General features: G+C 36.2%; 1 protein-coding gene across 3 annotated transcripts; it reads right to left on the reverse strand.

Annotated features, from left to right (window-relative positions):
* Positions 1–13422: 13422 nt before the first annotated feature.
* Positions 13423–57744, reverse strand: LOC149838339 (squamosa promoter-binding-like protein 13A). 3 transcript variants are annotated; one of them, XR_016432179.1, is made up of 4 exons: positions 57056–57744; positions 27665–27801; positions 14521–15433; positions 13423–13819 (listed from the first exon to the last, which is right to left on the reverse strand). XR_016432179.1 is itself a non-coding variant. In XM_090007672.1 (4 exons), exons 1-3 carry the CDS (start codon positions 57484–57486, stop codon positions 14589–14591), a joined length of 1413 nt encoding a protein of 470 aa, XP_089863798.1. In that variant the 5' UTR covers positions 57487–57744; the 3' UTR covers positions 13423–13819; positions 14560–14588. The 3 variants fall into 3 exon arrangements, 2 of the variants coding, with proteins under 2 accessions (XP_089863798.1, XP_089863797.1); XM_090007672.1 differs by having other exon boundaries at positions 14560–15433; XM_090007671.1 differs by having other exon boundaries at positions 13423–15433.
* Positions 57745–72089: the final 14345 nt, after the last annotated feature.

Raw genomic sequence — 72089 nt, forward strand, 5'->3', positions numbered from 1 at the left:
ACTATGAATTTTTATTGCTAGCATTAGAACACATGTATATTGAATCACTATGAAAGTTTTTTGACAACCTTATAACATATATATGCATGATTGAATTATTATGAAAGTTTTTTGACAACCTTAGAACACATATAAGCATGATTTCATCACTATGAAAGTTTTTTGACTGCATTATAACACATATATGCATGATTGAATTACTATAAGAGTTTTTTGACAATCTTAGAACACATATAAGCATTATTTCATCACTATGAAAGTTTTTTGACTGCCTTATAACACATATATGCATGATTGAATCATTATGAAAGTTTTTTGACTGCCTTATAACACATATATGCATGATTGAATTACTATGAAAGTTTTTTGACAACCTTAGAACACATATAAACATGATTTCATCACTATGAAAGTTTTTTGACTGCCTTATAACACATATATGCATGATTGAATCACCATGAAAGTTTTTTGACAACCTTACACACAAGTATGCATGATTGAATTACTATGAAAGTTTTTTGACAACCTTAGAACACATATAAGTATGATTTCATCACTATGAAAGTTTTTTGACTGCCTTATAACACATATATGCATGATTGTGATACATAATATATTTATTTGACAACCTTATAAACCATATATGCATGCTTGAATCACTATGACATTTTTTTGACAACCTTAGAACACATATCTGCATTATTGAATTACTATGAAAGTTTTTTGACAACCTTAGAACACATATATGCATGATTGAATTATTATGAAAGTTTTTTGACAACCTTAGAAAACATATAAGCATGATTTCATCACTATGAAAGTTTTTTGACTGCATTATTACACATATATGCATGATTGAATTACTATGAAAGTTTTTTGACAATCTTAGAACACTTATAAGCATGATTTCATCACTATCAAAGTTTTTTGACTTCCTTATAACACATATATGCATGATTGAATCACTATGAAAGTTTTTTGACAATCTTAGAACACATATGTGCATGATTGAATTACTATGAAAGTTTTTTGACAACCTTTGAACACATATAAGCATGATTTCATCACTATGAAGGTTTTTTGACTGCCTTATAACACATATATGCACGATTGTGATACATAACACATTTATTTGACAACCTTATAAACCATATATGCATGCTTGAATTACTATGACATTTTTTTGACAACCTCACAACACATATCTGCGTGATTGAATCACTATGAATTTTTTTGTCAGCCTTAGAACACATATCTGAATTCTGTTAATGTCCTTCACTTTATTGCTAGTCTATGTGTTATTCAGCCATGTTACTTTGATTGCCTTAGATTAGGTGCGTTGCATATAATTTATTTCATTATATTTTGTTTATCAATACTAACATTTTGGTTCTCTTGTAGGATGCTGAAGATGATCAGCGTAGAGGAGCTGATGGAAGCATGGATGGAGGGGCAGATCGAGACAATGAAGAGGATGATGCTCCAACAATGCATGATAAATTTGATATTTTTCATTGATGCATTATAATGATTATCTTTTAACTGGTGAAGATAATGTCTGTAATATTATAGGATAAAATGACTGTAAATAGTGAATGAATGTACTGTATGATAGTTGATAATGAGGTATCGCTTGAATATATGAATGGTGTTGACAATTTTATTGAATTTGCAACGGTAAGTGTTAGTACAATGGATCTCTTCGGTCGGATCAGGTGCCCTTGCATAATGTGTAAGAACAATCAATTTGTAGAACCTCATGGTATTAGACATCACCTATACAGGAAGAGTTTTGTGAGTGGTTATCAGAATTGGATGCTTCATGGTGAAGAATTTTAGAATAATTTTGACATACGGGTGGATGTGGTGCACGATAATTCATATATGAATTTGATATTTGATACCGCAGAACTAGAACTGGGTTTTGTTATGGGTCCTAGTGATGTACTAACTGGGGTCAAGGAAGAAACAACAAATGATATAGTTAGTAGATTTTATGACTTACTTAGAGATGTTGATGAGCCACTGTGGAATGGTTGCGATAGTCACACTATCTTGTCTACAACTCTTCAACTACTGAATTTGAAGTCCGAGTATAATTTGAGCAAATCATGTTTTGACCGTCTGTGCTCTATTGTGAAGACTATGTTGCCCAAAGATGAGAAATTGCCATAAAATTTCTATCGTGCGAAGGTTATGGTCAACACTCTAGGTATGAGGTATCAAAAGATAGATGCTTGTTCAAATCACTGCATGTTGTATTTCAAAGATCAAGAAAATAACATATCATGTCCATCATGTAGGCATCTTTGGTTCAAGCTAAAGACAAGAAGCAATACTAGCACGAGGTCAAAAGAAGTACCATAAAAGTGACTCTGTTACTTCTCTCTCACTCCTAGATTGCAACAATTGTATATGTCTTTGAGGACAACTAAACATATGAGATGACATGCGAATAAAGTTTGACATGATGAAGACAAAATCATGCATCCTTTTGACGTAGAAGCTTGGAAGCACTTTGATCGTATTCATCAGACCTTTGCAATGGAAGTGAAAAATGTTAAGCTAAGTTTATGTACAGATGAATTTAATCCATTTGGAAGTAGATCAACCCCATACTCGTGTTGGTCAGTATTTGTCACCCCATACAACCTTCCTTCAAGCTTATGTATGAAGCGTCAAAATCTTTTCTTGTCTCTATTGATCCCTGGTCCGACATCTTCGGGGCCAAAATCTTGATATATATTTAAGGCCATTGATTGATGAACTAAAAATACTGTGGGATGACGGTGTTCTCACATACGATGCCCACAAAAAATAAAACTTCAATATGAAGGCTGCTGTTCTATAGACAATTAATGACTTCCCTGCGTATGGCATGTTATCTAGTTGTAGCACACATGAGAGGTTGACATGTCCGTACTTCATGGAGGATGCAAAATCTTTTACATTGACATATGGGAGGAAGCCGTGTTGGTTTGATTGTCTTCGTCTATTTCTACCAAGCGACCATCCGTTCTGATGATAAAGGAATGCGTTCTGAGCAGGTACAACTGAAATAGAAGGTCCACCTACACGGTTGTCTGGCATAGAGATTTTAAAATGGTTGCGATACTTTCCATATGGACTGACAGATGCCCGTAGTTCGACGCCCTTCCTAGGATTTGAGAAAGATCACAATTGGGCAAAGAAATCTATATTTTGGGAACTATCATATTGGTTGACCTTATTGATATGACATAATTTGGATGTGGTCCATGTAGAGAAAAATGTGTTTGATAATGTGTTCATTATGGTAATGAAAGTCAAAGGAAAAATGAAGGATAATCTGAAGGCCCGTATAGATTTAAAAGTAATAGGTAAAAGACTAGAATTGGAACTCCAAGAGTATAATGGCAAAGTACTGAAACCAAAGGCAAGGTATGTGCTTGAACCAGATCAAGTAAAGTAGGTATGCCAATGGTTGAGACAGTTGAGATTTCCAGATGGATACGTCTCTAACATTGCTCGGGTTGTGAAGATAGACAAGGGACAATTAAATGGGTTGAAGAGCCATGATTGTCATATCATTATGCAACGATTGATTCCCCTAGCATTCCATAATATGTTAGACAAACCTATATGGAGGGTATTATCCGAGTTGAGTAGATTTTTTAGAACATTATGTGCATCGAAAGTTGTAGTAACTGAGGTAAAGAATCTCGACGATTCTGTCATCACTATTATTTGTAAGCTAAAGAAGATATTTTTGCCAGCATTTTTCGATGTTATGGAACATGTGATCATACATTTGCCATATAAACTTAGGGTTGGTGGTCTTGTGCAATATCGGTGGATGTACCCATTTGAAAGGTATATTTTTATTTAGACTTTTCTCTCTATTGCTATTAGGAATGTACTGAATTATGAGATGTATATTGTTGACAGATGCATGTTTGACCTCAACAAAAAGGTTCAAAATAAAGCAAGAGTGGAGGGTTCAATTTGTGAGGCATACACTTTAGAAGAGATTTCAAATTTCTTATCTATGTACTTTGAACCTCATATTCTAACATGTTACACTTGCCCACCTCGTAATGATAATGGAGAACAATTTACTGTGGCTGACAAACTATCGATATTTAAACCACTTGGGCATGCCTTTGGCAGTTGCCGGTCAAGACTCTTGAAAGATCGAGAGTAAGACGCATCACAAATCTATATTCTTTTTAATTGCTCAACGATTGACTCCTACATCGAGTAAGTATACTTATTATGTAACACTAAGTTCTATACGTGCATACATGATTCAGTAATATAAACATTTATTAAGTACAAACGATTTGATCTGGAGTTGCAAAGAGAACTTCCACATCTCACTGATTCAGAAGTACAAAAAGAACGTGAAAATAAGTTTGGGGCATGGTTCAAAGAGTTGGTAAGGATGATGACATGCATTCTTTTCGTGTAAACAATAATATGTTACTTAATTGGTCATGATTACAGTCATTGTTTATGCTTGTAGGTTCGTTATGGTGATGTTAATGATCAATGAATATGTGATTTACAAAATGGTCCAACCAAGGTTGTGCAATGTTACAACAGGTATATCGTAAATGGTTATCGATTCCATACAAAAGACTACAGTGTAAACAAGTCAACGATGAATAGTGGCGTGTGTGTCAAGGGTAGCAGTTATGGTGAAAATAAACTTGACTATTACGGTGTTATTAAAGAAATAATGGAGTTGACTTATTTAGGTATAAATAACACAATAACTTTATTCAAGTGTCATTGGTTCGATCCCACAACAACAAGAGTCGACAAAGCCTCAGGGTTTGTGGAGGTGAATCATAAATCAAAGTTTGAAACATATGAACCATTCATATTAGCCTCACAAGCTCAACAAGTTTACTATACTTTATATCTGAGTACAAGAAAGTCAGATAAAAATGAATGGTGGGCGGTTTGCAAGGTGAAATCTAAACTATATTACAAGTATGATCAGTTATATGAAGGCAAGATTGTTGAAGAGGGTGATTACTATCAATCAGATGATATGTATGACTTCTCTTATGGTCACGATGTCAAACATGGTTTGTATGTCACATCTTTAATGTCCGATGACACATGTATGAAAGAATGTGATCCAAATGATATACCAAGTGGATGAGCGCCCAATAAAGAAGAAGACGAAGAGGACGAAGAGAAGGAGGAGGAGGAGGAGGAGGAAAAAGAATATGAAAGTCAAAAGAGTGACGAGAAAACATACTCAAGCTAGTGAAATACATCTTGTAATATATACCACATCACTTTCTCATATGCTCTTATGTTTGTATTTCAGAGACCATGCTAGTCATAGTTGTAGTTAGCAGGATATTGGAGTGTGTTTGTTGTAGGTACATGTTTGACATTGTTGTGATATGAATGGTTTGAATGTATTGTAATGTTTGATGTGACTGTATGCATGCTTGCATAAAATTATTTTCGATTTGATTATGTATCCATGTTTATGGAATTGCATATCATGTTACATTCCATGCATAGTTATAAACTAATTCATGTAGGATCTTTAAATCTTTACATTTTATGCATATGTCATGTCCATGCTAAGATCAAGAGTAATGTAACTGATCAAAATATCATTTTTATTTGTTAGAATATGGTTCGCGGAGTTTACAGTGGTCGAGGACCAAGTGGAGGTCATGAGACATCATTAGGTAGATGTCTCTGTGTTATATTTAAATATAAGAATTCATTATGTTTTTGCTTATATGTTGATATAAAAATTGTTACTTGTTAATTATCTTTATATGATCCCAGCTCAGTGATAGTCAGTCTCAACCTTCGTCTTCACGTAATGCTTCAATATGTATATCATTTAAATAAATGTACAATTGATTACTTTATATGTGCATTGTGTGAATTTCTAACTCATTGTTCTGTAGATGATGTTTTGCCTGCACTTGACCCATTGACACCAACAACTCATACACATCACGAGACAACGCCGAATGCAAAATCGTCTTAGTCTGACACACGCTGACTTATTCAAATAGTGTATATCGATAGTCGATCATAAGTATTACATTGTCACTTGTCCAATACTTATCTTATAAATAGTGTATATCGATAGTCGATTGTTAATGTGTCCCAATTTATGTATAACACGAGGTTCGAGCCACAAGAAGTAATACAAAAAATTAAGAAGTCACTACTTCAGTATCTACGAAGACCGGTCGCTCAATGGAAAGAGTACCCGAAGGAAGTGTTGGAAAGATTATGGTTCTCATTAATGGTATACAATCATTTATCATAGCTAATATGTTTCATATTTAATTTTTCGTTATAGTCATGTGCAATAACTTTCTGAAATTATTTGTAGGCTTCGAATCGCTTCACGACTGCGAAGGTGGAACATGATGCGAGGATAGTGTGGCAGAATGTGGTTGCCAATCGATTTGCCGACATGCTGCATAATATGAAGACTGCAACAATAAAAGCAGCTAGTGAGATAGATGATCCGCTATAGTGGAAGGGCTATGGCCCTTCTGTTATCAGAACAAATTATTGGGATGTAATGTACGACAAGTGAGCGAGCCTTGAATTTTGAAACCGCTCAGCAAAGGCTGCACAAAATCGAGAGAAGATGCATGATGCCCATCTACACACAGGTGGTTCTAGAACTTTTGGGAGCCACCAAAAAAAATGATAACTCATCAATATATATATATATATATATATATATATATATATATATATATATAGTCAAATTTATAAGTATTTTTGTATACTTCCTAATTGATTTTTTTATCATTTAACCTTACAGGAAGCCGAAAAAGGAGGCATTATGCCTTACAATGATGTGTTTGTTGAAACACATAAACGTAAGAGCACGAGAGAGTTCATATCAGAGAAGACAAGAGCGACCACAATATGTATTTATTGTATTAATAAATATTGTAATATACAAGTTACCATGAATTATATTATTATAAATATTATAATTCTTAATTATTAATTCATACTGTAATCCTTACTTTGTAGGAGTCATACGAGCAACAAATGGTAAAGCGATATGGCGATGACTCCACTCAGCATCTGCCTTTTGTTTCTGCAACATGGGTGACTGCAATCGGTGAACCAAAAAAGGGTCGTGTGTTCGGGTTTGGGAGTAACATGAACACCACATTAGTCGTTGTCTCCTGCAGTCAAGGCTCTCAGAGTTCTCCTGTCAGTATCAACTCCCACTGTCCGATTGACCCTGCTGTTTCTTGGGATGGTTTCCACCAACTTCTTCAGGACACAATACGTGACTTTTTACATGAAGCCATTCTCAACCTTGTCCATAATGAGTTGTGCAACTTTTTTTGGGACAGGAGAACTTCGTCTGCATTCAATATGAGCTCTGGTGCACGTCAGATATGAATGATTGACTCACTATGAATTTTTATTGCTAGCATTAGAACACATGTATGTATGATTGAATCACTATAAAATTTTTGACAACCTTATAACATATATATGCATGATTGGATTATTATGAAAGTTTTTTGACAACCTTAGAACACATATGAGCATGATTTCATCACTATGAAAGTTTTTTGACTGCATTATAACACATATATGCATGATTGAATTACTATGAAAGTTTTTTGACAATCTTAGAACACATATAAGCATGATTTCATCACTATGAAAGTTTTTTGACTGGCTTATAACACATATATGCATGATTGAATCCCTGTGAAAGTTTTTTGACTGCCTTATAACACATATATGCATGATTGAATTACTATGAAAGTTTTTTGACAACCTTAGAACACATATAAACATGATTTCATCACTATGAAAGTTTTTTGACTGCCTTATAACACATATATGCATAATTGAATCACCATGGAAGTTTTTTGACAACCTTACACACAAATATGCATGATTGAATTACTATGAAAGTTTTTTGACAACCTTAGAACACATATAAGTATGATTTCATCACTATGAAAGTTTTTTGACTGCCTTATAACACATATATGCATGATTTAATCACTATGAAAGTTTTTTGACTGCCTTATAACACATATATGCATGATTGTGATACATAATACATTTATTTGACAACCTTATAAACCATATATGCATGCTTGAATCAATATGACGTTTTTTTGACAACCTTAGAACACATATCTGCATGATTGAATTACTATGAAAGTTTTTTGACAACCTTAGAACACATATATGCATGATTGAATTATTATGAAAGTTTTTTGACAACCTTAGAACACATATAAGCATGATTTCATCACTATGAAAGTTTTTTGACTGCATTGTAACACATATATACATGATTGAATTACTATGAAAGTTTTTTGACAATCTTAGAACACATATAAGCATGATTTCATCACTATCAAAGTTTTTTGACTGCCTTATAACACATATATGCATGATTGAATCACTATAAAAGTTTTTTGACAACCTTAGAACACATATGTGCATGATTGAATTACTATGAAAGTTTTTTGACAACCTTTGAACACATATAAGCATGATTTCATCACTATGAAGGTTTTTTGACTGTCTTATAACACATATATACATGATTGTGATACATAACACATTTATTTGACAGCCTTATAAACCATATATGCATGCTTGAATTACTTTGACATTTTTTTGACAACCTCAGAACACATATCTGCATGATTGAATCACTATGATTTTTTTTGTCAGCCTTAGAACACATATCTGAATTCTGTTAATGTCCTTCACTTTATTGCTAGTATAGGTGTTATTCAGCCATGTTACTTTGATTGCCTTAGATTAGGTGCATTGCATATAATTTATTTCATTATATTTTGTTTATCAATACTAACATTTTGGTTGTCTTGTAGGATGCTGGAGATGATCAACGTAGAGGAGCTGATGGAAGCATGGATGGAGGGGCAAATCGAGACAATGAAGAGGATGATGCTCCAAATCTTGGCGATGATTAGATTCATGTGTTGAATTTGTTTCACGTACTTGTATTAAACAAAACTCTTTGTATATGTTCACTTGTAACTAATTAGAACTTGGCGAGAATTATAGTGGGTTGTTAAATTTGTAGCTTGTGGTAAATTTTTTTCACGTGCTTTATATATGTCTTTTTTATGTGTACTTTGTTTTTTATATACATGTTATATAAATTGTATAACGAGAAATATTTTCTCGATATTTATGTTTTAAATATATTTTTTAAAATTTTCTGATGGATTAGAGACGTATATTATCTGTCGCTAATATCCATCGTGAGTGTAGTGATGGATATTAATTTGTCTCAAAAATTGAATCAACCGATGTTTTGCGATGGAATGTAATCTGTCGATAAATTGGTGACAAAATTTAGCGACGGAAACATATCCATTGTAAAATTTTAGTGACGGATTATCGACGGATATGTATCTGTCGTAAAACCAAATCAGTTCTTATTTAGCGACAGATTAGCGATGGATCATGACATTCGCTAATCCGTTATGAATTAGCGATAGAAGTAGCGACAAATCAGTTTTGTCGCTAACTAGCGACCAAGAAATTACAACAGACGCTATCCATCGCTAAGCCGTCACCAATCCATCGCTAAACGAATTAACGACAAATTTGCGATGGATTATCGTCGGATAGCATCCGTCGCTAATCCACAAATTTCTTGTAGTGAGCTCCCTTTGCCGTTGTCTGCTGCCATCAGACCCTCCTTTGCAATCGTCTGCTTTCACCAGAGCACCCTTTGCTGCCGCCGGAGCAACCTTTGCCTTTGTCTGCTGCTGTCGGAACACCCTTTGTTGTCGTTTACTGCCGTCGTGCATCCTTTGTCATCGTCTACGCAGTGGCAGCATCGTTGCCACTATCGACTGCGCTTACCTTTTGGGTGTTTCTCCTCCATTATCGGATTACCAAAACTCGTATCGTTTCAGTGAGTTTTGTGTAAGGTTTCGTTATGCAAACAAATCGATTTGTAAATCTGAATGCTAAATCTTACAATTGGTTTTACTATTCATGCTAAATAACACATATTTTCATACTGAAACAAATCGATTTGTACCTATCCACCTTTTGGGCGTCGAAAAATAGTTAGCACGATTTGTTCTTATAAAACATCAACGATTTATACATTTGAAGCAGTAACGGTTTAATGAAATTACCACGATTTGTACTTAAATTTGATAAATCGTACAACAATGTTTACATATGAAGCCCAAACGTTACAATGATATGTACTTATGAAGGTTGCGATTTCTACAATGATTTATATATTTGAAACAATAACGATTTAATGAAATTACATATACAGGTTTTTTGGTGATCCAAAATCAATGGCTATGAAGGTACCAATTTTTCCTAACTCATAAAAATATGTTTTTTCGTCCAAAAACATGATTCCAGTTGATTCCCACTAAATCGAGCACGCTAAACACATCTAACGATTCAGATCTATCATAAAACACTTAAAACCTATGGGGCATAATGAAAAATGAGGCCTAATATATTCAATCCTCTCTCTCCCTCTCTCTCTCTCTATATATATATGTATATATATATATATACACACAGAGAGAGAGAGAGAGTAATAAGCTGGTTCTGCCCCGTTAGGCCCCTTCAAAAAGCATAGTTTTTGGTATTTTTATCACATCTAACATTGTAGATGTGATCTGTAGGTTTTGTTTAGTGGGAATTGACTATGGATCTCTAGAACCTGACCTATATACAGGTTTTTTTGGTGATCCAAAATCAATGTCTATGAAGCATAAAAAATTTTCAGCTCATAAAAAAATATTTTTTTGTTAAAAAACATGATCCAAGAATTGATTCCCACTAAATCTAAACACATTTGACAGTTCAGATCTATCATAAAACACTTCAAACTATGGGGCCTAACAGGGCAAAACGAGAAAAGATGGCCTAATATATCTATATCTATATACATAGTCCGAGATCTATCATAAAACACTTCGCCATATTAGGCCCTCTTTTCTCGTTCTGCCCCATATTTTGAAGTGTTTTATGATAGATTATAACTGTTGGATGTGTTTAACATGCTCAATTTAGTGAGAATCAACTCTTCGATCATGTTTTCTTTACAAAAAAATATATTTTTATGAGTCGAGGAAATTTGATGCCTTCATGCACGTTGATTTTGGATAACTGAAAAAACCTATATACAAGTCAGATTCTGGTGATCCAAAAGTCAGTTCCCACTAAACAAAACCTATAGATCACATCTACGGTGTTAGATGTGATAAAAATACCAAAAAACTATGCTTTTTGAAGGGGCCCAACGGGGCAGAACAAAAAAAAAAGGGGCATAACCAATGCATTACTCTCTCTCTCTCTATCTATATATATATATATATATATATATATATATATAGAGAGAGAGAGAGAGAGAGAGAGAGTATAGAGTGTAACATCAAGTGTTTGACATTACATCAAACAAACGCGTGCTGTTGATTCCGCATCGATCAGTGACACATTTTTTTGCTGTATACCCAGACCTTTAGCGCAGTCCAAGACCGCTTCTAAAAGTCCAAAAAAGGCAAAAGAAACACGTGGACGCCCCTAGCACGTTCGATGCCAGGGACATACAGTGTTACTCTCGATTATACACCATCTTTTACTTTCAAGTCCTCACTTGAACTCCCTCACCTTGTTTTCTCTTTAAAAAAATTTTCTCTGTTTTCATACACGTGTTTTACATGCTTGATTTTATAAGAATCAATTCTTAGGTCAATGTAGGTTTTTATATTGATTTTTATCGTAGGTTTTTATACGATTTAAAAATTCAATGGTATAAGATTTTCATAAATATTCAAGGATTAAAAAATTATATTATTTTTTATTCAAGTATAATTTTCTAGCAAATCAACCATGCAGAACATATCTGTAAGGCCAAATTTGCAAAAACACAACAAGAAAACACCTGTTTGTTTGGGGTAGGCTGGCTGTAGGCCAAAAAAGTGGTTGGAAGTTACCACTTTTCCTATATGAGACCACATTTGCTACCCTCGTGGGTAACTAAGGAACCTCCTCATTGGAAATTATAAGGGAAGGTTATTTGAAAAATCTGATCTCATAAATGTGTTCAGCATGGTAAAAATAATAATAATCAACCTTCGAGTCATAGTTTTCAAAGTAAAAATATGCGTTTTTGAAGTTTGAAAGTTTGAAATATTGTAGGTTATTGAATTATAAATCCTTGTAAAATCTTATATAAAAAAAAACATGATCCAAGGGTCAGTTTGAATTAAACTTAATATGTACATCACGTCTAAATGGTCAGATGTGCAAAAAATACTAAAAAATAAAATAAATAAAAAATTACATTTTGTCAATAGGTGGTTCTTTACCCACGAGGGAAGCAAAAATTAACCATATATATATATATATGAAAAAGGATCCGTCCAGCACAAGGACGGTACAAAATCTACAGGTGTGAAAGCAAACCCTCTCGTCCACTCGCACCCACCTCCTTCAATTCTCTGTTCGCCTGCATCCCACCCTTCGGACACACCCAACCTCATCTCGCCTGGTAAACTCGGTCACCGAGTGGCCATCCACCAAGCATTACAACACACCAGCGATGGCAGTCGGCTGCCAAAAGCAGACAGCAAAAAGGGGAGAGCCCAAACCCCCACCGTCTTCTCTCTCTCAGGCCACCAACCACCAGCGTAAATTTGTTGGCCGTCCAACCACCCATGGTGGCTATCTTAGGACCCAACAAAGAAAAAGGGTGAGAATTTATCTCTGGCAGGCGGCCGCCAGAGGCTGGGCACCACCACGCAACTGAGCTTAAGGCGGGAGTGAGTTCAAGAGAGAGAGAGAGATTACAACTTTTTCAACAGCTTAAAAATCAATGGCTCATAATGTATCCAAATTTTATGACTCCAAAGATCACATTCTCATGTCAGAAAAACATGATCCAAAGTCTGACCCTTAGCAAACAAATTATTCTAAACACACCTGTGTGGTCAAAATGAGTCAATATAGCTTATGATTTGCAGTTCAATAGTTCATACCTTCATTAGTACCAAATATTCACCCGTGTGTGTACACACACCTTTGTGCACGTGCAGCCACTCTAATGCTTGAACCACACATGTTAGTCGATCAAGTGCTTATCCATGCATGATCATTTTAGTATGCAAATGAAATGACTGAAAGCTAGAATTTGCCACAAATTGTAGCAGCTGAGCCACTAAACATACCTCATGCAACTTGTAAGTTCCATGAGAATATGTAATCACAAAATAAAATCAAATCATTCCGTTGGTAAGCATCCAAAGATGGATGAGAAGCAAATAGTACATATTGAAATGAAAACTAGTGCACAACAGCACAAGATATTATCACAGTATTCAGGGTCATGCATGATTAAGGAAACAATATTTAAGGTCGGAGCTTAAGAAATATCAGAACTCTAATGACAATGAAAAATTTCCTATTGAAGCTGTTAAGATTCGCATTCTGTTTATTACATGTAAACTAACGGTTTTCCCAGATGCATCCTATGGTTCATAATTGTTGCACCATTCTGAAACCTGAAGAAGTGCAATGGCCCATGGAAAAGATGCAGTATACCAGTGCCACAGCATTATAACTCACAAAGATTAAATCTTTTAGCGAGAACATAAAATTGGTTCTTGCTGCTTTATTGCAGTCTTGATATTAAAGAAACTACTCAAAAAGATAATATCCAACTGGAGTATTTACTGAATGAAAAATAGTGCACTGCCCAAGCTAGTAATAATTGATAGCAAAGCTGCTGGAGGATGACTGTTTGTTGCAAGGGACATGCCATTCATACCTGCACAAGAGCACAAAAATATTAATAAAAAAAAGGTTGATTTACATGTCTTACAGATAATGCAAGAGTAGGGCACAACCGCACAGTTGTGAATGGACTTAGATGCAAACAACAATCAAATAAGGGATTTTAGGGTTTTTTCTTTTTTGAAATTTGGCTATATAGATGAGATCTACAAGTTTGATTTTATAGGAATAGGCTCTTGGATCGTCCCATTCTGACACACTGGCAGGTTTTCATAATGTTTGAAAATCAACGGCCCAAAATTTTCATAAATATCCAAGGCTCAAAAATTCACATCTTTAGTTGAAAAAACACAATCCAAGTGTCAATTCCTAGCAAATGGACCATGCTGAACACATGCAGGGTCAGATTTGCCAAAACACACCAGAAGTGCCTTGCTCATACATTGTTTGTACTTTGTACCTACACCCTGAGTGCAATATTTAGTAACAAGTTTGGTATGTTTCAATAGAGTCCTAGACATAATCTGCACCCAACCAACAGAAAACCTGAAATATTAAAGGGATTTGAGAATTTCAAAATTATGGCAATCCAGAAAATGTTCCCCCTTTCTCTGGTTCTAAAAGTGGTGAAAGTATCACTAATAGGCCATTATTTGAAGGGTTTTACTATCATACAAAAAAACCAAAACAATTAAAAAATTAAACTTTTGAGGATCAAAGGTCAAGTTAAATCACATGGTCATTTTGCGGAAGTGGCGCTAGAAAGATACACACCAATTGGAAAATGGGCCACACATTGCTGATTATGCAACATGATTCCAATGAAATGCCTCATTTCCCTGCCGCTCTTGCACAACCTGTCTGCGATGCTCTGCATTCTGCAGCAGTGAAGAAAGTTGAAGCAAATCAATGGTATGCTCATCCTTGGCTGGCACGAAGTTGGATCCTTGAAGCATGCCATCAGTGTGAACTTCTCCAAAGTCAATAGAGTCACTAATATCAGGAACCTTTACAGTGCTAATGTGGTCATCTTCCCCAGAGTTAATTCCTGATGAAGAAAACCTGCTGGAAGCCACACTAGAGGATATCTGTGAACTGATGGCTAAAAGCTTGTCCGGAAATTGACCTGTGTTGTAATGGATGGCCCCCCCATGTATCATCAAAGGTGGAGGCATTGTCATTCCAGATGACTGTGTCGATGAGCTCCAAGATTGAGATGACAGAAGAGAGAGAGCACAAACAGAGTCTGAAACTCTTTGCAAGCTCTGGTCGGATGGAACCACATCAAAGCCTGTGAAAGCTCCGCTTCCCGATGAGGCCTTTTGAAATACTGATAGAGAAATGGTGGGTGAAGTTGTGAAAGCCTGTGTGTAATTGCTGTTTTCACAGCAAACACTACCTGCTGTAGTGTCAATATCCTGTAAGTAAGAGAATTGTTTTTCCATGTACGGGGAGGACTTCAGAAATGATATGCCATTGCTGGCTGGTAATTGCAGCTGACTGTTATGGATAAAATCTTCCTCTACCTTGACAGCGCTGCACCAATTGCCATTTCCATATTTAATTTCATGTAAGCCACCAATAGGAAAAATGTCTTGGCAGTTGTAAGATGTCCTGGATGGTAAGGAGCAGCTGGGCAACCTACCACCTGATCATAAGGAGAATTGCAAATACAATGAGAAGTAAATTCTTTTGACCAATTAGATGATAGTGTGCAAATAGAGTAGCCAATAAAAAGATTAGAAAAGGATATCAACATAGATTCCAAACAGCTTTTTTCAATGCAAAAACAGCATAAGGAGTATTCCAGTCTCTTCATATGAAAAGTTCTTAATTTTGGGAAATGCATGTCTTCATGGTAAAGATGGTATTAAGGAATCAGGATCTTATATAATGAAAATAATTCTATAAGCCCAAAATCATGATAACACATAACCATGGTCACATCCTGAAAATGCAGGCATTGATACAACCAAGACGTACCAATTCACATAATAGATAGGCATCTAACATGTACAAAAGCAACTGAAAAGTAAACATAGTGTCTCCTAGATTCTCTTAATAGTTTACCAGGGCCCTCACCAACTGTACTGCTTAACCTCTTAAACTAATGGTCAACTAGATTCTACTAGATTCCTTACTCTTCCTGCAGTCCAACTCCAAGTAACAACTGCCAGTTGTACTATCAATCATATTAGCTTTGATGAACTTGAATCTATTTGGATCATTCCCAACACTGAGTTGGTTGCTATTGCAGATGCCAAATAGGAAAATAAACTTGAAGAAATACAAGAGTTACTAGTAGCACACAATACACACATGCAATTACTGTACATATGCAATCAAGAAACTGATTATCAAAATCAGTCAGCAATTGAGATTAATAATGAAAAACACAAAGTGGTCTTTGAAAACCGAAAAGATAATAGATATGATCAAAGTCTAGAAATATCAACAATCATGCACTCAGTTAACCGATTGATGGAACATAGCATGCTAGAAAAATACTATCACCAACACCAGTTCAAATCCAATCCTTTGTTAAGTGATCCTTCCATGTAGCAAACAAATATTGTTCCACTAACTGTTTTGTATTAATTATGTCCAATTTGCAGGTGCATAAATGTCAAGCTAACACTAATAAATGGGAGAATGGGCTCCAACAACAATGTCAGTGACAATGTTGGATATCAAGTCTAAAATCTGTTCATAAGGCATTATCATCTCATGAAATAGAATGCAAAAGTCCAGAGGTTTTTTTGACCTCAAGATTTAATGGCAAATGGCAATAGACTACATACAGCAGAAAGAAATACCTTTTAAAATTATACTTGAAGCATCAATGCAATAACATTTCAGTGAAAAATTTCCTCCATCAACTCTGTGTTCCTCTTTTGGTGTCACCATAAGCTATTTTTGGCAAGGTGGGGGGTACGGAGACTTTGGTCACACAACCATTCTTTTACATGTTTGCCATCTTTCTATAGTACTATAAATGTATTGCATTTGCATGATCTAAACACCAGCTTAAGCCTTGATGATCATGTAAATGTCGCTGACGTTCTCAATCACAAATGTTAGCAGCTATAGTTTGAACTTTGAACTATATATTTGTTTCAGATACTGTGTGGTAATTGCTAGAATCATTAACAGTCTTTTGGATATAGCATACCATTGGTGTGAGGAAATACAATTCTCCAATTATGAACCAAAATGTCCACCAATAAATCAAATGGACAAGCACATAAGTGTCACTAAGGACACACACAAAAACCCACAAAGGGGTTCTCCACAACAAAGAATATAAAAATATATTTTATTAATCACCAAAATGCAAAGAAATGCATTACAAACTGTCACATAGGTGCGGGTGCGGTTACGGGTGTGGATGCAGTGATGCAGCACTTTAAAAAAACTTGAGTGTGGGGTGCGGGGAGGGTATATATATATATATATATATATATAAAACTAGACTTGGTTAGGGTTAACTGAATATACTTTTGGACAAAAATAGACCTCAGTATAGTTGACTTCACTTGACACAAAGGAAGTCGTGTCCAAGTGTCGCACCTGCATGGGTGCGGGTGTGACGCAGGTGCGGTGCCCTGTTAGACGAGTCCGTGTTACATCGATTATAAATAATGAGGGGGTTCACCTCTATTTATACACAAGAGGTAGTCTCAAATAGAGTTGTTGGAACAGTCCAACGGCTACAAATAGAACCTAACTGAAAAAGAAAAAGAAGAAAGAAAAAAGAGAAAAAATAGTTACAATATTTACATATATAATATATATGTATACACATATGTATATAAGTATACAAATATGTATACATATTTAAGTATGCATACACATAGATACATGTATATATATTGAGTAATGCGCTAGTTTTGCTCACTTTCTCGTTCTGCCCCATTTAGCCGCATCATATATATTTTTTGGTGTTTTTCTCACATCTAACACCATAGATGTGATCAATAGGTTTTGTTTAGTGAGAACCAACTTTTGGATCACTGGAATCTGACCTGTATAAAGGTTTTCCGTTGATCCAAAATCGATGGCTACGAAGATATTAGATCTATCATAAGACACTTCAAAACTATGGGGCAGAACAAAGCAGAACGAGAAATGGGGCCTAATATGTTCAGTTCTCATATATATTGTATATATATATTATATGTATAATTGTATATATATTTTAACACTCTTCGTCAAACTTACGGTAAAATAACCGAAAACTTGCTAAGAAGAAAGTGAAATCTAGGAGCAATGAGAGGTTTGATGAAGAAATCTTCCAATTGGTACTTTGATGTGACATATGACAGATCAATGAAGCCTTGAAGATACTCCTCTCGTACATAATGACAATCTATCTTGAAGTGCTTGGTTCTTTCATGAAATATGTGGTTGCTAGCTATTTAGATAACACTCTTATTGTCACAACACATCTTTGAAACTTCTTGAATTTGGATTCCCATATCAGCTAGCAATCTTCTCAGCCATACCACCTCCATTGTAGTAGTGGCTATGGCCCGATACTCAACCTCTGACGATGAAAGAGAGACTTGCTTTTTTCATTGCCACGAGATTAGATACTCACCTAGAAAAACATAGAAACCCGTGATTGAATGCCTATTGTTATGATCACCTCTCCAATCTACATCAATATAAGCAAGTAAGTTTAGTGCAAATGACGAAGACAAATAAACCTCTAGAAATAGAGTTTTTAAGATATCTAATGATAAACAAAACAACTCTTATGCGAACAAATGTAAGAGCGTGCTGAAACTAACTAGCCATGTGTACAATGTGTGCTATTTTAGGTCTAGTACTCCAATAAGTTGCCGATAAAGTGTTGGATCATCAAGAGGTTCCCCATCATCAATTTTTATTTTGACATTTGTCACATGTGAAGTATCAACCCTCTTGTCACCTTTGATATTAGACCTGAGAACAATATCAGAAGAAAACTTAGACTGAGATAATATATACACCCTAAGAAAATAAGCAACTTCTATACCTAGAAAGTATCTTATCAAACCTAAATCAGTCATTTCAAAATTAATTTTAAGAATCCTTTTAATATTTTGAATTCCCTGTTTGTCACCACCAATGATGATTATATCGTCAACATAGAGGAGTAAAATGACAATACCTGCATCATAATCCTTAACAAACAAAGCAATGTCAGTCAAACAGGATCTAAAACCAATGTCAACCATAACTTTGCTAAATCTATCGTACTAAGCTTTGAGAGTTTGTTTCACACCAAAAAGTTTTCTTTTGGTACAAAATGATTTGTAAACGAATAGTCTTCTCTTGAGGGATGCCCATACCCGGGGTGCCACCATGTACACTTCTTCCATAAGATTTTCATTGAAGAATGCATTCTTAACATCCATTTAATATATAGACCAGTTCTTAAGTGAAGCAACTGCAATGAGGGTTCTAGCCGGAGTTACCGAAAGATTCTTAGATAGATAGGAAACCCACTTTTCAGAAACTCACTTCAGAAGTGCGATACTTCTCGCTTCCGAAACTTGATGAGAATTTTGATTCTCCCACGCTTCTCCTATGCTTTCCACATGCTTAATCTATTCTTCTTATATGTTCTCTCACTTTACTTTTCATGTTTTTTTATGTGTTTCCTCTCACGTTTCTCACTCCCATGTGCTTTCTCTAAATTGGTAGTCATCATTTTTAAATTTTGTTAAAAAAATAATTCTTACACTAAAAAATCATGAAATTTAAGAATAGTCACTTTTATTTTGGTTTTTATTTGTGTTCCATTTTGATTCTCATTCAATTCTTATATTGCTTTTTTTATTTCTCGCTTTTCGCTTCCTATACATTTTAAAATGCATCACTTCTCTCTTCTACTTCCTGTATCGTTTCCCGTTTTCGCTTCCTAGTCTGGCAACCTTGGTTCTAATAGTGGTCATACGGGCAACAAGAGCAAAGACTTCTTCGTAATATATGCCATACTCTTGTGAATACCCTTTGACAACTAGTCTAGCTTTGTATCAAGGGTCTCATCACCCTTGGTTTTTATTTTATATACCCACCTACTATGTCACATGGGTGCGGGTGCGGGGATTCGGCACTTCCAAAAAACCCGGGTGCGGGGGTGCGGCAGGGGCAAAAATGTATATATATAAGGGGGTCCGGGGGTTCCCCCGACGCGGGTTTTTTCAAATTTCATTTTATATACAGCTGCACGATAGCGCACCATGTCATGTAGATCTGAGTACAACCCCAATATGATGTTATTTGAAATCCATGTCTAAGAATAATATGTCAGATTTGGATCAGAGATCTAAACAAATCCAATCCATTTGCAGCCCTAGCATTGGATGCTGGTTTGTGAGATTTTATTTCACAAGTTTATTAGTCTTCATAGGCCACGTCGATATGTAACAAGTTCATGCTTAAGAGCATATCTTGGTTACTGTGGCTTCTATCTCGTCAGGAGAACAGTGAATGCTAATAGCCAGCAAGGCTACCACCATCATATTATCATTTATTATGGAGAGAGAAAATCCTTTACGAAAAAGAAGGATTAGCAAGGCTACCACCATCATTATCATTTATTATGGAGAGAGAGCAAGACTACCACCATCATTATCATTTATTATGGAGAGAGAAAATCCTTTACGAAAAAGAAGGATTTTGAAAAGGCAGGAGCAGCAGCAGCTGTCAGCAGAATTTTTTTTTTTTAAAATTCCGCAGCCCATTTCATAGTGTAATTTTTTTTTTAAAAAAAATCCAAAAAAAAATGGACCTAAATGATCCTGGGTGCGGTCAACGCACCCAGGATCGGGTTGACCGCACCCGGTGCCGCACCCGCACCCACTCCCGCGTCGAGTCGCGTCAACGCGGGTGCGACACCCTGCTAGCCGAATCCCTGTGACATAGCCCACCTACAACCTATGGGTTTTTTTTCCTTGTGGAAGGTTTTGAATAGTCTAAGTTTGAGTCTTCTCTAATGCTTCTAATTCTATTCTCATTGCTTTAACCCATTCAATTTTTTTTTTTGGCCTGAGTATAAGATGACATTTCTACATAAGAATGGATCAAGGTTATGCAAGCTTCGTATTTTGAGGAAAAAGAGTCATAGGATACAAATTTCCATGGAGGTTTTGATATTCTATATGATCTCATAGTTTGTAGTTCATCTTCACTTTTAAAGTTAAAAAATTTCTCAAGTCCACATGGAGAGTTTTAATTTTCATGTCTAGAATATTGTATACAAGTTTCATCATCATGAGATAGTTCATCAAGATGTTTAATATCTCTTGATTCATTAACATTCTCAAAATCATACTCAATGACAATCATCAAAATCATGTTTTGAAACAAGATCAAGCAAAAAGAAATATCCAATTACTTCTTTAGATTGATCCTTATTAAAGAAGTTTTCCTTTTAAAAAAAAGTCACATTTCTTGAAATATATAGTTTCAAGTCTTAGAGTCATAGCACCTATATCCCTTTTGGTTGTTAGCATAACTAAGAAAGGCACAAGAGATATAGCTCTAGGAGAAAACTTGTCATTCTTATTAGTTAAAACAAAAAATTTGCAACCAAATACTCTTAATTTGGAATAATTAGGAGTGAGTTTAAAAAGTTTTTCAATTGGTGAAATATTTCTAAAGAAGAAGATGACATTCTATTTATAAGATAGACAATGGTTAAAACGACTTCTAAAAAAACCGTAGGCACATGACTAGCAATAAGGAAAGTTCTTGAAGTTTCTACAATGTGCCTATGTTTTTTTTCAACTAACCATTTTGTTGTGGTGTGTACGGACAAGATCTTTGATGTGTGATGCCATGTAAGTTGAGATGATTTTTAAATTCATTGGGGACACAAATACTCCCCTTGAATCAGTGCAAAATATAAAAATATCATTATTAAATCTATTTTTAACCAACTTATAAAAATTTTAAAAGTGAGAAAAAACTTCAAATTTATGTTTAAGTAAATTCAAGTATATTTAGTGAAATCATCCAATAAAATACAATATGCATATCCACCTTTAGACATAACTGTGCAAAACCCCAAACGTCCGAATGAACTAACTCAAGTGGTCTAGAAGAAATAAAACTTCTATCATTAAATGGTAATCACATTATTTTCCCAAGAACACAATCTTCACAAGTCATTAGTATTACAAAAAATTTTCAATCTTGGAAAATATAGAATTTTGGATACATTGGGATGTCCTAATCTTCTATTCTATACATTTAAATCCAATATTTGAACATTACAACAAAATATATCTTTGGGTATCTCCAAAAAATCCATATGGTAGAGACCTTCTCTATGACCTTGCCCAGTTTACTTCCTTGACTGGTGATCCTGCACCCAACATTCATTTGAAGAGGAGATATTAATTTCAGAATGCATCTAATTTTTGATTTTTTTTTATTTGAAAATTTTTTCTTAAAATTTTCTATTCCTTTGATTTCAAGAGATGTACCATTGACAGTGAAAACATTTGACACACTTGAGTTATTACGACATTCTGATAAAATATCATGATTTGGGGTCATATGAAAAGATGCACTAGAATCAAGAAGCCAAAAAAATTTGCCGGGGTTGGTATAGGATGAGACTGTGACTTCAATTGAAGAGGAAGAGGTTGAAGAGCTTCCACCAGTTAAGATAAGGTTTTAGTTATTTCAATGGATGTATCACGAGAGGTATCATTGTCCTTAGTCTCTTGAGGTGTTTCAACCGTAGCCACTTTTTTCTCCGTATAGTATTTTTCATCCCTTCTCCTTAGCTTAAGACATACATGTTTAATGTGCCTTGATTCATGACAATAATAACAAATGGTTTTTCTTTTGTTGTCATAGTCATTTGTTTGTTTTTCAAAGTGAGGTGGTCTATAAGTACGAATATAAGATTCGGGCCTATAAACGGCCAACACGGATTCTTCATCATTCTTAAGAGAATTTTTCTTCAACCTATTATCTTCCATACTTAGTTCCTCTATTGTATCAATAATAGAGAGAACTTTGCTTCTATGCAAAAGAGCCGATTTAGTAAAACTCAAATTCCGGCCTCAAACTATTTACAAATTGGTAAAAATATTCAACATCGATTTACCTTTGGCGGATCTCAATATCTTCAGGAGAATGCCACTTTGATTCAAGTACAATCAATTCTTCCAATATAGTACATATCATTACTATAAAGAAAATCGATATGATACACACTCGTATCGTGATACAGGTGCCTATCATATCAGTATCGTATGTATCGTACAATACATGTCGGTATCGTACCGCATCGTACGATACATGTCCAACATAATTAAAAAAGGGTCGAATCATAATTTTTTTTTATTTTTGGATTTTAAAGAACTCTTAAGGGCCGACTCTTTCATTTGTGTAGAGGCCATTAGAGAGGTATTCATGCACCCTAAGACTTGTGAGAGCAATTTGAGGCCGATCCGTACGCAAGCGAGAGAGCTTTTGCGATTTTATCAAGAGTGCATTTCCATAAATTTTTCACTCAAAGAAGTGGGTCAAGGTAAAAAAACCCTAGTTTTTGCTTCTTATTAAGTTTTTTTGGGGGAAGATGACATCAAATGATCCAGCATGACAATGGAGCACTCGAATAATGAGTGAAAACCGATTGAAAATCGAGTACAACTATTGTCATATTGTTATTTCAAGTGCTATTTCTTGGTTGAAGCATCATTTAGCTGGGACTCATTTAAATGTTGCGGCCTGCACGATAAAGACTTTGCCAGATGTCGTGAAATGACAATGCCAACAATTACTGGTTTGAGAGAAAAAAGACAAGCAAAAGAGATGAGTAAGGCAGAAATGAGGTATGCACAACCCTGGGAGGACGAAGATGAGCTCAGTACTTCTGATCCTACAACCTCTAGCAAAGCATCAAAAGTAACAAGTTCTGCAACAAAGAGAAATGTGTGGTTGATGCTAGTAGTAGTAGTAGTGTTGCAAGCACAAAAAGAAGAGGAGAGAGTTATTCAAGAGGAGGTAGAGCTAGAGGCTCTAATAGGAGATTTTTCCTTCCTAGGACTATCCCTGGGACGTAGCCCAACATTCGTATAATTATGACTCCTCAGCATTTAGTCGAGCAGGAGAACGTGAACGTGAACGTTGAAAGATGGTTTTATGATGCCTGCATTCATTTCAATATGGCAAATTCATTTCATTTTCAGGTCATGATAGATGCTATAACCAGTATTGAGCTTAATATAAGATGCCTTCATATCATGCTTTGAGAGAAAATTTTAGATGCTAATGTGAATGAAGTGGAGACTTATTATGATGAAATGAGACAATCATGGAAAGAGACCGGGTGTACCATCATGGCAGATGAGTGGACATACAGAAAATCAAGGACTTTGATAAATTTTCTTGTCTATTGCCCCCAAGAAACTATGTTTTTAAAATCAATTGATTTGTCTGATATGCCCAAGACAACAAATGTATTGTTGAGGGTTTTTGAACTGATTGTAGAATAGGTTCAACCTCAAAACATTGTATAGTTCATTACTGATAATGCAGCGAATTATATGGCAGCAGGTAAAGAACCGGTAAAAAATTATTGGTCATTATTTTAGACCCTGTGTGCTGCCCATTGTATAGACCTCATGCTTGAGGGTATTGGCAACATGGATGAGATACGACATACAATTGAATGCTGCCAACAAATTACAAAATTTATTTATAATTATGCGTGGGTTTTGAGCTTAACGAAGAAGTATACTAATGGTGTTGAGTTGATTCATAGCGCAATTACTAGATTCGCTACAATTTTTTTGACAGTGCAAAGTCTTGTAAAGAATAGAAGTGCACTTAAAAAGATGTTTTCTTTAGATGGGTGTAATGCATATCCCCATTCCCAAAAAGAAAGCCAAGAGAAACCGTAGATATTTTATTTAGAAGTGAATTTTGGGATTCATGTATTGAGTTGTTGAGAATAAGTATAACTTTGGTGGAGGTGATTCGATTGGTTGACAACGAAGATAAACCAACTATGGGTTATCTCTATGAAGCCATGGATAAGGCAAACGAGGTCATTAGAGATAATTTAAATGAAAAGAAAAAAATGTATTTGCCTATATGAAATATCATTGACCATAGGTAGATTGGGCATCATTATCGAACTCTTCATGCTGCAATGTATTATTTAAATCCTGCATTTAGATATTCCCTTACATTTAAGATGGACAAAGAAGTCAACAAGGATTTCTTGGATTGCATTGAAAGGTTGAACCCTGATTATGTCATTCAAGATCAGATTTATAAGGAAATGAAAATTTACGACAATGCATTGTATGATATGGGGAGACCTGTCAAAACCGTACCATGATGCGCCCAATTAATTTATTTGTTTATTTTAATTTTGTTATTCACATCTTAAGTCAAACATGCAATGTACGTGGATGCAAAAGAAATTAGACGGTCTTTGAGTAGATTAATACAAAGCGAAGAAACAAATTAGAGCACAAAAGGCTCAATGACCTGGTGTACGTTCGTAACCTACGACTTAGGCAAAGGTGATTTTAAATTTATAAAGTTTATTTGTCATATTCATGTGTTATTTAATATTTTTTTATGCATACAAAACTCAACTAATTTTAAATTTTCATGTTATCTTTTTAGGCAAATACAAAAGTTGTCATCAAGGAGGCACAATGAACAATTTGATCCTACTAGTTTAGAGAACTTCGGTGTATTGGATGAATGGGTTCAAGAAGAAGCAGACCTCTTGAATAAAGAGAACATTTAATGGATACACGTGGAGGGAGCTCAGGACGTAGATGACTAAGACCCCACGCATATTGGAGATTATTTGAATGTCGAAGAAGAAGAAGAAGAAGAAGAAGAAGAAGAAGAAGAAGAAGAAGAAGAAGAAGAAGAAGAAGAAGAAGAAGAAGAAGAAGATAATAATGAAGATGATGATTGATGATATACTTCTTAAAAAAACTTGGTTATGTATTGTAATTTGTAACTGTTAAGTATTCATATACTTGGTTTTTTTTGCTTTTTGATGAATCTTGTGACATGTTCTTAATTGAAGATATTACTATTCTTCATTGTGAGATTTGATAATTGATGATGTGTTATATAGCTCATAGAGACATAAATGCTCCATATGTGATTTTATGGTTGCATTTTGTGCATTTCATCATTGTTTTGTGTGTTATGATTTTTTACAGTTTTTGCTAATTCTTCTATTGTTTTACGATTTTTTAGAATTTTATTTTTTTTTTCAAAATTTATGATTTTTTATGATATGATATGATACATATCTTATTTTGGGTCCGAACGATATGGGTTACAATACGATAGATACAACCTTGGTTCGGATAACTCGTTATAGTATTATCTAATACTTTTTTTTACCTTGAGTCATACATCGAACTTTGTCTTGTAAATTGCACACGTGCAATATCCTTAAGGGAATACATGTTTTTGAGGTATTCCCAAGCATTGTTGGCATGCTCGAATTTCACAAGGCTAGAACACTTTTTGATGTAAACTTTGTTGATGAGTCAAAACATAATCTTGGCATGTCCTACTCTACATTCTTTTCACTTTTTTTCATAATTAGCTATAGCTTTAGCTTTTTCCACATCAGAAAGAAGGATTTCTTTCTCGTTCTCCACCTTAGTGAGAACTAGTTTAGGTTCGAGATTGGAACTATCCACTAATCCCCACAATCCTTTTCCCCAAATGTGATTCTTCATAATTGAAAACCACATTACATAATTAGTATTGTTGAGTTTCATGGACATAACGGTGATACTTTCATTATCCATTTTTACAAGAGTAAGAAGAGATAGAGAGATAGAAAGAGAGGAGATGAGAAAGAAAAAACACAAAAAGTAAGAGCACCACTTTCATGAACTTTGAGTAGATCAACAAGCACAACAAATAAATCAACCTTCAAAAGAGCATAACTTGATCACATGAACACTTGAGATGATTCATGAATAAGAAAGCAAGCTTGTGTTGCAACCACCAACACTAGCACGAGAAAGACACAATTTCACGAGCCCACAAACTTTCTTCAATCTCAAAGAGCACCTTGCTCTAGTACCATGTGAGAAAATAGGATTCTCCAATTACGAACCAAAATGTCCACCAATAAATCAAATGGACAAGCACAAAAGTGTCACTAAGGACACATTCACAAAAACCCATAAAGGGGTTCTCCGCAACAAAGAATATAAAAATATATTTTATTAATCACCAAAATGCAAAGAAATGCAATACAAATAATGAGGGGGTTCACCCCTATTTATACACAAGAGGTAATCTCAAAGAGAGCTGTTGGAACACTCCAACAGCTACAAATAGAGCTGTTGGGACTGTTCCTAGAGCTCTATTCGACTAGTCAACTCTATGTTGACTAGTCCAAAAATAACCCAATTAAAAAAGAAAAAGAAGAAACAAGGGAAAAAATAGTTACAACTAGTTACAATATATACATATATAATATACACGTATACACATACATATACACGTATACATACTTTAAGTATGTATACATATAGATACATGTGTATATATATATTGTATATATACATATTATATGCATATACATTTTAACAGTTGGATCTGCACAAAACTTCTAAGAATAAAAGATGAGACAACACAGCTGAAAGAAACATAACTTGGCAGATAGAAAAACCAAACCACCATTGTAGAAGCTGAGGCCCAACAGAAAGACAGCATGGAAAAGAAATCTAGCATCTACAAACCAGCACTCTATGGTTTACGCCAATTTTTGTTATTTTCATTTTCATTAATTTCACTCACATGAATGCCAAAGATACGATGGTTATTCTAAACTATATTAAACTATTCAAAAATATTGACAGAATACCCTGATATACTGGAAGCAGCTTGCCAGATTTCCCAGAGTACATTGCAAGCTGTGGTTTCCTACGCCGTTCATTATGACCAGCAAGACGTTTACGACAACTTCGTTTTGCCTCATCAAACTCAACAAGCAAATGGAATCTGCACATAAAATATATTCATTATATTCTTGCAAGTTATGTGAATCAGCAAATTGATTCTTATCAAGTATTACATATGGGACTATGCCTTCACAAACATGCTAATTGCGCAAAAAAAATAGAAGTCAACAATCTTTAAGAACAAGTCGAACAAGTGAATTCAAAAGTTCCAAAAATATAGTAGCAACTACATAGTGACAAAGATAGGCCTGCATGAATGGCAGACACAAACACAAAAGCAATGCCAAACAACAGTACAAACGAAAAAAGTTAATATACACTTTCTACCTTGAGACGTGAGGCCGCTAAGAGATAGATGACTCTATAAGAACTCATTTACCCACACATTTCAACCTTATTTCGAGTCAACTTAGGGAATGTTTGCTTTGCCCTGTGAAAGTACAAGAATCACAGCCTCCTGTGATTCTAGATCACTTTCACAGGAGATTCGCAGAGTTTTGCAAACAAGATAAATTTGACCCTGTGATTAAGAATCCACGCTGTGATTCTAAATGCCTTAAAGGTTGTGAAAGTTGGTCACAATCTTGACCCTGTGACCAACTTTCACAGTGTACAGATTCTTAGCTGAGAATCTTAAAAAGGGTGATATGACGTCACTTTAAAGACGTTGTAGATCAGAATAGAAGCGGCTTCATAGATCACCCCAATGGCTCCCCACCTCCATCCTATGCCCGGCATCTATGAAAGCCCTCACAAGCGGTCGCCTCTCCTATCTGCAGCCACCTCCAGATGTTGCTGGGCTCTCACTAGTTGGAAACACATTTGAGATGATTTTTTTTTTGTTTTGTGTGGAGCTCGCCAGAAAGTGGTCCTGGGCGAGATCACATGAGCAGAGAGGGCCTGGTCGTGTTCAGTGAAACCATGAAAGATGGGTAAGGGGGGGGGGGGGGAACCTGATTGTCGGACACTGGTTTCAACGAGCTGAATGAGTGCAAAACAGGAAGAACTTTGCTGGCCCCTTTCTCCCTTTTTCTTCTCGGTTGAAATAGGAAAGCAGGGGCAAGCTTGCCCACTAGAAAAATGCCCCCCTCTTTGGTTTTTTTTTTCCTACGTGTAGGGGAGGGGGCGTGTTGGCGGTAGAAAGGGACTGGCTGGCAAGCCCATCATCTCTCTTTTTTTTCCTGGTAGGGAAGAGGACTTGCCGGCGGTGGAAAGTGGCTCACCCCTCTCCTCTTTTGAGTCATATTTTTTCTTCCTGGTAGGGGGTGCTTGCCGGTAGAAGAAAGGGACTTACCAGCGAACCCCTTCTCTCTGTTTTGTTTTCCTGGAAGAAAGGGGGGTGCTGAGCCCCTCCTTTCTCATTTGATCATTGGCCCCTCCTCTGTTTTACTTCACTTCTTTCTGGTAGGGGAAGCTTTTCAACATTTTACACTAGATCCAATTCTAAATCCAGAGCCGAACGAGATTCGATGATCAGATGATTGAACCCAAATCCTAAATATATTGGGTAATACTGGATCTAGTTAAAGAGTTTCTAAACAAGGTTTTAACATGTCAAAAATGCAATGGATTGGAATTTGGATCATATCTGAATCCAAACAAAAATCTGTTTTGAAATGTTCATGCGAATTTTAAACAAATATGAAAAATATCCAAATGAGATCATCCAAATTTAATCCAATTTAAAGGCATGAGAAAGTTTTTGCTTAATTCATCCTATCACAAACATGAGAATGTGAATTACAACCCAAAAATCACAAGAAACAAACATGTGAAAGTTGTGCCTAAGAATGTTAATCATGTGAAACACATTATCAGGGACAAAACTTTCACAGTTAAAAAAACCTGTGATCAAAACAAACATACCCTTAGTTATCCCCTTTCTCCTTTTTTCTTTATATGGTTCAAAAGTAGAAGCCAATTGAAATAGTTAGTACCATTACATCCACTGCTACAGAGTCTTTTGGGTTGTAAACTGACTGAGAACACAATGCTCTAAAGAGTACCAGGATTCCTTTTAGTTTAAGGTTCTGTTTGGAAGCTGGTGTTTGGGTGGACAAGAGAAGGGTGAAGAGAGTGGATTTGCCAACCACATCCATGTGAGGGTATAGCTAAAATAGGGAGATGGGAGGCCATCCCCACTCTCATCTCTGTTATATATATATATATATATATATATATATATATATATATATATATATATATATATATATATATATATATATATATATATATATATTGTAACTGAAATACCCAGCAAGGGTATTTCAGTCTTTTCACTGTAATAGGCGTCAGCCCGTTAGGGGCTGACAACCCTTTTTCACCTTTTTACTTTTTGTTTTTGACTGTTGGCCAGCTCCAATATAGCTGTTGGAGCTTCTCCCAACAGTCATAAATATGACTGTTGGGAGCAGCCCAACAGCCATATTGGCTGCCCCCTTTAGCGTCTTGTATTATAAATAGGCCTCATGGCCTTTGTATTATTTCATCGCTTTTTCAAGAGAGTTTTCTAATGCAATATACTCTCATTTGACCCTTGTGTGGGTGGTGAGATTATTCAATCAAGTGTTCCCACTTGATTGAAGTGTCTGTTCTTGCATATTCATCGAATTCGATCCACTTGATTACATGGTATCAGAGCTTGGGTGTTCCAAAAGCCATTTTTAGAGAAGATCGTGACAATATCAAGAGAAGGATTATGAGCTTGGCAAAATACAACAAATCACGAATTATTGCATCGGAAAGCAAACCACTTCGAAAAAAAGTCTTGTATTTTCTTCCTCGTTCTCTTTTTTTTTTTCTTCTTTCTCTCTCTATCCACTTGTTGTAAATGGAGAATGAGAGGGAGGTAATTGTCCCCATTCCCATACGCCTAAATGACACAAACTATGTGATATGGGCATCCATAGTAAAACATAAAATATGAGAAAAGGGACTTTGGGGATTGGTTGACGGCACCGAAAAGAAACCTAAACTCATTCTTACAAAAATCGAGAATGGAAAAGAAGTTGCGCTTCAAAGAGAGGAAATGACTAAAGCCGTTTCCGACTATGAGAAAAGATAAAAGGAATGGGGGATGGGTCATTCCAAAATTATTAGATGGCTCATCAATAGTGTGAACATCCACAAGTGTTCTAGTTTGACGAAGTTTAAATTCGCTAGTGATGCATGTAAATACCTTAAAGACATGTAATCTTAAGGATATCACACATATATTTAACGTCCAAAACAAAGTAAGGACCATGACTCAAGAAGAGATAAGCATAAAGAAATACTACAATGCTCTCTCTCTTCTTTGGGATGAATTGACTCTTCTTGAACCAAAGTGGCATTGCCCACAAGATGTTGAACTCCATGAAAATCAAATCAAAGCGAAACATTTCTATCAATTCATAAATGAGCTTAGGCCCGAATTTGAAGAAACTAAATCCGCTCTTCTTAATAGAGGAGGGGTCCCTTCCATAGTTGAAACTCTTGAAGAATTAACGATGGAAGAAAATAGATTGAAAAAGCCATCCACTTCTAAAGATGAAGAATTCGTGCTTGCTATGTCAAAGCCCAAAAATCATATCAAGAGCTATAAACCACCTCATTTTTTAAGAAATGAGAATGGTAGAAATCCCAACAACTATGAAAAGAGAAGTGATCATGATTTTAAAAGGACTGAAAAAATTATTTGTTATCATTGTTATGAACCGGAAGACATCAAACCTTTTTGTCCCAAAAGAAAGGAGGATCATAAATAAGACAAAAGAGTGACTTCGGTTGAAAGGAGTGAAATAGACGACTCCAAATGTATCGGCTCGCTCTCTTTAGCTCAACTAATGGAGGCACTACAATCTATGCTTAAAGGTCAAACTACTTCTTATTCGGGAGCACAAGTGACAACCATGGTAAGACCTCTTGGATCATTGACTCTGGTGCTTCATTTCATATGACCCCTAATGAGTCTATATTGACCGAATGCAAGTTTAATCCAAATGATTCTTGTGTTTCTCAACTGCCGATGGCACATCTTTGAAAATTAAAAGTTTTGGTATTTATCAAAAAACACCTATCTTTCACATACCAAACATTAGAGTAATACCAAAATTAAATTTAAATCTTTTATCAGCTCCTCAAATTGCGGATTATGGTTACAAAATAGTTTTTTCATCTAATGATTGTCTAATACAGGATGTCCAGTCCGGGAAGTCGATTGGGCGAGGCCATAGAAGAGGAGATCTCTATGTCATGGAAATCTTGAATTACCAAAACATGTTTTTTGTAATTTTGTGGAAAAAAAGATATAGAAATTTGGCACAAAAGACTAGGATGCCTTAGTGTGACCAAATTACAATTGTTTACATTTCTTTCAAATTGTAAAGAAAAAAATTTTGTATGTGAAGATTGCATTCTTGGCAAAATGAAGTCTTTACCTTTTGGACCAAGACACCTTATAACTAAGAATCCAATTGAATTAATGCATTCGGATGTATGAGGACTGGCTCCGGTCATGTCTAAAGGAGGCGTTTCCTATTATGTTGTGTTTGTAGACTATTATAGTAGACACTCTTGGATATTCTTTCTAAAACACAAATCATAAGTATTTGATTGTTTTAAAAAATTTCATAGTTATATAAAGAATCAATTTAAAACCAATATTCAAATCTTTAGAACCGATTCCGAGAGAGAATTTGTGTCAAAAGAGTTTGAAATTTATCTTGACCTAAATGAGATTGTTCATCAAAAATCGTGTTCATACACTCCTCAACAAAATAGACTTGCCGAAAGAAAGCACAAACACATTATTGAGACCACTAAAACACTTCTAGTATCTAGAAATGTTCCAAAAGATTTTTGGGCTGAAGCCGCCCTTACGGCGGTCTATTTGATAAATAGAATGACTTCAAAAAATATTGAAAATGTCTCCCCTATTGAAAAACTTTGTAAAATGTATCCTTATTACAAAAGGTTGAGGGTCTTCGGGTGCAAGTGTTTTGTTCTTACCAACAAGAATGATAAACTCTCTCCTAAAGCAATTCCTTGTGTGTTTTTAGGCTATGCCGAAAACCAAAAAAGATATAGGTGTTATTATTAGAATATGGATTGGATATGGATCCGATAAAAGATCCATATCCATTCACAAGTTTTGTTTTGTATTCTAATGTAACATGTGTTACTAATGCAGGGTACTTTTGTCTTTGTAAAATGATTGTAACCCTATTAAGACTAAAGTAGCATTACTGCAACCATTAAGTTAATGGTGGTTGTCGATTTCTGGAAGCTCTCTCCTTTCCCTTCATCCTTTCTCGTACTTGCAGCAGAACACGTCTGTTCATAAGCAAATTTATCATGGTATCAGAGCAAAGAATCCTCTGGGCGTGAAAGGCTTTGCTCAGTCGACGTGAAGATCGACTTCTCCTTACCGTCAACCAGCCACAAAACTTCTGTGCGTGACAGGCTTGCTCAGTCGATGTAAAAGTCAACTTCTCTTTGCTGTCAACAGGTCTCGTTCCTATTCCTTCTTCTTTATTCTATTTCCTTCCTGTCCCCATCTTCTGTTGCCTTCTTCTTACTCTTTATCTTCGGCTGCTTTGGACTTCTGTCACAGATCTGAAATATTTTCAGATCTGCTATCTGTTTCATCCTTAGTCTATATTACATTTCAGCATCTTGGTTTATTCTTCTACTGCCTTTATTTTTCTTTGCTGAACCCATCTGTCGCAGATCTGAAACATATTCAGATCTGAAACACATTCTTTGTTGCCTCTTTCCTTTCCTGCAAAGGTCGAGTTTCACCTCTAGTTTCATAAACCCGAGTCCCTGCCTGAGTGAATCTGGTTCCACTCTTTCCTACGAAAGACCAGTTTCACATTAGTGTTGATCTGGATTTTGCCTGTCACGCCTATCCTAAAACATTCTTTCATTTCTGTTTCTTGCCCTAAAATTTCCTTTGTTTCTGTATGTCACGTTAGTGATATGATTTCATTCTCTCTTGCAAAAGACCAGATCGACGTTACTGCTGCCTTATCATATTCTGTCATGCCTGTCCCAACATTTTCTGTCATAACTGTCAGTTTATGATAAAACAGGCCAGCTTCAAATCGACATTACTGCTGCCTCATCATATTCAGCCATCAGTGTTTTTCGTTTCAATTCCTGTCAACAAATCTTCAGCCATATTCAAATAGACTCTTCAGCCAATTCGGGTCTCTTCCAATTTCCTGGGGCAATTAGTTTCAGAAAAACTAACTACCAACAACTATCTGACTTGAAAAAGATAGATTGCTCCTTTTATTCGGAGTCAAGATCTTTCAGGCCACTTAGATGAATCCACTCTAATGCGTCCAAATTTTTTCACAACTGAAGCCAAAGAGGACAGAGGATTGCCGAATATTATTCGCAACCCTATGTTTGTTACTTGGATGAAGCGTAATCAGGCCCTCGTCGCGTACATCACTTCCACATTGTCACAAGAAGTCTTGATTTCCATTCCTGATGATTGCACATCTAAAGTTTTGTGGGAGGCTTTAGCTCAGACCTGCTCTCAGATATCGGAGGTTAAAGTGTTGTTTCTTAAACGTGAATTTCAAATGTTAAAAAAAGGGCACAATGAACATTATTGAATTCTTAAATCAAGTCAAAGCATCACAGATCAATTAGCTATGGTTGGGTATCCAGTGTCAGATAAAGAAAAAGTGCAGCAGACACTGAATGCACTGGGTTCATAATATCATGTTCTTGTTACATCCTTATTATGCTTGCCTACGTTGCTCAGTTTTGAGGAATTACGCGCCAAACTCTTTCAGTATGAGATGGCACTGAAAAGCATGTCTGAAGCTCCAACAGGACAATCATCTACGCATGAGGTTCTTGCCACAGGGGTGATAGCTGATCGTGCACGAGGAAGACGTGGCAGAGGCAAGGGAAATCCAATCCAGGGTGGACGTGGGTTACTACCTACACCAAATTCCACTGTTAGTTTTTCAAAGAATGTTCTCACATGTTATCAGTGTAACAAACGAGGTCACATCAAAACCAACTGCTGGTTCAACCCACAAAATCAAAATAGAATGCAAAACGCTAGAAATGTTGGTACATCAGGAACTGCAGGTACGTTTCGACTCAGTGATGAGCTAAGGATCTTCTACTATCTGCAATGGCCAACTTGAATCTGAAGCAAAATGATGATGGAATATGGTATGTCGACTCTGGGGCATCAACTCATGTGACTAACAATGCAGGTAAGTTCTCTACTTTGACTCCCTATTTTGGAAAATCTAATATTGTAACTGGAGATGGGACTCACCACCCTATTTCAAACATAGGCAACGTCCTCATTCCTTTGTCTGAGTTATCTATTCCTTTATCTGATGTTGTTCATGTACCAAATATAAAGAAAAATATTATCTCTGTTTCTAAGCTTGTTGATTCTACCAATTCATCTGTGGAATTTACTCCTACTTCTGTCTTTGTCAAGGATCTTCAAACGAAGGAGATGTTCGCTAAAGGAGAGCGACGTGGAGACATGTATGTCTTTAATGAAGATCCAACCTCCAGTATCATGAAGCCCAAGTCTGATCTCGTCTCTAAAAGCGTCCTAAGTACATCCAAATGCAATAAGTCGGAACTCTGGCATTCTCGTCTTGGTCATTGTAGTCAAGTCTTTATTGAAAAGTTAGTGTCAAATGGTTTTCTTTCAGAGTCTGTTTCACTTTCATTGAAGGATAAAATATGTCCCAGTTGTCATGTTTGCAAAAATCATGTACTTCCGTTTCATCAAATAAATAAAAGAGCTTCCACGCCCTTTGAAATAATATGTTCAGATGTTTGGGGCCCAACCCCCAATCCTTCTTCTTCTGGAAGTAAATATTATGTATCTTTTATTGACAGTTTCTCTCGTTTTACCTAAATATTCTTTATGAAACACAAATCAGAGGTTTTTCTCATTTTTCGTCACTTTCATGCCTATGTTAAAAATCAATTCTCTCAAAATATTCAAATTCTCCAATGTGATGGAGGTGGTGAGTATTCCTCCAAAGAATTTTTAGATTTTCTCCAAAATAATGGGATGCATCATAGAGTTTCTTGCCCGTACACTCCACAACAAAATGAAATTGTTGAACGTAAACACAGACATATTGTGGAAAGTGCAATGAGTATGATACATGGGAGTAACTTGCCCATTAGTCTTTGGACTGAAGCTTTTCACACTGCCACTCATGTGATAAATCGTCTTCCTATGCCTATTCTTGAAAATTAATCTCCCTATTATGTTCTCTTTGGTGCACATCCCGATTATAATGAGTTACGAGTTTTTGGATGCACATGTTATGTACATATTGACAAATCCATGAGGACTAAATTCCAGGACAAAGCCTCTATATGCCAATTTGTAGGTTATGCAGATGAATACAAGGGTTACTCTTGAAAATCAATCTTCCTATTATGTTCTCTTTGGTGCACATCCCGATTATAGTGAGTTACGAGTTTTTGGATGCACATGTTATGTACATATTGACAAATCCATGAAGACTAAATTCCAGGACAAAGCCTCTATATGCCAATTTGTAGGTTATGCAGATGAATACAAGGGTTACAGGTGCTATGATCCCGTCAATAAGAAGATAAGAATTTTCAGAAATGTTGTTTTTGATGAAAATAGTTTTCTGGGAAAAGAAGCAGACGTCAATCGTGAACATATTGGTGCAGTTGCTGATTGGTATGATCCATGGCTTAGTGCTGAACTTATTTCACAAACTGCCGAACATACTACTTTGACCCCTGAAAGCATACATGGTGAGACGGTTTCGGATGATGCATCACAAACAGAATGTCTGAGATACAAAGGTAATGTGTATACCAGGAGACCCAGAGAGCAAACAAATGTACCTGCTGAAGAACACATTGCATTGTCTAATAACAGAGAAGCACCAAGAAGATCAGGCAGGATAAGGCATCCTATTGAAAATGGGTTAGTTATGACAACTTTTCTATGGTCTTTCAGATTTTTCTATCCAAGATTGAAAAACACGATGAACCACTTGGTTTTCATCAAGCTATCCAATCCAACAAATGGATTGAAGCGATGAATGAGGAGATTGAGCCACTTCATGAGTGTCAAACATGGGAGATAGTTGGTCGTCCTCCAGATAAAAATGTTGTTGGTTGCAAATGAGTATATAAAATTAAATATAAACTGGATGGTAGTATTGAATGGTACAAGGCACGTCTTGTAGCCAAGGGTTTCACTCAAGAATATGATCAGGATTATGATGAGACATTCAGCCCAATGGTGAAAACGGGAACTATTCGCATTATTCTTGGCTTGGCAATTGAACATGGTTGGACCCTTAATCAACTTGATGTTAAGAATGCATTCCTTCATGGGGACTTAAAGGAAGAGGTTTACATGGAGCAACCTCAAGGTTATGCAGAGGGAGACAAAAAAATATGTATGCAAATTAACTAGAGCTTTGTATGGTTTGAAGCAAGCTTCTAGGTCATGGTTTGAAAGCTTTTCCTTAGAAATTCAGAAACATGGTTTCTTTCGTTCCCAACTTGACCATTCTCTGTTTATATACAGAAATAGTACCACTGTGGTTTTCCTACTCATATATGTTGATGATATTGTGATCACTAGTAATGCTCCAGACCACATTCAACGAATTGAAGCTTTATTGAGTATGCGGTTCAAAATGAAAGACCTTGGGGAACTGAGATATTTTCTTGGTGTAGAGGTGGACAGACAAGATGAAAAAATGTTATTAACTCAACATAAATACACTCTTGATCTTCTGGCTAAAGCAGGAATGACAGATTGTAAACCTCTACCCACACCCAATGTTGTCAACCAAAAGCTCAGTATTTGTGATGGTGAGTTATATCCTGATGCAGTCAAATATCGTAGTTTAGTGGGTATGTTGCAATACCTTACTTTTACTCGACCAGACATTGTATATTCTGTTAATCAAGTATCTCAATTCATGCATGAACCAAAGACTGGTCACATGGATGCTGTCAAACGCATCATTCGCTATTTAAAAGGAACAGTGGGTGATGGACTCATATATATTCAATCTTCATGGAAGACACCAAAACATGACATACTGGCCTATACAGATGCAGACTGGGCAGGGGATCCAGATAAGAGGAGGTCTATTTCAGGATACTGTGTTTTCATTGGGAGAAATCTTGTCTCGTGGAGTAGCAGAAAACAGAAGGTTGTGGCAAGATCTAGCAAAGAGGCAGAGTATAGATCTATGGCAGCTGCCACAACAGAAGTGACCTGGATTAGGTATCTACTTACAAAGATGGGAGAGGATATCTCAAATTCGACACTTATGTGTGATAATAGAAGTGCCATACAAATTGCATTCAACCCTATTCATCACAGTCAGACTAAGCATATTGAGATTGATCAACATTTCATAAGACAAAAGATAGCAGACAAAAAGATTGAACCAGTTTATGTGCCTTCAGAAGACCAAGTTGCCGATATATTTACAAAAGGTCTTACAAGTCACTGTTTCTGGTATATAAAGAACAAGTTGCACATGGTTCACTCCCATGCACAACTTGAGGGAGGGTATTAGAATATGGATTGGATATGGATCCGATAAAGGATCCATATCCATTCACGAGTTTTGTTTTGTATTCTAATGTAACATGTGTTACTAATGCAGGGTACTTTTGTCTTTGTAAAATGATTGTAACCCTATTAAGACTAATGTAGCATTACTGCAGCCATTAAGTTAATGGTGGCTGCCGATTTCTGGAAGCTCTCTCCTTTCCCTTCATCCTTTCTCGTACTTGCAGCAGAACACGTCTCTTCATAAGCAAATTTATCAGTTATGACATTGAAAGAAACAAATCGTATGTTTCTCGAAATGTTACATTCCTTGAAAATGAAAACGGTTTTAGCAAAGAAAAAATCCAAGAGAGTTGTGATTATTCGTTCCTCTTTGACCTAGTCAATGATAAGTGTGAAAATATTCATGAAAGTGAAGATATGCATGAGGCAAATGAGAATGTGAGAAAAAATCTTGATGATATAGACCTATCTTACAATAATTTACAAACCTATGCTCGATGTACCGAAAGTCTGTTAGAAAATGACCTTGAATGCAATAGGTTCAACAATGAACCCGTAAACATGCACACAAAGTGCGAATACACATACCCACTAAGGGGTAACCAAATGCACATAAAGTGCAAACACATAAACCCACAAAGGGGTGAAGCCAAAAGGCTAAAAAGAAATAATCTTTATTGAAGGTGAGAGGTAAAACTCTACACTTATGAGAGGGGGGAGACCCCTTTATATACAAGAGGAAAAAAGGGAGAGAAAGGGAACCATTGGGGATCCCACTAGGTAGACGTTGGGGATCCCCAATGGTCATATTTATGACCGTTGGGCACCCCAACATCTACACAATTGGGGCCCCCAATGGTCCCATGTTGGAACAATTAAAATAAAAAGGAAAAAATAAAAATAAGAAAAAAAAACCTAAAAACTATAATTACATGATGAAAAGACCAAAATACCCTTATCGGGTATTTTGGATACAACTTAAAATATACATATATACACATGTATATATATATATGTATATATGATACACAACTATAGTTTAACACGCCCCCTCAAACTTTGCGTGAGGGAACAAAAAGTTTGAAAAAATACAATAGTAAGAATTTCAAGTCTTCAATAAAAACACCATCTTCATAGAAGGTCAGTGAAGTTAGCAAATGTCTTCTTCCAATTGATCTTGCCAATGAGCTCCCTAAGCACTTTTTCGGAGAGACTTTATGGTATATCAGGATCATTCTTTCATCTTATCTTGAAGGACCTGAAAACAAAGCAAAACAGGAAGCTCAAAGTATACAAGGAAATATATTTACTTTAAAACAAGAACCTTCAACTCATAATCATATGATGTAATGTGCATTCAATGATTCACATAAGCTTAAAAAGGAAAACACACACATTTAATGCAAGATTGAGTCATTCAATACTGAAAATAAGCAAAAGAAAGAAAATTCCAATAAGTGCCTAAGAATAATAGCCATTACGAGCATATGCATACGACATCATATAATGAAATGATACTAGAATAAGTCACTTATGGACACTCATACTTCAATCATGTATATTACTTAGCCAATAAGAGGCAAAAGCAATTCTTTTGAGAGAGATTTTTTTAAAAGGAAATGCTTTAAATGATAAAAGAAAAGGTATGAACCTTACACCAGAACAAGTCCACTTATGGGACAAAGATATATCCTTAGATACAAAAGAACATGTGCACATACAAATTGTGCTATAAAACATGAGCATGAGTTAGAAAATCTCATATGCAAATGAAAACCAAATTACACATTCCCATAAATATGGAATTTTGCAAATCATAACAATAGTTCATCCATTACAAGCAATCACCTCGTTAGACTTCCAAAATCAACAAATCAAGTGTATAAGCGACTAGAACAAAAACATAAATATAATGTCACTAACGAGCCAAAGACACACACGAAGGTGTGTATAAACACCTCTTGTCTACATATAATGATACTTGAAGTGAGTGTATCAGCGACTAGAATAAGAACACAAAAGCCAACCATGGGCCAACATCACACACAATGGTATGAAACAACAAGCCTTGTCTACATATAATGACACTCAAGACAAGTGTATCAACTACTAGATCAAGAGAATAAAGCCAACAATGGGCTAAAAAGCACACACAAAGGTGTGAACAACATTTCTTGTTTACGTAAGGTGACACTTAGATAGGAGGCATAGAAGGAGAAAGTCAATTGAGGTAAGAAGACTTGTAAAGACAAACACTAATGCAAATAAAATTGACAATTTTAAACAAATTTTGAAACACTATGGTTTAAAAAACAATATATATCCATCACAGGTACTCATAATAAAGAGCATCCGTAGTAAAATTGATGCAGAGCACGTCCCAGATTCAGCAAGAAACAGGAGCTGTCTCGGGTCCAGGACCAGACCCGAGACCCGAATCCAAATAAGGCCTTTAAAAACCCACTCCTAGAGTTTTGTGCAAAGAGATTTTTGAAAAGTTTCAGCGCAACCTTTTGTTTTAGCCTTTTTTTTCTGCTTTAGTTTTCCCTGTTATTGTTTTCTTTCAGCCGCACGTCCTTTGCAGTTTTTTTCTTCTATTATTCCTCTGTCACGTTCAACTTTCTACAACAACTTTTACATTAATGTTCTTTGTTTTGTTGCAGCAGCTTTCACTGTCATTCCTCTTTGTTTTCTTTTTCCTAATTGTTATTGCATTCAACTATTGATTGCTTGGTTAATGAAAATAAACAGTCAGCGTGTATTTTCACGGTGACCTTCATTCATCTCCTTCAGACTGTTCATCTGGTTGTTCGATTGAAGTCTCATTAGTTGTTCGATTGACGTTCACTGAAATAAAGTTCTGCATTGTCTTTCCCGGTGAATCTCTTTCTTCTCCCTGCATGCTGCTCGGCCGTAAAGGTCGTGCCCTCATCTGCCGAGGCCAGCGTGAAAGTCGACCCTGCATCAAAGATGTGACGCCGATCCTGTCGCTGTGTTAACAACCCTCAGCGCCAGCATCCACATGATAACTGCCGAGCTATCACATGCTGGTTTGTTTCCCTGTCGCTGCATCGAAGAACAGCAGCGTGGGTACCCGTTATCATGAGAATATCGCACCCTCACTGCATCAAAAGTCAATGGCCAAAGAGAAACCGAGTGATACAACACACTCATAATAAGAGAACAAAAAATAGTCAGTTTGAGTCAAACCACATGTGACAACCAAAATTGACCTAAACCGAGGTGCCCATAACTCACCTCAACAAACATCTCTGATATAACAAAAATAAGGCAAAAAAGGATTGATGCATCATATAACAACTTGTGATGGACAACATAAGTGCCATAAAAGGCAAAGAATACTCTTAAAAAGATATTCTTTCAAATACGCAATGCCATGTGAAAGAATCATTTTGGGATAATCCAAGAATCAAATCAAGCTTTAGCTATGCAATTATATGCACAACAAGTGCAATTCAATGCAAAAAAGAAAAACTTGAACAAATCATGGCCAACGTAGGCATCTCTTAATAGAGATGCTAAAATAAAGAAGTTTGAAAGTCTCATGTGAAAAACTTCACACACAAAAGAGAAGTTTACAAACTTGCAATATTAGGAGAAAATCCAAACTACGGGATTAAGCTTGTAGAACGGAATGGAACTCTACAATAAGACCTTCTAAAGCTTATAACAAAACTTCCCAAAAGAACCACCAAGATTCCCAAACAACAATCCTTCACAAACCAAAACTTCAAAGAATTTTCACAAACATTCTTCTCACAAGAACCGTGGAAGTCTCACAAACAGTATTCACCAACAAGAACTTCAACACTCAAGAATTACTAAAAGCATTCATACATTAATTACACAAAGAGTAACAAGAGTGCACTAAGACACACAAACAAGACTATTAAATGAGAGAACCTCACAAAAAGTATTAGATTACAAACGAGAGTCAAGTGCATTAAGACTCATTAGTAATAAAACACATGTTTTTCGAAGTTAGAACCAACTCATAAGTCAGTCACAAAACAATTATGAGAAAAGAGAATGTAACAAGCATTAATCTAGTCAAATAATGGACATGTATAAAGCTTACAATGAGACACATAATTGAAGATAATCATATTTGAGATTTTTAAGAAAAACATCACTACATAAGAGAGAAATCTCAAGCCAAATAACAAGTCACAATTACTCCTTTTAATAAATAAGGAAAGAGTAGTTTTAAAACAAATATTGCTCAAATATATATGAAATGACTCATTAAGTAAACTTTGTTGATCGTATTATAGAATTTTCATGGACGGTCCAATTATATGTCAAGGGTGTTTCCCGAAAACACACAAAAAAGCCATATTCAAGACTTTGAGTGAATAGGCACAAACATGTAAGGAATCTCTAATAAACATCCTATCACTACCCATAATATACAATAGCAATTATGTTTTTTGTAGAAAAGTACGCGAATTATCACAATCTTTCATATACTAAAAATTTCAATCTCAACCCAATTTTTTTTTAAGAACTTCCCACACATATGTAATTCATGCTTTTAAACAACATTAAGCATGTAACTTCCAAGTAACAAAGTTATTTTATAAAAAATTAAATTCAAAGAGTCAAAGATTTTATGACAACCACGTATGTCCATCAATACAAAGCTTTAAATCACATGCAAGACTTGAAATATAATCACAAAAACTCCTAAAGCCGTACACACAAGTTCAAGTAAGATTGACATCAAATTATGCTTGGAAGATAAACATGATAAATGACCCATTCAAGCAAGTTTTGAGCAATCATATATCTGGAAAAACAAGTTTATTGAATTAAAAGTTATCATTTTAAAAAATTTCAAAACATGTGAATAAGTGAAATGTGATATTAAAAAAAGCAACGGTTTAATGAAAACCCAAATAACACAAGTACTTAATGCGCAAGAGCGAAAAAGGCAAAAGCTCAATGAATAACACAAGCACTAAATGTGCAAAATACATTTTGAAAAAAAACATAATGATAGAGGAAACACATGCATATAAATGATCAAGAAAGTAGCTTCATAATACATGATACTTTTAAGAAAAGGAATACATACCGAATAACTTCAAGAAAGAGAAGAGAAACAACAAATACTTCACCATTTTTCTTGAAGTTTCTTGAGTGACACGCTTCCAGATGCACCGAAAAAATAACTCGATCACAACCTTGCTCTGATACCATGTTACAAAATGACCTTGAATGCAATAGGTTCAACAATGAACCCATAAACACACACACAAAGTGCGAATACACATACCCACTAAGGGGTAACCAAATGCACATAAAGTGCAAACACATAAACCCACAAAGGGGTGAAGCCAAAAGGCTAAAAAGAAATAATCTTTATTGAAGGTGAGAGGTAAAACTCTACGCTTGTGAGAGGGGGGGGACCCCTTTATATACAAGAGGAAAAAAGGGAGAGAAAGGGAACCATTGGGGCTCCCACTAGGTAGACGTTGGGGAGCCCCAATGGTCATATTTATGACCGTCGGGCACCCCAACGTCTACACAAGTGGGGCCCCCAATGGTCCCATGTTGGAACAATTAAAATAAAAAGGGAAAATAAAAAAAAATAAAACAAATAAAAATACAACAACAACAACAACAACTACGCCTTCATCCTAAAACAATTGGGGTCGGCGATATGAACCAACAAAGAAAATCATTCTGGGTTGTCCACATGAATCCTTCTCCTCCAATCATTTTTATCCAATGCCATGTCCTCGGTGAGGTTCAAAGCATTCATATCCTTTCCTATCATCTCCATCCAAGTCTTCCTAGGCTTACCCCGACCTCTTTTAACTAATATATTTTCCCATTTCTCCATCCTTCTAACTAGAGCATCATTAGGCCTTCGCCGAATATGTCCAAACCACCGTAAACGATTTTCTCTCATCTTATTTTCAATGGGTGCAACGCCTACCTTCTTACGTATCTCCTCGTTCCGAATCTTATCTTTTATTGTATTTCCACACATCCATCTAAGCATACGCATCTCAGCTACACTCATTTTTTGAATATGATGTTTCTTGGCAGCCCAACATTCCGTACCATATAGTAAAGCGGGCCTAATAGTCGTCCTATAAAACTTTCCCTTCAACCGCAATGACATTCTACGATCGCACAACACTCCAGTTGCACTTTTCCATTTCATCCACCCAACCTTTATCCTATGATTTACATCTCCATCAATTTCTCCATACTTTTGAATGATAGATCCCAAATATTTGAAATAATCATCCACCGGTATTTCTTGCTCACCAAGCTTCACTACACTCCCATAACTATTTCGTTGCTTACTAAACCGACATTCCATATATTCTGTCTTACTCTTACTCAACTTAAAACCTCTTGCTTCCAATGTCTGCCTCCATAATTCTAACTTAGCATTAACCCCAGCTCCAGACTCATCAATCAAAACAATATCATTAGCAAACAACATACACCACAACACATTTTCTTGAATCGATCTCGTAAGCTCATCCATCACTATAGCAAATAGGAAAGGGCTTAAAGTAGATACTTGATGTAACCCAACCGTTATAGGAAAATTGGTTGTCACCCCTCCACAAGTGTGGACATTGGTTACTACTCCTTCATACATATCCTTAATTATATTAATGTACTTGAGAGAAACACCTTTCTTTATCATTGTCCACTAGAGAACGTCCCTAAGTACTCTATCGCATGCCTTCTCCAAATCAATAAAAACCATATGCAAATCTTTGTTCCTCTCTTTATTTCTCTGAATAAGTTGTCTAAGAAGATGTATAGCTTCCATAGTTGATCTTCCAGGCATAAAACCAAATTGATTCTCCGATATCATGACAACCTAACCTAGACTCAATCACCCTCTCCCAAAGTTTCATAGTAAAACAAATAAAAATAAAAAACCTAAAAACTATAATTACATGATGAAAAGACCAAAATACTCCTATCAGGTATTTTGGATACAACTTAAAATATACATATATATATATACGCATGTATATATATGTATATATGATACACGACTATATTTTAACAAGGTCACCCACCATGTGCCCTAGAAAGATACTCTCAAAACCAAGAAGAAGATTTTTCTAGCGTTAGAAAATCTATAAGAATTTCAAAAGCTCCTAGTAGATTTGTATCATATGATTTTTTTGAACCAAGGCATAGATCGTGTCTAATGGCTATTCACTTGTATTTTGAACCTCAATCATAACATGAAGCTAAACATCATCAAGAATGGGTTAAAGCCATAAACGATAAGTTAGAAGCACCAGAAAGAGCAAAAACTTGAAAAATCCAAACATTACCTAAATGAAAAAAACTATAGGATGCGGATGGGTATACAAGGTAAAAACCAAGTACGATGGAACATTAGAAATATATAAAGCTAGATTAGTGGCCAAAGGATACAATCAAGAATATGGGATAGACTATGATGAAACTTTTGCCCTAGTCGCTCGAATGACCACTGTTAGAACTCTCATTGCTACAACATCGATTAAGAAATGACCTATATTTCAAATGAATGTTAAAAATGCATTTTTAAATGGTAATCTGGATGAAAAGGTGTACATGGATCCTCCACCAGGCCTGACTTTAGCACATGAAAAAACTCTTTGGTTACGTAAGGCCTTATATGGCTTGAAACAAGCCCCCAAAGCTTGATATGATAGGTTTAGTAATGTGATGACACAACTTCATTTTAAATCTTGCTTTACTGACACTGCATTGTTTGTTAAGTCTTCTAATGCAGGAATGATGATCCTACTTCTTTACGTAGATGATATGATAATCACAGAAGATGATAAACAGGGAGTTAACCATATCAAAGATGTGCTTAAAGCCAACTTTGATATGACAAATCTTGGTTTTTTACGATACTTTCTTGGAATAAAAGTTGCTTACTCACATCGTGGTTATTTTTTGTTACAAACTAAATACGCAGCGGAGATCATTGAAAGATCAAAACTCTCAGATGAAAAATTAGTCGATACTCCGAAAGTCATAAATGTCAAAATGAAGAAAGATGATGGAGAGCCCTTGCAAGATCCAACGCCCTACAGACAAATGATTGGGACTTTGTCTTATCTTTCTATTACCCGTCCTGATATATCTCATGCTATTCATTCTGCTAGTCAATTTCAGCATGCTCCCACTACAGTGCATATGAGCGCCGTAATGAGAATTGTTAGATATATTAAAAATCTATTAATCTTGGCTTGTTTTTATCCTCCTCCTCCTCACTAGAAATCATTGCATATTCTGATTTTGATTGGGGAGGGGATGTCAATGATAGACGCTCAACTACTGGTTTATGTGTATTTGTAAGTGACTCTAATTTCATGGCGATGCAAAAAGCAGCAGAAGGTATCATTCTTCTCCACTGAAGCTGAGTATCGTGCCATGACAACAACTACGTCTGAGTTAGTGTGGTTAAGACAACTTCTCGAAGACTTGTGGGTTCATATTGCAGAACCTTCAAGATTATGTTGTGACAACAAGAGCGTTGTATACATTGCAAACAATCATACATTTCATGAGAGGACGAAACACATTGAGATGGATTGCCACTACGTTCGTGAAGAATTTCTGAGAAAGACCATCACATTGCCCTATGTTTCGTCTAATATCAATTAGCAGACTTCTTCACCAAAGTGCTTCCGTCTCCAAGATTTCACTTCTTACTTGGCAAACTCTTGATTATTCTACCATGAGTTTGAGGGGGGTGTTAATATATATATATATATATATATATATATAACTGAAATACCCAGCAAGGGTATTTCAGTCTTTTCATTGTAATAGGCGTCAGCCCATTAGGGGCTGACAACCCTTTTTCACCTTTTTACTTTTTGTTTTTTATAATTTTTTGTTTTTGACTGTTGGGCCAACTCCATTATAGCTGTTGGAGCTGCTCCCAACAGTCATAAAATATGACCGTTGGGAGCAGCCCAACAACCATATTGGCTGCCCCCTTTAGCGTCTTGTATTATAAATAGGCCTCATGGCCTTTGTATTATTTCATCTCTTTTTCAAGAGAGTTTTCTATGCAATATACTTTCTCATTTGACCCTTGTGTGGGTGGTGTGATTATTCAATCAAGTGTTTCCACTTGATTGAGGTGTGTGTTCTTGCATATTCATCGGATTCGATCCACTTCATTACAATCTCCACTCCCATCTCTCAAATCTGGGCTCTCAAACAACATTGGGGGTTAAGGGATTCAATGAATCCCCATCTCCTCTCCCATCTCCCTCCAAAATCTGTCTCCCAAACAGAGCATAAATGAACCAGGCTCAGTGCTAAAATGTAAAAAATATATATATATATACATGTCTCAACATGTATATGTATTTGTATACATATATATATATATACTATATATTATTGTATACATTTTATTTTTCTTTATTTCTATTTTTCTTCTTTTTTTCCTTTTTGGGACTTGGTCAACCATGGGTTGACTAGCTGTTGGGGTTAGTCCAACCGCTAGGCCCATTTTGGCCCTCTTTGTTGTGTATATAAAGGGGATGAATCCCCTTAATCTTGTAATGCTTTACAAGCATATTTGTGGTTGGATAAAATATTGTTTTATATTTAAGAGTGTTCTTTTGTGAATCCCTATTGTGGGTACTATGAGTGTGCTCTTTGTAGATCACTTTGGTGTGTGTCCATTTGAGATTTGTATTGATGGACATTTATGATTTTGAAGACTCTCATTTCGTGACATGGTATCAGAGCTTTGGTGATTGTGCATTTCTCTTTTCGTGTTCAACATTCAAGTGTTTGTGAGATCATGATTGGTCTTCTTGGAAGATTTGCTTGGTTCTTTTTGGCTCACATTTCTCAAAGAAGTTTGTGGTGCGTGATTGGTGGATCAAGTGTTCGTGGTGATCAAGTGATTGTGCTGATTCTCCTCTTTATCTCCCTCTCTCTTTCACTCTCCTATGCTCTCTTTTGTAATTATGGATAAAAAGGAAAGTGTCATTGTCATGCCTATCAAACTCAATGATACCAACTATGTTATGTGAGCTTCTATTTCGAAGCATCACATATGGGGCAAAATATCTATCATGGTAGAGATGGCAGTGGACCGGGACGGAGGCGGGGGACAAGGTCTCCACCCCCGCTCCGTCTCAAAATTCTGCCCTCCATCCCTACACAGGTTTTGATTTTAACCTCCATTCCCGCTTCCATCCCTGTTTCATGCCCTCCATCCCTGGTCCAAATGGGGCAAGACGGGGTGAGGCCCTGTTTCTCCCCGGTCCACTGCCATCCCTAAAGGTATTTTAGTTATTTTACTAACGGGGACGGGGCGGGGCGGGGCAAAGCGTAAGTCCATCCCCGCCTCTATCCCTGCACGAGTTTTGATTTAACCTCCATCCCCATTTCATGTCCTCCATCCTCGGTCCAAATGAGGCGAGGCCCTGTTTTCCCTTGGTCCACTGCCATGCCTAGTTGATGGATCCAATTCAGAACTTAAACTACGGGAAAGGAAGTGAATCATTTAGATGGTGAAAGAACCAAAGTTATATTCAAATATGAAAAGAAATGGAAAGAGTGGAGGATGGGACATGCCAAAATAATGTCTTAGCTAATTAATAATGTAGATATTAAGAAATGCTTTAGTCTCGCCAAATTTGAGCATGCCAACAATGCGTGAGAATATCTTAAGAATATGTATTCCCTTAAAGATATTGCCTATGTGTGCAATTTGCAAGATAAGGTTCGTATTATGACAAAAACTATGTAACACAGACTCTTCTATCAATGTATCACACCTGCATCGCACCCGCACCCGCACCCGCACCCATGCGGGTGCGACACTTGGACACAACTTCCTTTGTGTCAGCCTGGCAGGTGAAGTCAACCACACTGAAGTCCATTTTTGTCCAAAAGTAGATTCAGTTAACCCTAAGCAAGTCAAATTTTATTTATATTATATATATATCCGCACCTCCGCACTAGTGTGGTGTTATTTTTATTGATGAGGAATAAAAATTGTAGATTGTTAATTTGATTTATTGCATGATGAATTGATCATATGATAATTGTTTTTATTTCATTAGTATTAACTTAAAACTGTTAAAAATTATATATATATATATATATACCCTCTCCGCACCCCCCACACCTAAGTTTTTTTAAAGTGCCGCATCCGCACCTGCACCTATGTGACATAGGACACAAGGAAGCAAAAGTATTAGAGAGTACTACAATGAATTATCCGAACTTTGGGAGGAGTTGACTCTCATTGAACCTAAGTGGCATTAACCACAAGATATTGAACTCTGACAAAAGCAAATTGATTCGAAGCATTTTTTATCAATTCATAAATGGGTTAAGACCCGAATTTGAGTCTACTAAGTTGGCTCTTTTACATAGAGGCAAGGTTCCCTCTATTGTTGACACTATAGAAGAATTAAAAATATAGAAAAGTAGGTTGAAAAGATGTTCAACCAAAAATAAGGAAGAATCCGTTTTAACCGTATCTAGGCCAGGTTACTATACTTGTTCTTACAAACCACCTCATTGGAAACAAAGTAATGAACATGAAATACCTTATTGGAAGCAAGGGAATGATTATGACGAGAAAAATTACTTGACATTATTATTGTGAACCGAACATATTAGGCCCAGTGTCCTAAATTAAGAAGGGAAGACAAGCAAGTGGCTTCAGTTGAGGCATCACAAGAGGAGGATAACTCAAGAGTGACTAAGGATCACTCATCTCAAGATACATCCATTAGCATTGCTATATCTTTGTCACAATTAGTAGAAGCTCCTCAACCTCTTCTCAAAGGAGCATCCTCTACAACGGGAGCTACAGTCTCATCCTTCTCCAACTCTGGTAAGTTTCCTTGGCTTCTTGATTCCGGTGCATCATTTCACATGACTCCAAACATTGACATTTTATCCGAATATCATACTAATTAAAATGTGTCTAATGTCTTCACCGCCAATGGCACATCTCTTGAAATTCAAAAAATAGAGAATTTTGAAAAGGATGTTCAAAACTCAAAAAACATTTAATTCAAAAAATTAGGTATATTCCCAAATTAAATTTAAACCGCTTATCTGTATCTCAAATATCATATCATGGTTGTGATATCTCCTTCTCATCAAATAGTTGTTAGGTGCAGAATCGCCAATAAGGGAAACTGATTGGGCAAGGCCATAGACAAGGAGGCCGCTACTATATGGACTTTTTTGAGATACCCAAAAATATTTTTTTTTGTAATGTCCAAAAATAAAATTTAGATTTATGGCATAAAAGATTAGGGCATCCTCATGTATCTAAACTTTTATATTTTCCAAATTTGAAAAAAATTGGTAACATTAGTGAATTTACATGTGATTGATTGTATTCTTGGTAAAATGAAAAAATGACCTTTTGGTGAAAGAACTTGTCTCTACTAGACCACTTGAGTTACTACATTCAAATGTTTGGGGTCCGATACCAATTACTTCAAAAGGTAGATATGCATATTATGTGATTTTTGTGAATGATTTCTCTAGATATGCTTGGATCTACTTTCTTAAACATAAATATGAAGTTTTCCTACATTTTAAAAACTTTCATAACCTAGTAAGGAATAGGTTTGGCAACATTATCGCTATTTTTCGTTCTAACTCAGGAGCAAAATTTTTATCAAACGGATTTAAAAAATACCTCAATTTACATGGCATTACTCATAAAAAAATCTTGCCTACACACAACAAAATGGTATTGCAGAAAGAAAACATAAGCACATGGTAGAAACTACAGGAACCTTATTGCTAGTCATGTGCCTAAAGTTTTTTGGAGAGAAGTTGCTTAACGACGATACATCTTATCATCAGAATGCCAACCTCATCATTACAAAATATCTATCCTATTGAGAAGCTTTTTAAAATTGCTCCAGATTATTCAAGATTGAGAATTTTTGGTTGCAAATGTTTTGCCTTAACCAACAAAAATAATAAATTTTTACTTAGGGCTATTTCTTGTGCCTTTTTTTGAATATGCTGATAACCAAAAATCATATAGAATTTATGATTCTAAAAATGATAAGTTATATGTTTCTAGAAATGTGGCTTTTTTAGAAAAGGAAAACTTCTTTGATAATGAAAAACATGAGGAAGCAGTTGGGTACTCTTTTTTGCTTGACTTTGTTTCTAAGCATGATGATTGTGATTGTGAGTTTGATAGATAATGATAATGTTGATATAAGTGATGAAGAGCAACCCCATAATGACAAAAATTACCTACAATATCCTAGACCTTCATGAGCACTTGAAAAATATTCTAACATTGAAAAACAACATGAAATACAATCAAGAAAATAATCTAGAATGTCTAGACCACCAGAAAAATTTGTGTCATATGACTCATTTTCATCCAAATACAAGGCATGTATTGAACTAATTCATACCTATGTTAGACCTCTTACCTATGACCAAGCCAAAGGACTCGCTGAATGGGAAGAAGCTATGAGAGTAGAGTTAGATGCCTTAGAAAAAGCCAACAATTGGTCACTCCAAGATATTCCACAAAACAAGAAACCTATAAGTTGTAGATGAGTATACAAGGTAAAAACTGAGAGTGATGGGACTCTAGAAATATATAAAGTCAGATTGATCTCCAAGGGTTATTCCTAAGAATATGACATTGACTATAAGGAGACTTTTGCTCCTGTTGCTAGGATGACCACAGTTTGGACATTAGTAGTTGTAGCTTATGTTAGAATCTGACCTATATACCAGATGGATGTCAAGAATGCTTTCCTTAATGAAAACTTAGTTGAAGAAGTTTACATGGAAGTGCCTCCAGGTATTACTATTCCTAAAGAAAAAACTTTTTGTTTGCATAAAACACTTTATGGTCTAAAACAAGCACCAAAAGCATAGTATGATAGATTTACTAAAGTTATGATTAATATTGGTTTTAGATCTTGTTTGATTGACACAATTCTATTTGTTAAGAAAACTCATGCAGGTGACATGACTGATTTGAGTTTTTTAAGATACTTTTTAGGAATTAAAGTTGCTTATTCCCCTAGAGGGTATTTGTTGTCTCAATCTAAGTTTGCTTCTGATGTTGTTTTCAGGTCTAGAATCACTGATGACAAGAGAGTAGTTAATTCAGGGATCGCAAATGTCAAAATGCAAATAGATGATGGAAAACCCTTTGAAGATCCAACTCCCTATAGACAACTTATCGGAGCACTCTCTTACCTTTCCATTACTAGACCTGACATCGCTCATGCTGTACACACAGCTAGTCAATTCAACATGCTCCTACTTCTGTTTATATGAGAGGAGTTTTACGAATGATTAGATATATTAAAACTTCCATTTCTAGAGGTCGCTTCTTGTCTTCTTCATCCACATTAAATTTACTTGATTATACTGATGCTAACTGGGGGGGGGGGGGATCCTAACAATAGATACTCAACCACGGGTTTTTGTGTGTTTTTAGGTGACTTTCTGATCTCATGAAAATATAAGAAGCAACATAAGGTCTTTTGGCCATCTACGAAAGCTGAGTACCGAGCCATGACTACTATCACAATGAAAGTAGTCTGACTAAGACGATTGTTGGCAGATATGTGTACTTAAATAGTAGGAGCTTAAAAAATGTGATGTGACAACAAAAGTATGATTTACATTGCCAGCAACCATACATTTCATGAGCACACCAAACATATCAAGATGTATCATCACTATGTACAAGAGGAATACCTGTAAGGCAACATTGATATGTTATATGTTACATCAGAGTATCAATTGGCAGGCTTTTTCACCAAGCCTCTCTCTGCTCCTAGATTTCACTTCCTTTTACGCAAACTTTCAGTTGTTGTACCGTAAGTTTGAGGAAGAGTGTTAAAATGTAAATATATATATATATATATTATATTATTGTATGCATTTTATTTTCCTTTATTTCTCTTTTTCTTTTTTTTCTCTTTTTGAGACTTGGTCAACCATGGGTTGACTAGCTCTTGGGGCTGGTCCAATGGCTACAATAGGCTCTCTTTTGAGCCCATTTTGGCCCTCTTTGTTGTGTATATAAAGGGAATGAATCCCCTCATTGTAATGCTTTACAAGAATATTTGTGGTTGAATAAAATATTATTTTATGTTTAATAGTGTTCTTTTGTGAATCCCTATTGTGGGTATTGTGAGTGTGCTCTTTGTAGTTCACTTTGGTGTGTGTCCATTTGAGATTTGTATTGGTGGACATTTATGATTTTGAAGACTCTCATTTCGTGACACTCAGCATACCAGGGTCATATTTTAAATCTTTGGCACCGAGTGTGATGAATTAGATTCAAGGCTTATCATCAACTCTCTTGAGCCATGGTTTGAATTGCCAAGCTGTACCACATGGACATTGAATCCAATAGAAGGATAGTTCATCCAAACAGCAATTTATGAAATTTAGAACAAGAGGGCGTATCAAATTAATATTTATATCATCAAATTTCACATAGTAATCAAATATATGTCACAAGATGTAAGCTTCAAATTTCCTAAAGCACAAGCACAGATAATAAGTATATTATTATGAAGGAAAAAAAATAAAGACTTGTCAATAACATCCTAAAAAGAAAAATAATAAGCAAAGATCTCAATGCCATAAGGGAAAACTAATGCAAGTCAGGAACATGGAGTTGAACATGCCCGTGAAGCACTGTGTTGTGTCCATCGTAGGTGCTGGTGCCATGTCATGTTCACGACAGAACACAAAGCTAAGCAAAGTAACCATCTAGAATAGCAGCCAATTTTAAATTAAAACTAGTTTAATTTAAAAAGTTTTACATTTTCAATTATATTCTAATAATCTATTTTTACTTATGATGCCATAAATGGCATGATTTGCTAGAATTATCCAAGTTTCAATTTTACAATTGGCAATGTTATGCTTAAATTTCCAGCAGCCAACCTGGAAGACAACCAACACATTACTTTTCTTGTCAGAAGTAATTTTTATGTTAAGTAAAATCTAAAGCAAACATAACAAAAAGAACCAATCAGACCTGCGGAGATAATCAGTAATATCAGATGACTACACACACATACACATATGTACTATTAGGAGAAACTGAATAACTTTAGTTATTCATATGTGTGTGTGTGGGCACGCGCACGTGTGCGTGCGTGTGTATATTATATTTTAACACACATATTTATTGTGCTTTTGTCCAGGACATCTATGTGCATACACATAGAGCAACTATAATCTCATAAACCTGATTATATTTCTTTTCAAGTTTTTGGGAAAAAACAATAACACAAATAATCCACTTGATGTTTTTCTTTTCTACCAAGATCATCACAAGATTGATAGGAAAAATGAAAATAGCCAAAGGAATTGCCCTATATCATCACAACAAAGGAGCACGAAGCAGTGAGAAGATCAAAGAGAGATCTGAGAAATGGAAAACAGAAGAAATACTTGGTTTAGAATTCAACTCTACCTTTTAGTTTGACTCCAATAAAAAAGAAAAAGGAACTACAGAAAATGACTGATGAACTTGACTGAAACATGATGATCCATTGAATTACTTCATGTAGCTTACACAAACCCTGACTTTGACAAGTCCAAACCAAACTAAGCAATTCATCCAATTTTCTCCATGCCACATTTACAGGCACTTGCAGCTGTGATTATGAAACTTCCTCTATAACATGGTTATCTAGATTGCAGCTGTGATTATGGAAGCACCTAGTGGATCAGCAAAAAGTCACCAACCCAATCAATATAAAATAGTGATATCATCTCTAAAAGTAGTGAAACTGCAAATAAAGCTTTCTAGAAAACTCATTTCAGCTTTTAACCTAATAATATGAGACAGGTTGGTGGCTTCTAGTGTTGAAGGATGACACCACTAATATAGCTAAATCCAATAACAGAAAATAGATTATGGAAAGGTTTGGTGAAAGATATACTGCTATAGGACCTTCAGATAATAAATAAAAGAGGACTAACTTTGAGAGGATGGTAAATCTCTTGATTAGCCATTATCAGATAGGCTTCTCCAGGATGTTCAGCTCTTAAAGGCATAGCTGTGGGATTCTCCTATATTTGCAAATTGTATTCCAGTTTCCTATGGATTTTTCAGGCACTCCCTATGTAAAATTGACAAACTAGATGCTCAATGCTGACCCTGGCTACTTCAAGGTTGAACTTGCTAACCAGCAATGCACTTTAATCAAATGTCTCATGAGGTAAGGAAAATGGCTGAATTGGTTTTGGAAACCCACATGAATAAGAAAGCATAACTCTATGTGCAGATGCATCCCACAAGAACAGAAATCTACACGAATCTACAGAACCAGGTCATGAAAAGATGTGGTTGAAAATGGAAAAAAATGGTAAACCCTCAAGCTCTTGCTAGTTTATTTGGTTAAACATTGGGTACAGTGCCCAAAAGAATAAATTTGGAGGCAACCCTCTCCCAGATCCCAAGTACTAGGGCTGGTTAGTGCCAATGAACATTAAAACATGATAACTTTCAGGGTCAAAGTTGTCACCAAGCCAGTAAACGTATAAGTTGCAAAGGAAACTGAGACATCCTTGATTATGTACGTGGGCTTGTTGACGTTCCAATATATGCTTTAGTTGGGGAAAATTTAATAGCTGGATTGGTAAATCATAACACTATCTTAGCAGGTGGTTCTTGGTTTTGAATTCCACTAGCATGGGCATGATGAAAACCAAAAAAGTGGACATATTAGCAAGGCCATATGATGCTGATATTTAGTATTCTACTGGAGATTCCTGAATGGCAGATTTACATGCATGGGTTCAACCAACTGGAGAAAAGGTTGGAAATAGTGGTTGTTCTCAACTTGGTGGTTCATTTGGCTTGAACAAAATGCTCCGGTACTCTAGGAGTTAACTTAAGTGCAGTACCAATTTTGGGTGCCTTTTGACAATTTAGTAACCTTCAGATATTTGTGCATCTGCCTTTTGATTTCTTGTCCCCCATCCGCCTTCTCTAAAAATTAACAACCTTATTTTAGAACTAAAAATGCTTAAAAGAAAAATAAAACCAATTGAAAACACACTTTCAGGACAGGGGGGTGGCAAAGACAGATAGCACAACCTACCCATTCATCCATCATATTAAAATCCATGTATCCATTAGAAGGAAAAAAAAGAAAATTTTTCCATAGAATAGCTAATAATCAAGGCACCCATCAAAAGAATTCCTAATTATTCAATCCCATCAATTAAAAGGTGAGCATTAGCAGAATGCTATAATTTCCACCAAGAAAAACATACCTAAAAAAAGGTGGCACACAAACAGATGATACTTCTTACGAAGCATTGCTAAAACAATTAGGAAAAAAAGAGATCATGAAAAGATAAACAATCTGGTGAAAACTGGTTTATGCACACTAAATGAATCACTAGAAGACCAGCACCGAAGCACTACACAAGGGAGGGGAAAAAACAAAAGTAAAGGAAGGAAAAACAGAGGAATGAGAAGGAAACACGGATTTTCTAACAAGCACCACCACACCCACAACCAAATGAAAGTATCACCAAAGAAACACCAATTAACCCAAAAACAAACATACATTAAGCAATCGGATTCTAACGGGAGCGAAGATGGAAGTGCAAGAAACAACCAATTCTTTAACCCAGGCATCAAAAAGAGTGAAAAGAAACAAGACCAAAAAAATTCAACCTGCTGCATTGCTGGCAGAACCGCTGCTCGATGCCATTGACGATCACCTTCGCCGTCTTCGAGTGCGCATCGCATACCTTGTGCCGCTTGTGGTAGTCCTTGGAGCAGCTCAAATCCAAATTGCACCCCTGAACCTGGCACCGCGGAGCCTGGATGCCGGAGCTCAAGGCTGCCGCTGCCGCCGGAGATGAGGCGCCCCGGCCCCTCTTCGCCGCCACCACTGAGGCCCTAGCCTCCTTCTCCTTGGCCGATTTGCGCTCCATCAGCCTCCCCAGATGCAAATCTATGACCAGCTCCCCATCTTTCCCCGAGAACCCACTCCCGTTCTCCAAAGGGTGGCTAGGGTTCGGAAAACCAGAGGTGGGTTTCAAATCCCAATCCATTCCTGTCCTTCTGCTCCTTCCAAAACCATCACAGCTCAAGGAGTCCATTAGTTAACAAAACCCACATCAATCATTTAGAGAGAGAAAGGGAGGAAGAGAGAGGGCCTCTAGAGAGAGAAAGCCTAGAGAGAGAGAGAGAGAGAAGGAGTGGATGGGAACAATGAAGGGGGAGATGGGGGGTTGTCAGAAGGTCACCAAATTGGGAAACAAGAAACGGGGAGGCATTTAGAGTGGGAGATGGGAGTGGCGGTTTTGGGGGTAGGGGTAGTGGGAAGGTGGTATTGCAGGACAAGGGGTCAGCATGGTGACTACATTCATCTTTAGTTGGGATCTTGGGAACAGGGAGATTTTAACGCTGGCCTTCTTCAGCTCATTGGTAAGGATTTTTGTTTTCTTAAGAGACCCCTTTTGAAAATGCCCTAGATCCTAGGAGGTTGGTCAATTTTTACATGAGAGAAACTGTTAATTTTTACCTGAGAGAGATAAATGGTTAACTTTTACATGGGAGTACGTGTGTGTATAATATATATATATATATATATATATATATATAGAGAGAGAGAGAGAGAGAGAGAGAGAGACAGAGAGACAGCATGGTTTTTTTTCATGAAAGCAACAGCAGCCCCATGTACCATCAGAATTCAATCATGGCCTTCAACTCGTCATAAAACCCAGCTGACCACATGGGTAACCATCAATTTTTACATGAGAATATTTATAAATATATATACAGAGAAATTGGCCAATTTTTACATGGGAGTATATAGAGAAATATATAAGGAAATGTCAGTTTTACCCTTGTACAGTTTTAGGCCAAATAGGGTTTAGGTCAAAGACATGGACGATACTCATGCACAATAGCGTTCAAGTGCCAACTAGTGTCCTTGTTGCTATGATATGCCATTTTACCTTGATTGAATCTTGAATAACTGAGCTAACGCTGGAAACAGATGCCTCTTGATTCTAGTGATGCCAACTAATTCGGGTTTGGTTCAGTATACAATTGGTCGATTAGGGTTTAGCTTTGATTGGGTATCCCTTTTCAAGATGCAATTGCCTACGGCTTCGTGTTTAAATTGGGAAGGTAGAAATAAAAATTGGTCAGAATAAGAATGATGTAACATGTAAATTCACATACCATAGTGGTGAAAAGCTAATTGGATCCAGATCTGGTAATGGTGATCCTTATACAAGTCCAAAGTTTAGATTTTTGCTATGAGAGATTTTATTGAATTTGATTACACATACATGTAAACTCAAGGTGAACATCCTACTAGATGGGTCATATATCACTAAAAGTGGACATCAGGCGGAGCTAGGCCATCTCAACAGGTCCGAATCAGACCCAGGCACACGAAAAGCTCGGCCATGGATCTTGTGGGGATTGGGCTGGGCCCTTTATACCTGAACAGTATACGGGTTGGGCCATGTTGGGCCCAACTTCAATCTGCGAATCTCGGGCGGGGTACCGGAAAACACATCCGGTACCCAGCCCAGTGTCCACCCCTAAGATATCACTCTACGGTGGGCATGCTCTTACAAAATGGTGAGAGGATTGGAATCTCAACAAGGCAAGTGAACCATATAAGGTCTAACCACTACAACTGCAGATGGTGAACCCTCTTGTCCCACAAGCACTTGGCTTAAATGTGGGCTTAATGAAAAGGAGCTCAATTATATGAATCCTACACTAGTGTGCCTTGGATGAGCCAAGCATCAAGATCAGCAACCTTGAAAACAAAAAGCCATGGATGTGGTAGGTACGTACTTGACTGTGGATGAATATGATGAAAATCCAGTCCGTTAGAATTCCAAGATCCAATCTTGTCCAGCACTGACTCATCATATATCCTTTTGAGCATTGTAATTTGTAATCTCAGTTGCATTATAAATTTGACTAGCACATCCCCATATCACTTGACACCATCTTAAGCAAAGGATATCGGGTTCATATCCCAATGGGCGCTACCCTTAGCTAGCTTGACTTTTGAGAGAGAGAGAGAGAGAGCTGTTATATATATTCAATCCCCACAGCAGGTCTGACGGTTCCCAAGTGAGATGTGGGGTGGGATCAGTATGACATGATCTTCTCTGGGTCAACGGCTCTTCAGTAAAAATGTCCATGGTTACTCATCATGAGACAGAAAGCTTACAAAGCGCAGGATGAAGATCTGTGTCATCTTTGGTCATGTTATGGAAAGCATCGACTTCCAAATGCAACCTTGCTATGCTCAGATGATTCAAAATAAAACTGGTTCTGGTATTAGCAGGTACTAAGTCATAAGTTGTAATAGAACTATGGAGCATTCTTATTGGCGAAAAGAAATCAAGTCGGATTTTTTCAAAAACTTATTAGAAGTCTCATTTGAGATTCAAACTGTATTTTAAATCTCAATGACGTTGTATATTTAAATACTATTAGGTCAACATGTGTTCTTGTTGGCATGTCAAATCAACATCAACAAATTATTACTTGAATCTGTTAAGTTGTTTTACCATTACACAAGAAATGTTATTGACAATTGTCATTGCTTCTCTAACAGCACATAAGCTCGTTAGGTCTGAATTTGCAGAGTGGTTGGTAGTGATTAAATCGGTTGGCCAATGTTTGCTAAAATCCTTTGATAAACAAGGCTATGTTTTGGAGCCAGTGATGGAGAGAAGATGATAGGGTGACCAGAGTGGAGAAAAAAATGGGTGATGAGGTTGGAGTTGTCAACTACATTCTTATAAAAATGTAATTGAAAATTGGCCCATCTCCACTCTCAATACCATTCCATCTCCCAAAGCAGGGTTTCCAAAAACTTGTAGGTGTAAGTCCGGCTCCCAAACAGAGCCTAAGGATTGATGTTGTCGCCCACAAAGACTCCAAACGATTGCCTTAAGGGATTCAAGTTTGCCTAGGTGTTTCTTGTTTGCTGGGTTAATTAAGACAAATGTTTCACTTTATCCACTTGTTAAATATATATTTTAGAAATTGCTAGTGACCATCATGAGAAAGTGCCAAGGGCAAAACTGGAAACATGAAAAGGATGAAAAGTGAGAGGCCTAAACATGGAAAGAATGCAATTGTGCTTCAAGAATCTCTTCGCCACATGTATTACAGAAAACAAGAATCAGAAATTTAATATCCCAAAGAAGTACTTCACATATTAAATGATAAATTAAGCTTGTCATTCTAAGCAGGTTCAATGTAGTGATTAGACTGCTCTTCCATCTTTTATTTTATTTTGAAAATTCTTTATAAGGTCTTTATACCAATCTTTTCTGCCAAACATGCTAATTTTCAAAGGTATCTCTAAGCATAGCTGCATGTACTTCCATCTCCTCTCCATCAGGGTATCTTCAAGCAATCTTCTGTCTAATATGATTAAACATGCTATTTTTCAAAGGTCTTTAACTGTGGAAGTACTTCATATATGAAGGTGTTCCATCACTAGTATTGCTTTTATTTTAAGGTTGTTTGAAGCTTCTAAATAATATTTAAGTTTGATATATAAATGACGGAATGTAATTAATGCCTAAAGGGGTTTGGTGCAGTGAAAGGGGCCTTAGCCACTAGATTAGTGGTTAGAGTTTCATTCACATAAGTGTCAAACCCCTTGCATTAACGAGAGCAAGGGATGGAAGTCAAGGGATAAGCACTTGCTTATCCCTTCCTCAGTCAAAACTGGTCCACTCTCTGGGGCAAGGAGTGCACTATGGGTTTACACCATCGGGAAAGTGACCGTAAGTATGACAGGTTTAGCCAGTGCGACTAGGTATATGATCCCCATGGTAGTTTCGCCATCCTTCTTGAAAAAAAAAAAAAAACTTCTTGTAATTATCCAGTGAATTTTTTTTCTAATGGGCAAGGGTGGTCATAAACCTCCATTTAGCAAAAGAACAAATCTACCCAATGTTATCAGAATCGGCCGAATCAGATCAAACATGCCCAATCGAGTCGATTCTACCTTAAACTGATTCTCTCAGATGTTCTAAACAAATATATTATAAGAAATAAAATCAAATAAAAAATAATTTTTGAAATGGTCCAATTAAAAAAAAATCCAATCAGATTCTAGTCGAAGTAATTTTATCGATTTTTCTGAAAACCCATTTGCTCAGAACCAGTTTTATCAACATCAAATACAACCTCATTTGAATATATTTGCAATTTAAAACTACAAATCATGAAAGCTAATGATACAATAAACTATTTATTGTCATGACGATTCTAAATCAAAACCACAAGCTACAGTTTCATTGTGCTTTAAGAACCTTTAATAAAGCTTTGCCCTCAAGAAAATTCATTCTCTGAATCTCTCCTCAAAAGAACTTGACCCGACAAAAGGGCAAAACGTCTTTTGCATCATTAATGCCAAAATTAGAAAATTCACATTGTGCATTTAGAGTCGTACCAATCTTGTGAACTTTGCCATGAAACCTTACAGCCAAACTGCAATATCCTTCATCTTCACTCTTTCTTATAAGTTGCTTGAGTGCCTTTACTTGTAGGCCAGAGCAATAGTGAGAGTCCCTATCACCGAGCAATCAGAAAGTTCCTTTCCACAATGATTTTTTGATGTAACAAATCAAGTGGTCCATTCTATAGTTACTAAAACTTCATCGAAAACTACGGGACATCACAAATTTAAAACCTAAGGGGTGGACCTCTATGAATCCTTATTTTTTGAATGATTTTGAAATGAATTTTAATGAATACTAGAAAATGAATCCAGATATAAAACTTTTGAGGGATAAGGGATTCGTTCTTCAAGAATGCAAACCTTTCCTCTTCTAGTGAGTAGGAATCAACCAATTCAGAGGTGTTGGATGTAGGTAGAGATGAGAAGGTAATTCAAATAAAGAAAACAAATAGGGACCACTCCTTTGTGCAGTGCTTTTGGACTTTGATGATGTGGAATAGTCCCATATTGAAGAATCTCAAAAAGGTTGTGGGCTTTATAACCTACATGGAGATTCTAACAATTGTTCAAAAGAAGAAGGGGATGAGATGGTTACCACACACACATGCCCGCCTACCAAGTTGGGTCGGGTAATTGGCTTTTTAGGGCCATATCAATTCGAAGTCCAATGTTCTTTTTGTCCCGCATTGCTATTTTTTATTTGGATTAAATAATGGGTTAAGAGAAATGGCTAACGGATCATTCCGTTATCGGGTCACGTCACTTTGTAACGTGTAACGGGTCTCTTCCACGTTTCGTAACCATTCAGAGGTTATAAAAAGTGGTTAGAGGGCTAGGGTTAAATAAACAAAAATGCCGGTGACTCTTGCATTTTTGGGTTTTCTCTCTCCCTGCTCTCTCTCTCTCGGTTTTTCCTGTGGGTGTTCCCCTGAAAAAGAAGTTCTGCATCATCCGTTCGCTGAGGTTGTCTTCAAAGGATGATCTACCATCGGAGTGCACTAATCCTGATCATCGAGGCTACTGTATCCTGGGGAAAGGACGTCAGACCTTTTTGCACCGTATGTGGAGGCAAATCTTCTCTAAGAGGAGTATTTTTATACGCCTTAGCCTTTAACAAAATAATAACATGCTTTATTTGTTATTTTTATTTTGTTCAATGCATATGTTTGATCTTTTGATCTTGTATGGATTTTAGTTTAAAACCGTATATGACATGGTTGAACCCTGTTACAACTTAAATCAAATGTTTTATTTCTATATCATGTTATATGTAAATCCGGTTTACAACATGATACTGTTTTTTATTCTAACAGTCTTAGAGAAGATTCTAAGCATGTCGATTGCATCTGGTTTCATACCGAAAGTAGACATGTCCAGTATGCCTAAAAAATTTGCCGGTTAGAATTTCAAGCGCTGGCAACAACGCATGAAAATCTGGTTCACGACTATAGGCTTGTTATCTGTTCTAGAACTCGAATGCCCTTCGATTTATGAGACTGATCCTGATCCTGATCCTGTTGCTGTTAATGCGACTATAGAGTAGAAAGAAAAGGATGATATATGTCATGGTTGCATTCTGTTGGCTCTGTCCAACACTTTGTTCGATGTATATTGTTCCTCATCTACCACTGCTAAAGCCTTATGGGATCAACCTGACAAAAAGTATAATACCAAAGACCAAGGTCTTGAGAAGTACTTGGTTGCCAAGTTTTTGAAATATCAGATGGTTGAGGGCAAGTCGGTCACTGAACAGGCACACGAGTTTCTGGTGTTGCTTCATAGTTTGGCTGAGGTTGATATGAAACTTCCTGAGAAGTTTTAAGTAATGACCATCGTGAAAAAATTTCCTAAGTCTTGGGTAGACTTTGGTATGTCTCTCAAGCACCGTAGTGGAAAGATCTCCCTGGATGATCTTATGGTCGCCATAGCCATTAAGGAAGATCATAGAAGTCAGAAACATGTTGTGATGCTAACTGAACAACCTAAAGTGAATATGATGACCGAATCTTTTAAAGGCAAGGGACAAAAAGTGAAACCTGCAATGAAAAACCAATTTAAACCTAAGGCCAAAATCCAGAAGAAGGCAAAGAACAAACCGTGCTGGAACTGTAGACAGGTTGGACACTGGGCTAAGGAATGTCCGTCCAAGAAGGCCAAGGCTCATGGGATCACAGATGAAACACCTCAAGTCAATATGGTGACTGAGGTCATTGTGACCAGTACTGGGTGTGTTTCTGTTAACCCGCAAATCTATCATGTTTATGAGCCAACTGAGTGGCTGGCTAACACTGGGGCTAATGTGCACGCTTGTGCTGATAAGTCTGTCGTTGTCTCATACCAGGCTACTACAGGCAGATCTGTGACTATGGGTAATTCAACGACTGCAAAGGTGTTGGGGATTGGACGCGTGGACCTGAAGTTCTCTTCAGGACGAGTTCTATCTTTACACAGAGTGCACCATGTGCCTGTAGTTAGAAGAACTATCTTAAGTGGTTCATGTCTAGTTAGACAGTGTTATGAATTTAGTTTTAGATGTAATAAAGTTATTATTTTACATTCTGGAACCTTTATTGGTAAGGGGTATTTAGATGATGGTTTGTTTAAACTTCGTGTTGAACATGCTTGCAATAATAAATTAGAGAATGATATTTCTTTTGATTCATTGTTTAATGTTGCTTATAATATAGAATCATCTAATTTGTGGCATAATAGATTGGGTCATGTGAATTTTAATTCTGTAAAATGCATGATGAACTTGAAAATGATTCCTGAACATTCCATAGATAAAACTAAAAAATGTAAAATTTGTGTGCAAGCAACACAAAGTAGGAAACCATTCTATACGATTGTTAGAGATTCTAAAATATTGGATCTGGTACACACAGATATATGTGAGTTTAATGGAGTGTTAACTAGAAATCATAAAAAATATTTTATCACTTTTATAGATGATGACTCTAAATACTGTTATGTATATCTGCTAAAATCAAAAGATAAAGCTTTTGATAAGTTTCTTATTTTTAAGAACGAAGCAAAAACACAAACTGGTAGAAAACTTAAAAGATTGAGGTCTGATAGAGAAGAAGAATATACTTGTAACAAACTTGATGAATATTGCAAATCTGTTGGTATAGTTTATGAGTTTACCGCTCCATATTCTTCTCAATCTAATGAGATTGCAGAAAGAAAGAATAGAACCCTAACTGACATGATAAATGCTCTACTTGGGAGTTCTGGATTACCTACCTATATGTGTGAGGATGCTCTAAATACAGCTTGCCATATTCTGAATAGAGTTCCCCAGAAGCATAAGGATAGTAGCCTATTTGAACTTTGGAGAAATAAGAAATCTACCTTAAAATACCTCAAAGTGTGGGGGTGCCTTGCAAAGGTACTTGTCCCAGAGCACAACAGGAAGAAGCTGAGTCTTAAAATTGTAGATGTCTTTTTGGGTTATGTAGAGAACAATTATGCCTATAAGTTCTTAGTAATTAAGTCTAAGATATCTGACATAGATGTAAACTCTATTGTTGAGCTTCAAGAAGCTACATTCTTTGAGGATGTATTTCCCATGAAAGTTGGTGTACCTCAGAATCTTTCTTCTTTAGATATACCTTCAACTTCTGGTTTCATTCTCGAATATGTGGAAAGGATGACAAATGTGGGGGTTGAGTCATCTTGTTCCTACTCTAGACCAATTGGGTCTAAGGAAGTGGTTGAACTAAGAAGGAGCAAGAGACCACGGATTACCAAAGATTTAGGAAGTGACTATATCACTTACCTGATTGTAGATGATCCTCCCACTTTTTGAGATCCAATGGCTTCACCTGATGCAAGGCATTGGAAAGACGCCATAAAAAGTGAAATGGACTCTATTGTCTCCAATGACACTTGGGAACTGGTTGACCTCCCTCATGGTAGTTCCACTATTGGGTGCAAATGGATCTTTAAGAAGAAGTTAAAACCATATGGATCCATGAATAAGTACAAGGCTAGACTAATTGCCAAGGGGTTCAAACAAAAGGAAGAAATAGATTATTTTGATACCTATTCTTCGGTTACTCGGATAACCACAATTAGGGTGCTTATAGCATTGACCTCCATTTATGATCTCTTGGTCCATCAAATGGACGCGAAGACTGCCTTTTTTGTATGGCGATCTTGAAAAAGAGATCTATATGGATCAACCTGAGAGTTTTGTGGCTCCTGGTAATGAAAATAAAGTTTGTAGACTTGTTAAGTCATTATATGGACTAAAACAAGCCCCTAAACAATGGCATGAGAAGTTTGATAAAGTTATTTTATCATTTGACTTTGTTGTCAATGAATCTGATAAATGTGTTTATTATAAAGTTAAAAGTGATGCATGTGTCATTTTATGCCTGTATGTAGATGATATTTTATTGTTTGGTTCCAATATGAGAATTGTGAATGAGACAAAGTCGTTTCTTAGTAGCAAATTTGATATGAAGGATATGGGAATTGCAAATGGGATCTTAGGCTTAAAGCTGACTCGTTCAGCTGAGAGGATAGGTATTTCTCAATCTCACTTTGTTGAAAAAGTACTTGAGAAATTTGGATATAACTAAGAAAGATCTGTAGCAACTTCATATGACCCTTCTACTCCTCTTTATAAGAATACGACTGGTGTCCCTGTGTCTCAATTAAGGTATTCTCAGATAATTGAAAGTTTGATGTATCTTGCAAATTGCACGAGACTGGATATTTCATTCTCGGTGACAAAATTAAGTAGATACACAAGTTATCTAAATTGCACTCATTGAAAGGCATTGGACATGGTACTTAGGTACATGAAAAGAACCATTTTCTTGAGTTTGCATTACAAGAGATTCTCTACCGTTCTTGAGGGATATAGTGATGCGAGCTTTATAACCATGAACTCTAGGAGTTATGGCATAACAAGGTATATATTTACCTTGGGTGGCGACGTAGTCGCCTGGAGATCGGTAAAGCAGACCATCTTGTCACGGTCTACTTTTGAGGTTGAGCTCTATGCTTAAGATATCATAGAAATGGAAGCTGAATGGTTAAAGGGACTTCTAGAGAAACTTCCTTTAATGAGCAAACCAATTCCCGCAATATCTGTGCATTGTAATAATATGACCACAATCACAAAAATCAAAAGTACAAAATATAATAAAAAACAAAGAAGACACATCCATGTCAGAATAAAATCTGTAAGAGAACTGGTGTCTTAGTTAGTGGTTGTTATGGACTATGTTGGATCCAAAGAGAACACAACTGATCCATTAACAAAAGGACTAGATAAGTCATTAGTCCTGAAATCCAGAGAGGGGATGGGACTGAAACCCATCAGTAGTTCATCTACAGTGGCAACTCAACCTATATGAGTGGAGATCCCACAAAGTAGGTTCAATGTGGTAATAACAAGTTGTAAGGTGAACTTGATAGCACCTTCTTAATATAATACTATGTATCCGTGTCTTTTCCCCTGATTACTCTAGAAAGGTATTGTAGCTGCAAGTAAATGAAGAGTTAAAACTTTGAATGAGTTCAAAGCCTTCTAGGCGAAATATTAACAGTGCATCTATGGAGAAGCCCACCTATGTGAGTGTGAATGCAGTTTAAGGAATTGAGTTATTCTCAAAGTCACTCATGAAACATGATTTGGGCGCATGGCCTTTAACGCACCGCCCCTAAAGATTACAACCAGAACCTTTATCATGTTGTTGCTAATATACACTCCTACATCAACGGTTCAAGTTCAAGACTTTAGTTCACTTCGTTCCTGTGGGGGTAAAGTTAGTCAACTAAGGTAGTGGTTCAAACCAAAAGGTACCATTACTGAAAGCATGATATGTCCTGCTGTAGATTATTCCATCTTGCATCTTTGTTTCCTGCTGTTTTCACTCTTTGAATTTGTAGGGGGAATGTTGGATGTAGGTAGAGATGATGAGGTAATTTAAATAAAGAAAACAAATGGGAACCACTTCTTTGTGAAGTGCTTTTGGACTTTGATGATGTGGAATAGTCCCATATTGAAGAATCTCAAAAAGGTTGTGGGCTTTATAACCTACACGGAGATTCTAACACTTGTTCCAAAGAACAAAGGGGATGAGATGGCTACCACACACGCACACATGCGCTCGCCCGTCATGCCGTGCCGGGTCCGGGTTCGGGTAATTGGCCCTTTAGAGCCATATCAATTCTAAGTACAATGTTCTTTTTGTCCTGCATTACTGTTTTTTATTTGGATTAAATAATGGGTTAAGAGAAATAGATAATAGATCATTTCGTTATCGGGTCACGTCACTTCATAACGTATAACATGTCTCTTCCACATTTCGTAACCGTTTAGAGGTTATAAAACGTGGTTAGAGGGCTGGGGTTAAACGAACAAAAATGCCTGTGACTCTTGCATTTTTGGGTTTTCTCTCTCCATGCTATCTCTCTCTCTCAGTTTTCTCTGTGGGTGTTCCCCTGAAAGGGAAGTTTTGCATCATCCGTTTGTTGAGGTTGTCTTCAAAGGACGATCTACCATCGAAGTGCACCGATCCAGATCGTCGATGCTACTGTATCTTGGGGAAAGGATGCCGGACCTTTTTGCACCGTATATGGGGGCGAATCTTCTCTGAGGGGAGTATTTTTATACGCCTTAGCCTTTTGCAGAATAATAACATGCTTTATTTGTTGTTTTTATTCTGTTCAATGCATATGTTTGATCTTTTGATCTTGTATGAATTTTAGTTTAAAACTGTATATGACATGCTTGAACCCTGTTACAACTTGAATCAAATGTTTTATTTTCATATCATGTTATATGTAAATCCGGTTTACAACATGATATTGTTTTTTATTCTAACAAGAGGTGCACCTTTTCGTCTTATGGTTTATGACATGCAATTTAATGTATGTCAATCTGATCTCTTAAAAAAGAAAGTGAGGATGATGGTGCAGGGCACCACCAACACTCAAAAACATGAAAAAAAATGAATTAGAGATAGACGTTGTCCAATAAATAAAATAAAATAAAATAAAATAAATAACAATAACTAAATAAAAAGCTTACCACAAGCTTAGGTATCCCTCCTAACATGCAACAAGTTTGGCAGAGCTTTCGCATAATTAGGACTCTAAAAAGACTTAGGCCCAAAAAAGTAGACCCAATGGAGCAGTGGATCTAGACCTAGGGGGACGACTAAGAGGCTCAGCAAGGAGAGAGCGCATAGCTAGGATGATCTCTCACATATAGGTTCTAGACTCTAGATGTTACATCATAGATGCTGAAAGTAAGGAAAAAGGATCCCTATTTATAAGTTTTATTATAGATTTTAGACTCTAGTTAGTTTTGGATATGGGTATCCAAATCCGACTGTTGCTCAACAACCCAATTATGATTGGTTAATAATTTGAGGTAGCAGGCTTCAATTGACTAAATGATTTCTTTAAAGATAAGAAATGAGGTTTTAGGAAGGCTTGCTAGGCTTATCCTAAAGTTTTAGAATGTCTAATCACTAGATCATGGATTTCTAGAAGGTTGGATAAGGCTTATCCTAAGATAATATGAAATATGACTATGTTCAATGAATTTAGAAGATATGATCTATGGTTAGATCTTGAATTTTAGGAAAGTTGCTCCAAGAAAATCTAGGATTTTGGCAAGTGGATGGGGCCCACAAAATCCTTCTCTAATGGTCAATTTGAATCTGGACAACACTCTACTGAATAAGGATAAAGTTCAATGATAATGAGATTTGGATCAGGTCCAATGATTTAAATGATAATTAGATCTGGATCAGGTCCATGATTCAAATAATAACTAAATCATGCTCATTATCGAAATAACAATTAGATCTAGATCAGATCCATGATCCAAATAACAATTGGAACCAATCAAATCTGGGTGACCATTTAGGTCAGATCCAGATCAGACCCGTTTTGACATAAAAATTTGTTTTATCCATAACTTTTAATTTGAGAGATCGTTTGACATGATTTTTGGCTTGTTGAAAATCTTATGACCACTATTTTAATTCCCTTTTAAGTGCAAAGCTTGAAAATATTAAATTTTTTGTCAAAAAATGCATTTAAAGTTTAAGAAGGCTTGAAATTCCTTGACTCCAATAGGGGTTTTAACAAAAGGCATTTTTGGTCAACATTGGGGGTGTCTTTATATGACCCTATTTGTTATCGAGCATGTAAAGCTCGATCGATGACAAAGAAGTAGACACATTGATTTTAAAAAGATAAAAGACATTTCATAGAAAAGTTTGATGATCAACATAAGACCATATCGAAGACTTTAGACAATTTTGAGATTGAGTGCATTTCATAGCTTTAGGTGTTTGCATGGCTATACACAAGGATCTCCTAGGATCTTCACTTATTGAATGGAGGTCTAGTGAATCTAGCATCTTGTCCCACACGAGGGTCTCCTAGGCTCTTCACCTATTGACTAGAGGTCTTGTTGAATGAAGTCAAAATTGCAAGGCGAGACAAGTGCATGTAAGCATAAGATTGCACAAAAAAGATGGTAGACAAATTTTGAGATATAACTTTTCTTGAAAATGCCTAAGCTATTAGACTAAAAGGATTATTTAAAAATTACTTTTTAAGATATGAAACTTGCATTTGGAAGGAGGATATTTGTGTGCTCGTCTGATTGGGTAGCAGGTTGCTCTATCAGTTCATAGGGCATCCTATGTTTAGACCTAATGTCCAACTATCTAAGCACAAAAAATCTTAAGATATGATGTGGTAAGGCTTACCTAATGGGACGATTGGGTTTCTAACAACTACGTCAGTTGCATGAAAATACATTAGTAACATGCAATAAATGCATGAAACACTTATGGAATAATGCATGAAATGTGCATTGAGCGATGCATGAAGGATGCAAAGAAAAGTTTGAACTTGCATGCAAGTTCAAAATATGCATAAGATTGCGTGGAATATGCATAAGGTTTAACATAGAGCTCTTGTGCATGAAAGATGAATGTATAAAATGCCATGCTTTTTTTTTTGAATGTTAGTCTAGAGTTTTTGGGATAATGATATAGAATATGATACACTTGCTTTTGACCTTTTCATTTTGATATACTTTTTTAAATTCTTATTTTTTTTTTAATTTTGATGTTTGTCAATTTTTGAAAAATGGCAAGTATAAGAAGTACAAGAAAAAACATAGAATCACACCTACAAAATGCTCAAGAGCTTATTTAGGGTTTACAAGATACAAGATTCAGTCTTGATGAATTTTCTGCCATTGATATGCAAGATGTAGGAAGTTGACAAGAGTTGACACTAGAAATGTAACCCCTAGGTCTAAGATTCTCATGATGTATGCTCGACACTGTTGACTTGATCTTAATGATATGATTTTTTTATGCATCCAATAGAAAATGCATGCATGCGTGCGACTTTCAGGTAACGGGTGAGGGAGAATAAGTGGGCAATGCTTCAAGACCACGTTTCAAACTTATCCAACCCAAAATTTTAGATTTTTTTTAAAAAAATCAAACCTATGTGTGTAAAAAGTGTTTGCCTTTCTTTCTGATCCAATGCACTTTTAGTCTATATTCACTTTGAAATTTAGCCACATTCATCTTCTTCCTCCTTTCGAGGTTATTATAGGTAAGGAAAACTAGCTTTGCTTTATTGTCATCCTCCTTATTGATCCTGATGGAAACTCAAAGATAACTAGTCATAAGTGTTCTTAGTTAGGATTTGTATCACTAGTTTGCCATCATGAGTAATATAGAGGCTAAAACTCTATATGCCACCAAACAGGAAAAACACCTAGGGGATTTTTTTTGCCACAAAAGAAGTGTAATGCCCCAAAATTTCCAACTTAAAAATTTAGGATTTTTTTTTTGTAAATACAAATCTTTCAAACAACAAAAATGTTCGAATACAAGTTGGACAATTCTGAGCGAGTTATAATGAAAAGAAAATTACACAAGACTAGATTCATTCCCCTTAGGACTTGGATCCCGATCCAAAATCAACTATTTCAGACATCCAACTTTGACATTCATTCATCAAATAAAAAAGGCAATCAATTTAGCATCATAGTATCACATCAATGCAAATTGTCAAAATAGTTCCCATCTAACAGGAACCCCACAATAGTCCTAGGAACAACTACTAATAGTGTTATGGTTGACCAACTTTGGTTATGCACCGCGCCATCGCTCTAACTAACGTTCCTCACCTACATTCCCTATAAAACAGGGTCAGTCTTTTTCTAGCTGGTAAGAT

The sequence above is a fragment of the Nuphar pumila genome, chromosome 5 (assembly GCF_984573655.1).
Source record: "Nuphar pumila chromosome 5, dmNupPumi1.hap1.1, whole genome shotgun sequence".
NCBI classification, from domain to species: Eukaryota; Viridiplantae; Streptophyta; class Magnoliopsida; order Nymphaeales; family Nymphaeaceae; genus Nuphar; species Nuphar pumila.

Excerpts from the sequence above, each read along its gene's own strand:
- LOC149838339 (XM_090007672.1), bottom strand. The coding sequence starts at position 57,486 with ATGGACTCCTTGAGCTGTGATGGTTTTGGAAGGAGCAGAAGGACAGGA. Across the intron at positions 27,802-57,055 it reads TTCTGCCAGCAATGCAGCAG|ATTCCATTTGCTTGTTGAGT; the intron begins GTTGAATTTTTT and ends TTTTATGTGCAG. Across the intron at positions 15,434-27,664 it reads GCTGCTTCCAGTATATCAGG|GTGGTAGGTTGCCCAGCTGC; the intron begins GTATTCTGTCAA and ends CCTTATGATCAG.